General features: G+C 41.4%; 2 protein-coding genes and 1 long non-coding RNA gene across 3 annotated transcripts in view; 1 reads left to right on the top strand and 2 right to left on the bottom strand.

The window, feature by feature from the left end:
* The window catches only part of BAALC (BAALC binder of MAP3K1 and KLF4), a 26472-nt gene extending 4179 nt beyond the window's left edge, over positions 1-22293 (bottom strand). The window contains exons 1-3 of the mRNA XM_035319051.1: positions 22025-22293; positions 2926-3095; positions 1-2 (exon numbers count right to left, since the gene is read on the bottom strand). The exon at positions 1-2 is cut by the window's left edge and continues 4179 nt beyond it. Of these exons, the coding sequence (XP_035174942.1) occupies positions 1-2; positions 2926-3095; positions 22025-22190 (338 nt within the window). The 5' untranslated portion in view covers positions 22191-22293. The remainder of the gene's footprint in view (positions 3-2925; positions 3096-22024) is intronic.
* A 6419-nt stretch (positions 22294-28712) lies between these two features.
* LOC118162700 lies at positions 28713-35008 on the top strand. Its single transcript, XR_004748569.1, has 2 exons — positions 28713-28800; positions 34727-35008. It is a non-coding gene; the product is annotated as an uncharacterized LOC118162700 (long non-coding RNA).
* Positions 35009-45682: 10674 nt separating this feature from the next.
* On the bottom strand, positions 45683-63280 carry ATP6V1C1 (ATPase H+ transporting V1 subunit C1). Its single transcript, XM_035318478.1, has 13 exons — positions 63199-63280; positions 58424-58603; positions 57065-57132; positions 55890-55975; positions 54992-55086; positions 53213-53304; positions 52032-52130; positions 50589-50657; positions 49409-49501; positions 49226-49319; positions 48635-48732; positions 47398-47524; positions 45683-46284 (listed from the first exon to the last, which is right to left on the bottom strand). Exons 2-13 carry the CDS (start codon positions 58553-58555, stop codon positions 46189-46191), a joined length of 1149 nt encoding a protein of 382 aa, XP_035174369.1. The 5' UTR covers positions 58556-58603; positions 63199-63280; the 3' UTR covers positions 45683-46188.
* Positions 63281-72089: the final 8809 nt, after the last annotated feature.

The following is a 72089-nucleotide window of genomic DNA, read 5'->3' as shown; positions in this document are numbered from 1 at the left end:
CCCTGTGAAAGTTTTAAACAGCACAGTGAGTTCCACACTGACAGGACAGAGCCATTGGCAACTGTCTCATAATTAATGGAAACACTCCTATTTACTAAACAGAAAGGCCTCATCAATCTTCACAGTACTGTGATGGGGAACAAGTTTCTCATTCAGCATGGGTGTAAGCTTTTATAGCTGCTTTAAAGGCTGTGGACATCAGTAGGCTTTGGATCAACCGTCCTGACTGTTATTAACATTTCTACACGCATGTTTTCTGAAAGTGGGGCAAATAAATCTGGTTACAGTCCAGAAGTGGAAAGTAGAGGCTCCTTTGGATGTCACTGGGAATCAGATGTGACTAGCCTGAGACAGAATTTTCTCTAATTTATTTTAGGCTTCTTAAAAGAAAACACAGTTTCAAAATAACACTTAGTTCTACTTGCGTATAAGGCCTACATACAATATATACCTTCCCAATCTTTGTCAGGTTATTTCCAAATATTCAAAAAAGACAGTCTCTCTGAAGCATGCAAATGCATCCCTAATTTAAATTTATCCTCCTTCATCTCCAGTTTGTCTGCTTGTTTCCATAAACAATGTGCTGTAATGCTCAGGAAACTGCATAGGTCTAGCAAAGGACACTCATGAGTGGGCAGATATAAACACAGAGCTGAGATAGGTGGTTTTGATCACTGCATTTCCAATGTTTCATGAGACAATTTGCAAATGTAAATAAAGCCAGGTAAACTAAGAGTAATTTACTTGGTAATAATGCCAGCTGTAATAATGTCTGGTAAAATTCCACTGATATGAATGGAAAGTACATATTTATGTGTGGGCAGCACTGGGAGTCACGTCTTCCAATGCCTATTACTTCTCATTTCTGCACTGAATTCACCTGCTGCTTTGCTACCTACTCCCCGATGCTCATATTCACAGTGATTCTCCAAAGACCACATGTAACATTAAAATCACGGTAGGTTATTGTCAACCAGTGACATAACCTACTTCACCTTTGCTTTTGGGTTGATTGGCCATTATATTGCCTTCACTCGTACTGGGACTCTTTTCATCAGCAGCATCTTTTACATCCAAGTCTTTTTCATGTTGCAAACTTCCAAATCCCAGAGTGTCTGAGGCTGGCAGGGCCCTCTGGAGGCCAGCTGGTGCCACCCCTGCTCAAGCAGGGACACCCAGAGCAGGGTGCTCAGGACCACGTCCAGACATTACCCTCATTGGAGAGTGCCAAGCTTTATCAGACACAGACCATGCCATGTCCCTTCCCTTTCAACACCACAAATTGAACCCGGTCATATGACTGATGGATTGGGTGAGGAAGGAGGATGCTGTAAACTTGATGCTTAAGAAAATGAAACAGAGAGGACAAGCAACTTACCCCCTATTACCTCACAAACCAATGGCACAGCCCAGGTCTCCTGAGAGCCCCACGTGCTATATCATGTTGTTTTCTATGGCATTTAGAGATAAACATAAGATGAATTGGAAACTCATGGTTACCTAAATAGCTGAGAAAACAAGATTCAGAATTACAACTCAGAGCTGCAGCCGAACGCAGGTACTACACCTTGTCCACTGTAGGAAGCTACATTTCCTTTTTGACTATAAGAAATTTAGACAAATTTTCTTCCTTTCTTATATACCTCCATTTAGATGTATAGAATAATGTAAATGCCCTACTAAAAGTGCTACAAACATTGAATGATGCTATAAGCACCAGAAATTTCCTTTCCTCACTGGGTTGCAGTAGTACAAATACACTACTGAATGTATCTTAGCTAGAAAAAGGTAGGAGGATACATTCAAAGCCATAATGCCCCAGGTCAGGAACCCACACTTTGCCAAGAAGCCAACATTCACGGTATTAATACGTTGTGGGAATTTACCCATATTACCCTTATTACACGTATTTAGACTCGTAAGCCTAAATGCAGAAGTAATTTTTAAATGGTTTGCAAAATGAGAAAAACAATCTCCAACAATATGTCACGTATACACTATAATTCTGAAGTGTGGCCAAGTCTCTTTCAAATGGGATTAATAATTATGTTAGTTGTGTTCAGCCGCATTCAGCCTGACCAGTTCTTTTTTCTCTGTGGGCTAATGCTTATGAGAGGCATTTATGGTTTTTGTTTGTTTTTTTTTTTTTTTTGTTTTTCGTTACAGCAAACCTGCGGCTCTAGATGTCGTGCTGATGTATGATGTGTACCTGTACTTTTGGAGCTGTGGGATTTGTGCCACTGGGGAATGTTTCTGTACTTCAGAACTGCAATAAGTAATATAGTAAAGGTTTAAATTAAGCATGAAACTGCAAACGCAGTGTTTGTTAGAAAATACAATTTAAAGTTTACCACAGAATGCCTTTTCCATTTGCTCGGGCCCCAGAGACTGGCTTTTCCATCCATGGTTGTTAACCATGGATGCTTCTACAAAGCTTACAGTAGGTGAGGGGTAGATGGAGGTAGGACCTGATCCAAAGCCTAGTGAAGTTGTTGAAAGGACTCCTATTGCCTTCTTCAGGCTTTGCATCCAGCCTTGAATGAACCATGCAGTGCACATAATTTCAGCAAAGCAGTAATGAAGGAAAAACATATTCTCTTTCAGATTTTTAATCTAAATGATTAGCACAACACATGGCACAGCAGGACTGAGCTGAAAAATAATGACTTTTTTTTTTTTTTTTCCATACCAAGTGTATGGGTTGCTCCAGCTGCCAAATAAAACATCAATTTTGTGGCCATTCAAGCATGAGACATTGTCAGAGGCTCTGGGCTTATTCACACTGTGGTGCGGTGCAACGTTTTTATCTTATCCCAAGGCATCAAATATAGCTTGACTGCAACAAGGAGGATTGTCACAAAAATCGTGTTGACGCAGCTGAGGCAAGCACTGAGTGCTGAGGCACATAATTAATTACACCCTCACCTCTGCTGCTCGGAAGCCGCTCTGCCGCTGCGGCACAGCTCCAGCGGGGGGGACCGTGGGGTTTGTGCACTGGGGACCGCTGATGGTCCTCTTCTCGGTGTTCAGAATCCCTGCCGTGGTTGATGTTGTGCTTACACCCGTCTGAGCTGATTTTCCATCCTCCAGAATACCTGGTGGGGATGTGTGAAATTGTGCAATTAGTACTGAGCAGCCGGTTTTAACTGTGGCGGTGGTTTCCTTCTGTCTCACCCCTTTCTGTGACAATGCAAGTCATGGATGGTGCTTCATGGTACCACAGTAAGAGCATCCTACCTCGTTTTGTAGCTACCATCCTTACATTTACTTTATTTTATTTTTTCCCTTTCCTCTATATTCCACTGTGAAACATTGACCCAGAAAAGATGGAAGATGTGTTACGGAGTACAGCACATTGGTAGCATATTGGTAGCATTTCATCCACTTGCAGATCTCCATCAGCTTCGGGCTGTGGGAGCTCCCACACAGAGTTGCTTGCAAGAGCAAGAATTTAACTAAGAACCCAGAAGCAGGCACAGAAATGGGTTCCTCTTAAATCTGTTTTGGTTACGGTATATGTAGGGAGCATGGCAGATGAGAGCAGTATAGACTAAAGTGTTGCTCTATTTATGGCCTCAAACATATTTTTGTTGAGGAAATAAACCCAGAAGAAAATATATTTCATACTGTTTTGACCATCAGTAATAAAATAAATTATTATTTTGTTTTCTGCTCTAGCTGGGTAGACAAGGCAGGCACTGTACAGTATAATACTGACCAGCCTAAAAGAATTTTCTCATGTTATTACATTAACAAAAATCTGTTGTCATTTACAGTGAGTGCAGAGCACTATGCGTCTGGTTGCAATGCTGAGTCTGAAACCCAAGTACAAAGAACAAATGGGATGCATGACTGTAGGTCTCAATTTTATTTTGGCAAAGCTTGTTTATAAAGAGCTTTATGTTCTAATAAAAAAAAAAAAAAAAAAAAAAAAAAAAAAAAAGATTTGCTAACTGGAAATGAAGGAATCAAAACTGAAGAAGAAATGAGTAGTCACAGATTCCAGGGGAAAAAAAATATATATACATATATATATATATGAAGAAAAAGAATGACAATTAATTGGTACTTAAAGTGTGCATTGCATCATCAAAACCTCCTGTCATGAACCAGGTGGGAAAACAAGCACAGTATTAAGGGTATTAAAAATGAAATGGAGGAAGTTCTCAATTCTTTCTGAGACATCTGCCAGAAAAGCTGTTTTATCAATGGAAAACAATATTGGTAGCAGTTTGCAAATGCAATGACAGCATTGGTGGATAGGGGAAGATACTGTCTCTCATGATATCCTTGTCTCTAAACTGGAGAGACATGGATGTGACAGATGGACCACTCGGTAGGTAAGGAATTGGCTGGACGGTCTCATTCCAAGAGTTGCAGTCAATGCCTCAATGTCCAAGTGGAGATCAGTGACACATGGTGTTCCTCTGGGGTCAGTACTGGGAACAGCACTGCTTAATATCTTTGTCAGTGACACGGACATTGGGATCAAATGCACCCTCAGCAAGTTTGCTGATGACACCAAGCTGGGTGGTGCAGTTGACACGCTGGATGCCATCCAGAGGGACCTGGGCAAGCCTGAGAGGTGGGCCTGTGTGAGCCTCGTGAGGTTCAGCAAGGCCAACTGCAAGGTCCTGCACCTGGGCTGGGGCAATCCCAAGCACAAATACAGGCTGGGTGGAGAATGGGTTGAGAGCAGCCCTGAGGAGAAGGACCTGGGGGTGGTGGTTGATGAAAGGTTTGACATGAGCCAGCAATGTGCACTTGCAGCCTAGAAAGCCAGCCATGTCCTGGGCTGCACCAAGAGCAGCGTGGCCAGCAGGGCAAGGGAGGTGATTGTCCCCCTCAGCTCTGCTCTCATGAGACCCCACCTGGAGTGCTGTGTTCAGCTCTGGGGGCCCAGCACAAGGACATGGACCTGTTGGAGAGAGTCCAGAGGAGGGCCATGAGGATGCTCAGAGGGCTGGAGCCCCTCTCCTATGCAGACTGGCTGAGAGAGCTGGGGTTGTTCAGCCTGGAGAAGAGAAGGCCCCGGGCAGACCTTACAGCGGCCTTCCAGTGCCTGAAGGGGGCTACAGGAAAGCTGGGGAGGGACTCTTTATAGGCGAGGTGTAATGCTAGGGCAAAGGGGGAATAAGCTTTAAACTAAAAGAGAGGAGATTTATATTAGATGTTAGGAAGAAATCCTTCACTCTTTGTGAAGTGAGTGAGTGGTGAGGCCCTGGCACAGGCTGCCCAGAGAAGCTGTGGATGCCCCATCCCTGGAGGTGCTCAAGGCCAGGCTGGATGGGGCTTTGGGCAACCTGGTCTGGTGGGAGGTGTCCCTGCCCATGGCAGGGGGCTGGGACTGGGTGGGCTTTAAGGTCCCTTCCAACCCAAACCATTCTGTGATTCTACAATTTTAAGATTTCAGAAGTCTAAATAAAAACTAGTCACTGCACTTCCCTAAGCAGTCAGAAGATGGTGTTAGAGTTTTCCTAGGACAGTTTAACTTGTATGGTAGTTACTAAGAATAATGCTAGATCGTCTATTTTTTGATTAAAAAATAAATAAATATTGAATTGAAACTTGAAAATATTATATTATAGTTTATTTAGGAAACCAAAAAAATACTTCAGTCTTTGGAACTAACTACCTTTTTCTGCTAGATAGAAAAACAAATGCTGTTTTCACACACAAATTTATAGGAAACTTCCCATAAGACACCAGTAAACCAGCTCTTCTAGATCTCTAGAAAGTCCATGCCCGCTTGTATTTTAGGTTCTATATCTTCCTACCACTCCACAGTGTACAATGAGAGGCAGAAAAGTGGCTTGGTGCAGAACACAAAATAGTACAGACTGATATTGCACATACAACCAGTCTTCAGGAAGGGAAATGGAGAGGCCTCTATCTATGTACGAGGAAGAGCTCTGAGCCAGTAGTCATGGCATAGGTTGCTTATTCACCTTGCAGAGGAGCTGTGTGAACAAGTTTGAGCACAGCCTTGAACAGGCAAAATGCTCTAGGCATCCCCTACTAATTCCATTAATTGAATCTCAGATGTTTCAAGCATATATGACTTACAAGTTTTTCCTTCTGTGGAGTCATCCTCCTAAATTACTTCCCACCATGTGTCCCTTTGGCCATATGGCCTCTAACTGAGTTGTCTTGTGAAACAGCTGTCTGCTGAAAAGTAACTTTGTTACTAAGCACAGTTGTTCATTTATCAGAAGATTGTGTTCTGTCCCTTGGTCTCCCACAGAACAATTTTTGTTACATCAATATTTTTTCTGGAGGCTGATGGAAAATCTCAATCAATGGTATATTTGATTCATTTTATTTTTATTTTTATTTTTATTTTTGTTCTCTGTTAGTTTGCAGCCTGAGCATCATCCATCGCAGGGATGAGACATTTTTCCCAATACCTGTCTGAAGTGAACCAGGTATCAGCATCTGAGCCTTCCACTCTCACTCCCACTATATCTTTATATAGATGAGCTTGTGATCACCAATACTAGATGGTCCTAGCAGAGTGAAAAGCTTTTTTATAGAATCAGAAAATGTCCTGAGTTGGAAGGGACCCATAAGGATCATTCAGTCCAACTCCTGGCACCACACAGGTCTACCCAAAATTCAGACCATGAATTATTTTATTCTGAAAGATGTTTGCTATTCTGAAGTTAAGAAACCCTTGACTGCAAACCAGAGATGGTATTAAAGAAAAGACCAAGAACAGATTGTTGCTTTTTAAATAGCAACTATTTTGCATTGCTATTTGGAGTTTGCCACAGTACACAGAAATGGAAGAGCTAACTTTCCTCTCCGGCACAATCTGCAATTCGCAAGCTAACAGGCTGGTAATGCTAAGAGTCTTGCCTCAGTGTCATTTAAAGCAAGCTAACTGTCTAGATATTTATACCATCCTCACAGCACAGATTTGGTAAATACACTCCACAGACTTTCACATGAGAGCTTCGGGAGAAATTCAGACAAATGGGTTCAGCAATGTTGTTTTCATTCTCACTTTTCTGCTTTCCCAGACAACCCCTGCCAGAAGCCTGTGGGCCGTCTGAGGTCAGGGAAAATAGGGGATCCCATCACAACTCTCTGCCAACTTCATATCTTTTATTTTTAAATGAATTGGTAAGCTTAGAATATTCTTATGGCTTTATTCCCAAAATCAGGGTTTCTGGGTGGTTATCAAACCTCCACCACGATAACAGTGACCTTCTCAGGAATGGTTAGGCAATGTCTGGGGACAGCCAGACTGTTCTCACCATGGGGAGAAACGGGTGATAAGAGACAGGCGTTTCATTGCTAGTAATCCTGCTTGTTGAAGGTACAGGCATTCTCCCTCGATGACAGCAGGGAGGATATACATGAAGCAGCAGTCCCAGAAATCCAAGCCTATCTTCTCATGGAGAACTGCACTTAAAATAATTTATTCTCCCAAGGTGATGCTTACTGTCTTCTTCCTTCCTACTGGCTTTCTAAGCTGCATGGGCAAGCTGACTTTTGTATTTCTTACCAGCCCGATAGAAATCCTTTAGGCTGTAGTCTGACAAACACTTCTTTCAGCAGCATCGGAGGAAAAAAAAAAAAAAAAAAAAAGTGTTATTTTTAACTGAAATCAATCTCTGGGCTTCATTCAACATCCAATGACGCAAGCAGTAGCCCTGGCACAACTTAGAAGGTAGCACAGGAGCTGAAACAAGCCGCAGAGACCAGCTCACGTTGGTGACATCCAGCTATGCTCACGCTTCTCATCGAGTTGCCTTGCTGGCTGCCTAAATCCTTCAGAGGTATGTTCACACTGCTTCAAATGAATCCCAAATTAGGGGACATGTACTTGTTTCTTCCATTCCGCATGGATTCACCAAAGACCCCTGTTGTGTTACAGGAAAAATAGTGTCCCACAGACTTCTAAACAAGTTGCTGGTCCAGAGTAGGGTGCGGCTGACTGCTTACAAATAAACCTATACAAATAAATGTTTTTCCTAAAATCTCTTTCACTGAGAAGTCTGATGGTTTAAACAAAATGATAATCTTCTAACAATTGTTCATTTTAAGTATTTTCAAATTCAGAATATGACTAGATTTTGAAAAACCAAATTTCCACACCCCCCATTTTTTTCAACTAAAATAGTGACATTAAAATATTGTCTTCTTTTTTAAACTTCACCAAACATGAAAGTTTGGAAAAAATTGGATATGGACAAAAATCAACTTCAGTTATTGTTTGACACAGAAAAACTAGGATCAGTCCCTAGAACCAGTGCATGTTTGAAATGTTCCACAGTTTAAAAGAAGGGTATTTAAGAGCACTTTTATAGTTGTACTGATATGTAGTGAACAGACAGCCACCTAAAATGAGAGATGTCTCGATACAAGCAGGAAGACCAGCAAGATAGGAAAATCTGCTTGAAATATGTATCCTGTATGAAGATCAACAGACATATCAAAGGTAATATAAACTCCTAGAACAGGTCAAAGTGGATATAACACAATTCTCACCATTAACACAAAAATTAAATGGTATTTTTAGGTAGCACATATAAACAATATATATATATAAATAGAGAGAGAGAGAGAGAGAAAGATTTTATATAATATATAAAATTAGCTCTCTAAGAACGTCTGCTGCTCACAATTAGTAGTTTATAATAACATTGAATATTCAGACTCCCAGTAGGACACCGAGTTTTTCCAGTCTCTCTGGGATAACTGCCTACTCTCTTTGCTTTAAACTTAATGAAAAATTTAAAGTGTTCAAATAAACATCAGAATTAGTTTTTAGAAGGATGAGTCTGAGCACTTCGATGATGCTGTTACATTAGTTCTATCCCTGCTCTAAAACTCTCTTTATTAAATAACCATAGCTATTATCTGCAAGTTCTGTAGTGCTTCAGACTTTTCTGTTCTTTAAAATATGTCAGTGTCCTACTCATGACTAAACCATGACTTAAGTTTTCTTCATAAAATATTCTATGCAGTAAATACTGTTCACAGGCACATTTTAGTTCTTAAATGACACTTGAAAATTGTGCTCCAAAAAGTTGCTCATAGCCTTGCGGACTAATCACAAAATAAATAAAGCACGTTCAAATCATATTTTGTTACCCTTTAAACCATTTCCCTCTTAAATGGAGAGGGAACAATCCAAGCAAGTCTTTTAAAGAATGATTTTAGTAAAGGGGACGTTCATCACAGAGAATTCAAAGAAAATGCAAAACATGGAATAAAAATTTTAGGTGTGTATTTCTGATTCTTTTTCTGTTATGATGACAATGCTAGTGATAAAACCAGGAACAATGTATAGATGTTGCTGTAGTTCTCCGTACAGCCTGGTTATTCCTAAAATGAATGCACAAACCATCCTTTATGAGAACATCTCACAAAGATAAAGATAAGAGGAGTTTTTTACTTTTAAGATTTAACTCCTTCCAACCAGATTATAGTATGGGAATAAAGATGATGTGAAGATGGCAAAAATGACATAATTAATTCAGATTGCAAAAGAAAAACTGGAATAAAAAGCAAAAATTCAAAAAGCATGGATCAACAGCTAACACATACAGGAGGGAAAAAAAGAAGAGAGAACTATGGAAGAGAATTTTGTGCAGGACAAAAGATAAAGATAAGACTTCCTCATAGCCTCATAGCTTTTTCTATACCTTGTCTCTGTAATAAATAGCTGATATATATTTTCTGGTGATCAAGAAAGGAAGAGAAGCAGTGATAGAGCAACATTTACAGGCAGCCCATAATTATCAGCACTTCAGGAAACTTCTCAAAACCCAGATGGCATGAAGGTACGGCTGCCTGGATCTGATTGCATATACTTGGTCCAAAGAGCAATATCTTAGTAAGATCCAAGATGAACGGAAAACGTATGTTACAATATTTTACAATTACAAAAAGCAATGCTACAATAGCTAATGCTGCCAAGAAATTTGGAAGGGGTAGGAAGCCTGGTAGTACAGAGGATACATTAACCTTAGCCATTAGGATCAGACCTTTGTAGAGGAAATGATTCCCCATGTGCTTGCAGCAATGTTCTCCTGCCTGACCTCAAAGGAGGAGACACAAATTCTGACCCAAATAAGCTGCAGATCTGACCCAGTACTGTGCACCCTGTGCTGTCATGTGGCGTGGTACTGAATAACAAGCATGCATTTGTTCAAAGTGAGTAAATGTTGATGAGTATGCCAAATTTATATCTATGGAACTGGCAATGACAAACCAGTAAGGTTCAATTTTCTGGTTCAGCAACACCTTCTTTTATTTATCATGGCTGTTATCTCATGAATAATGCATAACTGCTTTATAAAATGCCTGCATAACAAGATGTACACTGCTCTGTAAAGATGTACTCAGAGAAAATTCACAGTAAAAATAATAAATGCTATTACTACAACTTGCAGTTGCTTCCAGAGAAAATATGTATTTGGTACCGTCACTGAATTTCTTGCTTTTAGTGTCACAGATGGATAACAGATCTACAGATCACTGAAATACCTGTCTTCTAGGCCCGCTCTCCTGATTTGAAACTACTGATGCTTGAGAAAACCACACATCTGCAGGGCTGAGTGCTGGAAGGTACTTGTACAGCAAAAATACAACATAGAATGGGTCCAATTAAAAATGAATGGATTGGAGGATGTGAAGAAAGTAGAGTTTAAGTCATTGCCTCTGGAGCAGAAGCCTAAGGGATGATGCCAGATGGTCAGTGCCACTGCAACTTTTTTTTTTTTTTTTTTTTTTTTTTTTTCCCAAAAAGGAAGGATTTGGAAACTTTTAAACATAGCAAAGAGCAATTTTTTTCACTCTGGAAGAAGGAGACAGAAGATCTACAGAGGGAGAAAGTTCTGCAGCAGGAAAATGTCATCAGAAACAACATCTTGTATTTATTGAATCAGCAGTTATCATAATGCAATAAATTTACCTCCCAGACATTCAGAGAATCCAGACCGATTTATCTGAACTCTAACATGATATAAACTGTCGACAGTGAAGCAAAACAAAACAAAACAAACAGAGTATTTGTGTCTTTGCCACCAGGGGCTTGGCACTGCCCCCAGCTTGCTGCATCCCATGTCCCATGGTCTGCTTGTTTGAACTCTGCTTGTCCTAGGAGCAAGGCAGCCTTGTTTTCTGTTTAGAAAGTACCTACTTTGCTTTCAGTGCTAAGGAACTAGGTAATAAATAAGAGCAATATGAAGAGATCTGTGTTCATGCAAGACAAGAGGACTCAGATAACACTTAATAGATAACAGAAGGCAAATTAGACTCTCTGATCCTCATTTGGCCAGGGTTTTGTCATGTTCAGAGCCTTACAGAATTATGTTCTTCTGTAAGGCAATGGCATAACTCGGTACTAAAAGCACAAGCTCATGATTGATATATTTAATAATGTAAATGATATATGCACAACGGGGTCATGGCAAAACTGAGAAATTAAGCAACATGTCTTGTTTTCCTTTTTTCCAACTTTATTTCTGAGCATAAGACAAATGAGATTCTTAGAATTCTGTGTATTTCAAAACTTCTCTTATGTTTTTTTTTGAAACATGGCAAGATGCTCCTCTTTGGTAGATAAAAGGAATATTTTAGAGATTCTGAAACTGAAATTTAACATGTGCATGCATAAATAAACATATGATAAACAGCTCTGAAAGTCTGGTTGGATTTATTACTGCAATATTAAGATTTCTGCTATAGAGTATTGAAGGATTCTAGCAGACAAACAGAACACATGGAAGTCAGCATTAAAGCCACAAACCTTGATGTGCTGTAGATGGTCTTATTTCCCGGTTACAGACAGAGGCTAAGTGCCTCTATACTAGCATGTTTTGATTTCAAATTATGATCCAGAATCATGGTACAACTTCTGTGTTGTTGTAAACAAAATTAATAATTTTGCAACCACATCAATGAAATGAAAGGTGGTTATAAAATGTATGTTCATTCCAAATAGAAAAACCACTCTGCAATGATCTTTAATGATGTGCAAAATATCTGCAAAATATTACCCTGGATTTAGATTTGTTGAGTTGTCATGCGGCATGGAAATCTGAATGATCTTCAAAGATCAAGATAGTGCATGGAAAATAGACTCCAGAAGAAGATTAGGAGGGAATTGGTTTGATCCTGAAGGGAAGATAATAAATCTAAACTTGAAAGGATTATAATAAGAGTGCTAGGGAAGGACCTTATGACAGAAAGGCATCAGAGTCTGATGGATGAAGATACAGATTTTAATAGCTGGAACAGGAATGAAGAACTGAATTTTCACTGCATTGTAGAGTAAGTACTGGCAACACTTTGGAAGAGCCTTTGTACACATGGAGAAGTCTCAGACATTGAAGGCTGAATCTTTTTTAAGCCTGGGAAAATCTTGAGGTGGAAGAGATTAAGGAATTTACCAGTGCCACATGATGTGCCAGAAACTGACCACTCATTCCTCCAAAGTGAAAAATCAACATACAAATAGCAAACCTCCAAAACACTTTTTATAATGTTAAAAATACAGACAGCACATGGATCTGACTCTCCATGTGCAGAGATCTATACTACATTTCAGTACTGCCTATGAAAAATTCACCCTAAAAATGATACACTCCATGCACAGTGCTGTACTTCATGGCTGTCAAAGCCAAGTCAAGTCATCTCTGTTTTCCAGAGGTGTTTGCTTTTGGATCAGTTCCTGTCTGATACTTTCCTTTTAAAATGGAAAGAAAAAAATAGGGAATCGCTGAGCTGGATGAAAAGCAAGATGCATACTGCTGAACCTCTTCCAACCACCCTTACCACAACTGCTCTACCCACAGGCACCCACAAGACCTTAAGGAAGGTCCTGAACAGTGGCTTAGATTTGCAGGTGCTCTCATGGTCCTTCTTTCTCCTTAGGGAGGGGGCAATGAAACATCACTCATTTTGTTTTAGAACAATTTCTGGTACAGAAATAGGAAGTATTATTAACATTCTCATTACCTAGCTAATCATGTGTGGAAGCTTAAGATGAGTAGGTTGTATCATTTCGATTAATCATTGAGAGAAGCAGCAAAATATTTAGGCAGGTTAAACAGAAATCTTCATGAAAAACATCTAAAAGCACATGAAATTTGATCCAAAATATCTCTTCAGTTTTGCTCACCAAGGTTCAGCAGCTGGAAATCGAAGCAGAAGCTTCCAGGTAAGACATGAGACGTGCTTTAACAAAGAGTGATTAGCTACTGGAATAATTTAAAAAGACTTCAGCAAAAGGCCAGTGACTGACAAGTTGTAAATTAAGTCTGAATGTCGTGAAGATACTCACAGTCCGTGTGGGAATTAATTCAGAAAGACACAGAGGGCTGTATGGCCAGTTGAAATTTCCAGCCTTACAGTCTTTGAATATTTGAATGGATATTGATGATTTCACCGGTTCACATATGATTGTGATCATAAAATCCTTTGCCTTAAGACATCTGTGTGTATGTGAAAAAGCTGCTGCTCACACTTTGTGTTCATCCTAAAACAACTGCAGTGGTTGTGTTAAAACCTAATGTCATCAGCTGCTAACAAACTACTAAGTAACTCCATGACAATTTCTTCATCTTTCCTCCTGCCAGCACTGAACACACTCAGAAATCACTCAGATCGGAGAGACTCATATTTCTAGCACAGCAAGTGTTACCATAAAACCCTTCTGATGGCCCTCGTGCGAAATGCAAGCAGTTTACAAGAATGACAACTGCAACGTGAGAGGAAGCAAGGAGAGGACTCTATCCAGCTGAAACATACAGAAATACAAACATCTGCATTGCTAGGAAACTGGTTAAAAAATAAATAAAATATCAGTCAATAGAGGGGTTGGCTGATTATTTTGCTCTTCAGTAGCTGGCATCCACCTGAGCAGACTAGCCTGAACCCATGATCTTCCAGGAGGAATGGGAGGCTGAAAATTACTTCTTTTTCATCAGACACTTAAAATTTAAGGCTTACTCAAGCCAACAGCAATACAGAATCAGTCTGGAGGCTCTCAGTACAGTTAAGAAAACCTTAAATGGAAAGTCCTACCTTGCAGCCTAAAGCTTCCAATGCTTCCAGTAAAATGTTTCTCTCATTTACCTGTTTTTTTTACTCTTAACCTGCATGTTTCCTAAACAGATCAGGAAAGGCAGTGTGACAGTCTAGGGAAATAATTATGCATGCTCTCATCAGATAATAAAATGCATTATCTATCACTGTGCAATAAAGGTACAAGCCACTTTCTTTCATGCAAGTGCACTGCAGAGCTATGTACGTAGTCACATAATGCATCTTCTGAAATATTACCCACATAACCTTGAAAAGAGTGCTGCTTTATGGGAGTCAAACCAAAAGCCTTACACTAAACTCATAGAGTCATAGCTTTTCAGTCTTTCCTATTACTGTATTTGAATTTAAGATAAAAGCCAACTTTAAATCCCAGAACTTTTAATTGCAATCTACTGATCTCATTTGTAAACTGCAGGAATACCTGAGAAAAAAGTGGGATGAGCAACATCAGTTCTGTTTCTATTAAGAAATGTATTTTTATACCTGACAACAGGTATCCAGATTTTTTTCACTTAAGTGCTGGATTGCTGTGCTCTGTGCTCAGCGTGGAAATTTTGGAAATTTTAGTCAACGGACAATGAGGTAAACTGGACTCTGAGCTATGCTTCTTGTATAAACACCTCTGTTTGGAGACTGGGAGTCTTCACTGGAATCTTATTGCAGTTTCCAGTGTTAGTTTTGAAGTATACAATCCTAAACTGGAAAATATAGGATTAGAACTGCTGAGAAAGAATAAATTCATCCCCCAGAAAAACAGAAAAGAAAAGGGAAAAAAAAAGAATTTTTAAATGTCCTGAATAGGAATATAAAGGGAATAAAAAAGAATGGGGAGATTTTTCCACAAGAAGGATTTTACAGAACAATTTCATTCTGAGAAACCTGCAGGCAGCAGGTGTCATTGACAAAAGCACCTGAAGGGGAGAAAATAGCACAGGGGTTTTCTGCTCGAACACTTGCCATCTCTCGCCATCCCTCCTGCCCACGGCTGCAGCAGTGGAGGGCAGCAGCTCTTCCCACAGCTAATGAGAGCCCTTTGGGCAAGCACTAAGAATGTTCTTCTTGTGAAGATTTCAATGCTGCAAGAAAATCTGGAAAATCATCCAGAGAAGGTTCCAAGTCCTCTCTGCTGCTTATCATCTCTGCTGATGCTGAGCAGCCTTTCTACTTGGGGTTATGGTGACAGCAAGGGAAGCTGTCAAGGTGTCTGTGCACATTGCATTATAGTGGCTTTGTTTCATCCACAGGTAAATGACTAATCTGGGGTAAACTATCAGTCCTAGCGGGTCTACTTTAGACTGCAAGAGGGGTTTAGCAAGACTTGGCCTTTGTCTGAAGGGGAATTAATCAGAGATGAAGAGACCTGATGGAGAAGTCATCACGATATCTTTAAAAATCATAACTGATTGGGGCTCAGGTTGAACAATCCATCCTCAGTCATTTCCTTCAGCAAAGCAGAAGGATGCCAGCACCCTGCTTTCACCAGGCAGGACGGGCAGCCGGAGGTGGCAGCACCTCTCGGGGGGCTCAGTGCCGCCCTTGGTGCCACAAACACATGGCCATCAAACACCGCAGGGCTTGTCATCTATGGAGCCTTGGGCAGCTAACAAAACAGCAAGCTGAAGGCTCTCAGTAGGAGGCTTTTTCTCATCTGTTGATTATCTCTGATACTTTTAATACAAATTATCATGCTATGGACTCTGCTTTTTGTATGGCAGCGGATATTTGTTAAGGAAGCATTCATTAATAAATACTTAGAGGTAGTGGAGGGAGTTTGTTTATTTGCCCCATCAGGACGTACTAAATATCACTGACATCTTTGTGCTGAATTGACAGAGCACAAGAAATAAAAATACCACACAGCAGATGATTACACAGAATGGCCACAGTGTGAAACAGCAGCAACGTCCCCCCAAATTAATTACTTTCCCTACACATTCTCCCAAACAACATTTGCTTCTCTAACAATCCTTCTTTCATAATCTAGCAAAAAGCTTAAGCATGTGTGGTCTCAGTATCAACAGGACTTTTACCTCAGAAATAAGATGTTTAATTTCAGGGGTGTGGGGGGTACGGGTCTGATGACTCAGACATACAAGGAAAATGCCCTTACGTTCTCTGGTGGTATATTGAGATATTTTGTTGCTTGCAATTTGTATTTCAGCTTTTGTGCTTAAATGACATCTGTACCTATGTGAAATTAAGACAATATTAAACTTTTAAACTAGAGAAAAGATTAAAATGCATGACTTGGAAGAATTTACAAGCAATGGTTGGCTAGAAAATATGGTTATTACAAAAAGCTCTATTTATCATCTAAGTTTTCTAATAATTTTAATGCTGTCTTGCAGTGGTGTAAATATTGGTTTGGGCCATCGCTGGCTGAGCAAAACCCAGGGGTATGTGGTGAATGAAGAACGGCAGCGCTGAATACCGTCAGTGCAGTGGGCTGCCCACCATCATTTATTGCAGAGATTATCCATTTAGTTCTATTGTTTTCCCCCACTGCTCTCTAAGGCTTTTTATAATTCCCTGATCCATCGACTCATGAAAAATTGTCTGATTTTGCTGGCAAAGGCTGTTGTTATTTTCCCATTTCCAAGGCAGTACAGCTGGGCAGTGCACCAGTGCTGTTCCCCTTATGTCCTGCTACTTCACATCCCTCTCCAGCAGGTGCAATGAAAAGTTTAACTAGTCACTAAAGTATTTGTGGGTGATCAGTTCTTCCAAAACAGCAGCCTCTCTGAGCTTTTGGTATGGAGTTTGTGCTTTCTAATCCTCTTCTTGTGCAGGTGTTAAAGGACCTGCAATAACATGCTCTACAGAGGAGCCTTACGGGTATAGGAAGGCTATTACTCTCCCATGTAAATGTTAACACTAAAAGATGGTGTGCAAAGCTGAGCAGATACATAAGAACTCTGTTTTCTGAAAGCCAGACGATAAAAATTAGAAGCTATATCTTTCTCTCACACATCACACATGCTCTATTTTTCTTTCTTCTCTCACTTTTTTTTTTTTTTTTTTTTTTTTTTTGGTGTGGCTTAGAAGGGTTAGTTCAGTACAGTCCTCCATACAGAGTCCAGAGACTGTATAATTAAAGTCCAGAAACAATACTAACATGGGTTCCTCGAACTCATACCATATTATTATACCCAAGATCTGGATTAAGGCAGCATATGGAATTACTGTAATATGTCTACAGCCCAGGAAGATGCTCTGTTTACTCACTTTTACTGTAATTCTGAGCTGCAATAAGGTTATGTCCTTAATATATCATATGCCAGAATCACTGCTGTAGTTGTTTCTTAAACATACCAGATTCTGAACCAAGCAGTTAAACAAGCAGTTTTAACAGGCAGAAGAGATACTGATATACCTGAATTACTCACTAGCAAAAGTGAGCAGTCTTTGGCTCCTAAGCTAAAACAGATTTTTTTATTAAATGCTCCTCTGCAGTCTGACTTACAAGAAACGATCTGCTGCACAAAAGAAGTTCTTCATTTACAACCTGATGCTTATTCATTTATATTAAGCCTTTAACTGTATGTTTACCTGGTAAATGAAGCAAGAGATAATTGCAGCTGTGGTCAAAACCAATCCTGGTCTGTGTTGTTATGGCAACTAGTATTCAACCACCCTACAATTTTTCTAAAACTGCATTCAGTCTCTCCTACTATAAAGAATGGAAAAGCAATTTGCAAAAACTTCTATATGAAAGGTTGCCACCGAAGCACTGCATTCTGCATACTGAGACTTGGCCAGAGGCTAACCGCGAGGATGAACACGGGCTATAAAACTTCCCGTGGTTGGCAGTAATCACAAAACAGCAGCATAATCGTGTCCTTTAACCCCAGAGGACAGAACAAGACTTATTCATAAGTGCACAACTATACTAAAGGCAACCATGTAAGGTAAAATGCTAGCCAAGCAGGCTGCTGGATACTAATAACATTTCTCTCCTATTCTTGTGATGGATTTTTACAGTATTTTTTGAATAAAAGGCTACAATCTGCTCCCATTTCATAGCTGTTTTGTGAATGTCTTCACAAAGGGATGAACTGATCCTAGCGTAGGTTTCATTTCTGGCAGATCACCAACTGCAGTTCTGTTTTCTGATGTCAATTGTTTCTCCCAGGGGCATCAGGTCATACCTGTGGATAATATTTTTCTTCAATGTGCTTCAGGAGGAAAGACTTTACTATAGAAGTAGTACAAAGCACAGAGACAATAAAACCAATTGTCTTTGGTTTCAAAGCCTTAGCCAATCATGTGAGAGAGGTAATGATAAAAAATAAATGAACGTTTTATTAGTCGAGGCACTGAACAAATGAGTTCAGAGACAATCAATACACACCTTCTCAGCTCTGACACAAGGGAGTTATTTTTCACTTGGTTGCTACATCATTTAAAAATTAATTACTTTTATTTGCATTTAAGTAACAATCTCCAGCCAAGACTGGGGTCGTACTGTGTTAGTCACTGCTGGAAGTAGTAAGGGCAGATCCTGTCCTAAGGAGTTTGCAGCAAATGAGCTAAATCTTGACTGTAAGGTCTTCCTAACCATGAGGCAACATGCTGCTTTATCCAATCTGAGGCTCTTTCAAGTGCAATAAAGAAAAATAATTGAATACAGCAGCTTAGTCACTGGAAAAATAATAATAATAATAAATAATTAAAGAAAAAAAATAAAAAAAAAGAAATCAGAATGGCCTTCTTGAGAAAGATGGCCTACTTGAGAAAAAAATAAATTGTTACAGTTGCTACTTAATCAGTTTTTAAAACACTTTTACAGTACTGATAGGAAATTGTGCATCTTAACTTCTCAGCCTACATATATGCACATATCAGAGAGTTATCCCAATGTAACACAGCAGAATATGCAAATGTGTTCCAAAATGCTTCATGTTTTGTGCAGATTTATTTTTAATTTAATCTTTTCCCTGTGGTTTGCTTGTAACCCATGCTGTCTGCCCCTGGGGACTAGCCTGATCCTGTGGATTCTTCCCCGCTCACAAAGTCATTTCTCGTGCTAACACTTCCACTTAGCTGAATCAGACTGAAAGGGAAGGCAATTTGTGCAGAGGGTTGCAAGGATCAAGGAACGGTTACCAAGCAGAAATGTAGTCTATTATTTTCCCCAGCTATAGCCTTCGCAGTAGCCGAACCTTGTGAAAAGTTCGCTTGCACACCAATGGTGTTCATATGAGAAGCCGCTCCTTTGTACTCTCTCATTGTGAGTCCTCCTTTCTTCTCCCTCCTGGAAGCCACTCGCCCTATGAACAGTACATAACCTTGTGGTTTAGAAGATGTCTTTCAATTTCACCACCTGCAGTGCTTCATGAAGTCGTTTATTACTTCTTTACTGTGCTCATCCTTACCAAAGCACCCTGTTCATCACTGCCACAGGCTCAGCGCTGTGATGCAGCAAGCTGCGATCACACGTCTTTGTGTCTGTTAGCGACTGGTCTTGAACCTAGGAAAAGTTGTCTGTCTGATTTTAGCTACATTTTAACAATTGCTCTTGTCCTGTATGTCTTCCCCCTCCAAAATGGAGAAAAATGTTAAAATGTAAAAAATCATGCAGAGAAGCAAACAAATATTCTAAGGAAGGATCAGTTGAATTAGGAAGAAAGGAAAAGGGAAGGGAAAATTAATATATATATATATGTATTGCATGACTTCCTTTTTAATTTAATGAAAATTTAGCTCTCAAAATGCTTTAGTAAATATACAAATATTTGGCTACCCAAATACATCCAGTTCCAATGAGAGTAGACACAGAAAGCTAAATATGCTGTCTTACAAGAAGAGAAGGATATAATGAAATTTTGGGATGAGATGAGATTACTAGGATTAATATATAGCAGTTACTAGCCCTTTCTTCCTTATTATGCTCATTGACCCTGTATACCACTTGTTCTTTCCACCTAGGGTAATTTGTCCCTCTTCCTATTTTGATATTGATGTCTGGGGTTGTTCTTTTGCACTCCTTTGATACAAGCCAACAGTCCCAGCCACCTTGCTGTTGGCTCATTCCCCAAATCTTTCCTTTATCCTGCCTCCAATTCTCAATTTATACCAAGAGGAAAATGACAAAGAACAACTGCATCCTCTTCTCCCAGCCGCCTTTGTCTTGTCCCCCTCCCCCTGGCTCCCAGCTGCATAAGTTTCCTACCTCCAGTTATCCCAGTTGTTATGGGATCACATCCCATCTCCTCAGCTGCCCCATCATCCCCTTCTCCCCTCCCTTATTCTCCTCTTTTGTCCCCCACTCTTCTGTAGTTCTCAGCTCTCACAATGAAGCCATGCTTTCCTGTGTAAGCCTTAAACCCACACTTGACCTCATTTGCCCCTCCAATTGCTGTTTCCTCTCCCTTTCATCTGTAAATTCACGGAATGCCTCGTTTCTGGTCACTGGAGTACCTCTCCTTAGTCCCTTCCTTTCCTACTCAGCCATTACCCTACAACAGCTCTCACTGAGGTACTTTATGACTTTCTAGGACTACTGAGCATTCCCCAGGTTCCTTGAGCCACTGGTTGTGGCCAGCCTGGCTGTGTTGAAGTGTGAATCTCATCCTCCTGAAGCCTTGTCCGTCCTTGTTCCTATTAGCCTCTCCTCTCCACATTCCTCTTCTCTACTCTCTTCTGCAATATATTTTTGCAGAGTGTTTCTCTTGCCCTAATCATTTACTAGTGTACTTGAGCATCATCTCTTGTCCTCTTATCTCTGGTATTCTCATCTGTGAATTCAATTATCGTGTGTTTCTGTGTAGAACAGTTACTGATCCACCCCTTTGTCATCTCCTATTCAGTATCACATCTTAGACTGTATCTGGCTTCTCCATATGATGTTCAGCCATCAACGTAAAGTAAATGTGGCTAAAATAGGGATGAGCATGAGTCCTGAGGTCATTCTTGCTGTGTCTAGCCTTGACTGCAGGAGATAGTCAATGACAGTCAATGACTGTTGCCTGTCATTCAAGCTCCACAGACAATATCATCTCAAGCCTCTTTAAATTCCTTATCCAATCCTTCTGTTTGTTTGTTTTGATACAACATTTCATATTCCAACTTGCCCTCCAATTCTCACAATTCGCCATGCAGTTTCCGCACAGCCTTCTTCTAGCCCCCAGGAGCACAGCACACACCCTTCTCTTCTCCCTCCCTGTCACGTTTCGGTCAGCGCGGAGTCGTCGTCTCCCCGCTCCGGATGGCCGGTGATGCCCACCTTTGCCAATTTTCAGCCATGCACTTTCCGTGATTTCTTCCTGGTGCTTTGTAGCCCAGTATAAAAAGCTGTAAGGCTTCTTCCCTCACCACAAACACTCTGAAGCTGCCCGCATGCATGTACTGCTTTATATGCAGGCTAGGATCTATCTGGGCAGCACTCATATTCGTGTGGTGCTTGTACAACAGCTAGCACAATGAATTTCTGGAGCTAGGCTGAGATTTCCAGACACCGCTGCATACTGACTAGTTCTGAGAACACGTTCAAAGCCCACATCACATCAGAGCTCCTCGTTCTCTATCCCACCTTCATCCCTAGTGCAATCCCGTGGGCGCACGGCTAAGGCTGTGCCGCGAGCTGCCAAGAACTGGGAGAAAAACTTGGCAGGGCACCATTTGATCCCATTTCTGTTTTGCGCATCACCCGAATTTCACGGTGTGAGGCAGCAGGCTGGGACATCGCCACCTCTCATTTCAAACCTATTTTCTCACCGAGCTGCTTTGCAAAACAACCCCAACAACAAACAAACACCCCCCAAACCCCCAAACCCACCGCGTCTTCCACCTCCAAACCCCACCTTCCCTCCCCTCCTGCTGCCCCATGGGGTTCACAAGGCCACTCGCGACCCCTCCATGGCCACCCAGCCCGCCGGGGGTCCCCGACCCGGCAGTGCCCGCTCCCCCCAGCCCCATCCCACCCCGGGGACCCCCTCGCCCCCCGCCCGGCCCCGCTCACCGGTGCGCCCCGCGCCCTGCTCTCTCCCGCCGGCCTCGGCGCCGCCGGGCTCCTGCGGGGGGCTCTCGGAGTCGGTGTAGGTCAGCCAGGTGGACTCGGTTTCCCTCGTCCAGCTCTCGTAGTACCGAGGCTCGATGGCGTCTGCCCGGCTGCCCCCGCAGCCCATCGCGGCGCCGGCTCTCAGCGCCGCCGGGGGCACGGCAGCATCGCGGCGCTCGCACTGGCTCGGCTCGGCACGGTTTGGCACAGCTCGGCAAGGCACGGCTCGGCACGGCCTCCCCCGTCTCCCCCCGCCTTCTCACCCCCTCTCCCGCTCACCCCCTCCGCCCGATCCCCGTCCCCGTCCCCGCTCCTCCCCGCCTTTATCATCGCCCTCAGCCTCCCCTCCCTCCTCCCTGTCCCCTCCCCTCCCTCTTTCCTCCTCTCTCTCCCCGGCCCTTCCCATCTCCCCTGCCCCTTTTTCTCCCCCCGACCCCCTCTGCCCCCCCCCCCCCCTGTGCCCCCCCCCGGGGGCTGCCCCCCCCCACGAGGCGTGGGGGGGGGAGCAGTCACCAGCCGTGGCTGGCATCCTCCTGGCCTGCTTCCACAGCCCTTTCTGCATCCCGCGGTTGGGTCTTGCAGCCCTTTCCATAAACCCACCTGCCCCCTGCTCGATTTCACCCCTGGAGCCTCGCTCCTGGCTTTGGCCTCACTTTGGTTGCTGCTGGGGAGCTGGGAACTGAAGGCGCGATGGTCAGTGCCTTGCTCCAGAGGAACTTACACTCTTCCTCCTTCAACACGTGCTTTGGGAAGCAACTGAGAATAAGCAGGGCTACTGATGAGATTCCTGAAAAACAGAATATAATTTACACAAGCGTTGGTAATCTCAGTGAGACATGGGGTCTTGACACTGATGGTGGCTGCCGTTCGTGTTGCAGTAGCTGCTTCTCAAGGCCCCAGCAGGGATGGAGCAAGCCCCACTAACATCAGGCCCTGTAGGATCATACCCTGAGAGGGAAACTTTACCCCAAATAGATATTTCTCTCATGTAAGCAGTTTGTAGAGGAGCAGTGGTATGAACATTTCACCCAAACCAACTTGCGGAGTGGCACAGAAGGTGTGTGCTGGGCTTCCCGTGGCCACACAGCACAGGTGTTAGCTCAAAAAGTGCTGGAGAGACTCGGGCTGCCTCACAGCTGGAAGCAGAAGCACAAGCTCTCTGAAGCTAAAAGCTCTTGTTCCCTGTAAGACCTTCAGAGGGCTCCAGCAGACCCAACCCTTGCATCCTATCCAGCAGGTATCCCGCTCTGGTTGGGGAGGGGTTTGGGGCACAGCGGTCTCTCCATGTTGAATCACCACCCATCGCGCTTCTGGAAGCAGATGCCTATTTAGATGTTTCTAAGCAGCTTCTCAGCCAAATACTGACTCACGACGACCGTACTTCCCTACTGAGGTCTGCTGAGACCCCTCGCAGCGTGCTGCTGCCGCTGACATTTGTAGCCCACATACTTGTGTTACCGAGGCCCTAGCACCAGCGGGGCAGAGAGCTGGCAGTCATATTGTCATCACTGGGATCATGCTTTTGTGGATTAATATGACTTTTTTTTTTTTTTTTTTTTTTTTAAAAAAAAAAAAAAGGGGATCTCCAACAGAGGGTTTTTGTTCATCAGACTGCCCCGCCATCGGATAATCTCTGGGGCAATAGAATATTGTGGCATTTGAAAGCAAATGAACAGACCTAACCAACACACTGGATGGCTTTTGTGTGCCCTAAGGGCACATCCTAGGGAAAATTGCAGGGCAAGCCTGAGCCTCCAAAGAAAGCTCGAGCAATGCAATCAGTGTCTCACACCATAATTACATGAAGCGACTTCCCAGACAGACAGCGCTAAACAACAGACACGCTGCAGCAGAACCTCTGGGGAGGCTTTTTATTTTGTTTTGGTTTAACTTAAAAATTGGAAAGACTCTTGTAGCATGCTGTCTAATTGCTTGTGTGCCTTCATTTCAGTTAGATTTAAGTTCACAGAGACAGAATTACAGAAAGGTTTAGGCTGGAAAGGACCTCCAGAGATCATCTGGTCCAACCCCCTGCTCAGGCAGGGTGCCCCAGAGCACATTGCATAGGATTGTGTCCAGGTTTTTAAATATCTCCAAGGAAGAGACCACAACCTCTCTGGACAATATGTGCCAGTGCTCTGTCATCTGCACAGTAAAGTTGTTCCTCATTTCAGATGCTTGCTGTGTTTCTGTTTGTGCCCAGGGCCTCCTGTCCTGGCACTGGGCACCACTGCACACAGCCTGGCTCTGTCCTCCCTGCACCTTCCCCTCAGGGATTTACAGACAGTGATGAGATCCCCAGGGCCTCCTCTGCTCCAGGCTGAGCAGTCCCAGCTCTCTCAGGCTCTCCACACAGGAGGGGTGTTCCATGCCCTCCATCATTTTTAGCATCCCCTCGCTGAGCTCCAGTTCTTTCTTGTACTGGGGACCCCCAGGTGAGGCTTCACCAGGACTGAAGGGGCAGGATCACTTCCCTCAGCCTGCTGACCACACTCTTCCAAATGCACCCCGGGATCCCGTTGGCCTTCTTGGCCACAAGGGCACACTGCTGGCTCATGGTTAACCTGCTGTACACCAGAACCTCCCAGGTCCCTCTCTGTAGAACTGCTCTCCAGCAGCTCACCCCCCATCCTGTACTGGTGCTTGGGGTTATTCCTCCCCAGGTGCAGGACCCTGCACTTGCCCTTATTGAACTTCATGAGGCTCCTCTCTGCCCAACTCTCCAGCCTGTTTAAAGCCTTCTGAAGGGCAGCTCACCCCTCTGGGGTATCAGCCACTCCTCCCAGTTTTGTATCATCAGCAGACTTGCTGAGGAGGCAGCTCAGCACTTCATCCAGGCCACTGATGAATAAATTAAACAAAACTGGACGCAGCACTGGCCCCTGGGGGACACCGCATCTACAACTGGAGTCCTTACCACTGATGGCAACCCTCTGAGCTCTGCCAGCCAGTTCTCAATCCACCTCACTGTCCACTCATCCAGCCCCCACTTCCTGAGCTTATATCATGGGAGACAGTGTCAAAAGCCTTGCAGAAGTCCAGGCAGACAGGTGCTGCCTGTACTCACAGAAACTACATCTTCTGATGTATTTTCTCTAACACAATCTTCAAAGTCTTGAAAAGCCACTGGCAAGAGAACAATGCAAGGCTTCTCTCTCTCTCTCTCTCTCTCTCTCCTATCACTAATAGAGAAGAATTAGTCAGTAAATGTAAAGCAGGCTCTTAAACCATTGTAGCGAACCACAGGACTGTTCACAGAGCCCTGTAAAGGTGCCATTTCACTGGAGCACCCTGCATCAGCCTTCCCATTTCTGCTCTTGGTGGAGCACTGAGCAAATTACTGCAGAAAAGTAATAGCGCAAATACCTCTGTGTTCACATTTACATGGCTGGTGTAATTTCTGAGTGGTTTATTAAATCGCTTGGATGATAATAAGACCGGGTAATTTTCACTGTCAAACATTAAGGCTTGACAAGGTTCAGATTAATTAAAGCATCCTTCAAAACAAAAATGTGTAAATAACTAACACAAACGAAATACATTTTTTAGCTGCAGTAAGTAAACAGTTTGATTTTATTTATATCAATTCCCAGTGGAACTGAGAAACGCCATTTAAAATTGCATTTTCTTTCCACAGCTAAAAGAATTGCTCTTCTTTGCTGTGATTTGAATTAATTAAAGAGACTGAGAGAAAAACACGGTTTTGTATTCCTTTGTTAATAGAGTCAAATCCAATCAATTGTAGGCACCTCTGTATAAAATCCATTCTGATTAATTAAGAAAATTACTTCTCACTGCCGAGTGTGCCAGGCACAGTGCAGCATTTCTGTGTAACCACACACTTCTGATCTGCTCCTGAGCTAAGAGCAGACCCCAGGACACGCATCGTTTGTGTGAATGTGCTGGCAGCTATAAAGTGCAGCAAGCTATGACAATTAAATACATTTTCGCTTGCATGTTGGCTGACATGAAGAAGATAGTGCTGGTTTTAATACAGCAATATAACAAGAACATTCATTTGATAGTACTATTTTTTTCTTGCACTGAGAATTGTGTTAGGGAAGACAGTGGAACAGAAATCGGCCCAAAGAAATGCAAAAAAAAGAGTCAGGCTAATCTTAGGCTGAGCCCACCTGTGGAGGGCTGGCCACAGACAAGTGAAGGACCGAAACCTGCAGAAATCACAGTGGGAGAAGCTTTATGACTTGTCTTCCTTCCTTCCTTCCTTCCTTCCATCCTTCCTTCCTTCCTTCCTTCCTTTCTTTCCTTTCTTTCTACATTTCAGCACCTGAAGTGTTCCAGCCTGGCAGGAGTGAGATTGAGAATGCAATTCTTTTTGTCTCATTTAATTTGTCATGCTGTTACCATCATGCCGGGAGCTTATTAAGGAAGTAAAATGTGATCTCTGTCTATTAATCATTAGCACAAGTATGGTCTCACATAAATCCTATTAGGGGAGCTTGTACTGTATTTTAGCAGTTCTGGTTTTGTGCTGCCTGCTGTACAACAAGCAGCAATGCTTTTCCTAGTAGCTGCCAGTGACGCCTGCTCTGTATATTCTGTTGCCTATGGCTGTTCCCTATTTCAAAAACCAGATTAGGAAGTAAAGGGGCAGAAAGGGCAGGGAATGAGGGAAGGTTCTCCCTTGTTCAAAATAGTTTTTCAAAGCAGATTTAAAATAATTTGATTTTACACTTATCCTCATAAAATATATGCAGACTTGTGGTAGGATGCAAGGACATCTTGAGTTTGTCTCACAGTTCATGTGCATGGAGCATCCTGAGCACTGCTGCATTCCCAATGGATGGACCAGTCTGCTAATGACAAAAGTAGCCTCACGCACTGTAGATCTCTCAGAGAAACAAAATAGACATGGAGATTTGTCTCTCTCAAATGGACAAAATAGCATGGAGAGGAAAATTAAGGTGGTGTAAAATCACAGGTCCAGCCAATGCCAGTGTATGCCAGATATTAGCTTCACTTGTAAAATTAGATGTCACCTCTTATCCTGATGTTATTTGTGCAGTCCTTATGGATTTCATTACTATATCACTTTTACATCACTGAACAAAGTCACCAGCATCCCACAGATGCGGGGAGCAGGTAAGGAACTGAGGAGGTGCTCAGTGTGCCATCTGCAGGAAGATCAGTTGGATTTTCCCTTTTTGTGTGAGTGCAATTCTAGTCAGGCCAGTCTTTGAGCAACTGAGATGTCACACAACAGTGCTGTGATTCTGGAACTAAACAACCTGAATTCTGATCGTATCTGAATATATGAATGTTTCTGTCTAGGTTTCCTACATTTCTAAAGGAAACAATTTGCTCTGTACTTCATATAATTTTCTAATATTGATCTGACAGGCATATGAATTAAAATGAGCTGCTTTTCCATCCTACAGAAGAGTCCAGTGAGGTGTCTAGCATTAGAAAAAATGAAGGGTTTTTATAGTTTGTTGTTGTTGTTTTATCCATAGAGACATGGAGGAAGGAAAAGAAAGATTGACCTAAAGAAATATGGTTACTTCTTCCCACTTTTATTTCCGAAAATATTTAGGTTGCATTTTTGATTGCACTCCAGGCAATCTACAAGCATACAGAGGCAATAATTCAATATTGTTTGGAGTTATAAACGTTCTGCACATACATTAAATATTTTCAAGATGTGTACTATTTTGTGTAAGTGAAACTGGACACTATATTTTAAACTTGTTCTTTTTAGTCAGGTATTTTGTGTATCTGAGGAGAAATAGATTTCATTAGCTCTGTTACATGCATTGGACATCATCACTCTAGGCTTGCAATATGCCTGGGAGCAAGATTGCCTCTGAAGTTTTCACACCATATGCATGAGTCAGCTTTCCTCTTGACAGGCAGGTATTTACCTCAAGGAAATGATCAGGCATTCATCTTTACTTTTATGAGTGCTTGTAAAATACATTTTTTTTTTTTGGCTTGATTACTCAAATATTTCTCTAAAACAATTTTCAAATGTATGCTATATGATTTCCACATTACTGTGCATTCATTATGTGTATCTTCCAGCAAGGAAACAATAGCATTCACTTATTTTATATGGCCATTCAAAGAAGTTTTCAATTTATTATTCACAGCTTACTGAAAATGTGATACTCAATATTAACTATATCTGAAGGTTCGGAGAGATGTCTCCAAACAGCTCATAACCAGGAAAAGGTTAATTAACCTGCCCTTCCACTTCTTTTCATTCTTAAAGATGACTCTGAAATAAAACCTCAAATCCCAATACCCAGATAGCAAGAGTCTTCAAATTCCCACACCTGAGCCTGCCAATTTAATGTACAATTGGATTAAACCCCTCAAAAGACTAGTTTTCCAGCTTCCTCATTGTGGATAACAGTGCCCAAGCAGCACTGAAATTTCCTGATTTGGTGAACTGCCGTGGAAATTTCAGTCACATGAACTTTCCATGATGGAAACACATGAGACTTTGTCCCTGCCCAGTGCTTCTCCCTCCTTGGCTCTCCTGTCACTGCCTACCACAGCTTGCCTTTCCCACTGGCCACAGCACACAAGCAGGTCGAGCACCATGTGAGTCTATCAGCTTTCCCAACAGGACATGTAAGCTGGTACCCAGCAGGCATCCAAGCATCCTCCCTGCGTGCTATGTTACTGACTTTTCATGAATGCAAACATTGGACCAGACTTGCCTGCTCATCCGCCTTGCTCTTCCAGTGTGTTGCATGCAAACTTCAACACTGGTATGTGGAAAGATCAGATTTTACTTTTGCCTCCATCTAAATTCTGAAAAGTCAGAAATTTAAATATTTTAAAGTTCCCTTGATTTAGGAAACAAGGTTTTGTACCTGTCTCTGCATTTGGAAGGTGGCATCACCCTGTGCTGCGTGAGCTCAGTCTGATGGCATTCAAGCATGGCAAGTAGATTGAAATAACACAGCAAAGTCATGCAGTTGGGTGACAATGGAAACAGGGTTTTCTGAAAGTGGGATGTTAGATATCAAGGACACAAAGACACAGCCTCAAGTTGCACCAGGGGAAGCTTAGATTAGATATCAGGAACTGAGTTTCTGTTGCTACAGAGTGTGCAGAGCCATTCTCTTCAGTGCAGTGTTTGAAGGGCATCAGAACCAACAGTGGATGCAAGTCCTGTAAGATAATGCCATGTAGCAGCAGGCAAGCTGAGACCCCCCTTTTAAAGATGGTAGATAATCTTCCTCTGGCCTCTTTGGGTGTCCCAGACCTGTCAAAATAAACTGAAGACAATGACATGAAATTATTTTCTGGGACTGAATTCGTCAGCTGTACACCATGCTTTATTTGAGATTGTTTAAACATCAATCATCCAAGGAGCCTGAATGCAGTAGATCAAATCTGCACAGGTACAGCCGAGATAATGCACAGGGAGGCTTCAAATTGCTCACACAGAGGATTTGTGGTGGCAGTCACAGAGGAGAGAGCCATTGAATTTGCCACTAGCAGGGCATAAACCAGCCACTGGCACCTGCAGGTACCTGGGTACCAGCCGCGGTGACACTGGAGACGTCAGACCACAGGCGGCACTGCATGGTGATGGATTTACTCCCACTAGCCGAGTCCTTGCACAGCTCCTTCCCATAAAATCCGTTTACTCTCTGCTCTGTTCCAAGACTACTATTTGTCCCTAATTAAGAAGGTAAATCTTCAAACATAGTTATGAAGTCAGTATTTCATGGAACTGAATAGCATCCTGGGTGGGAATTTATCACTAAAGATATTCCAGGCAGAGTGAATCTGAAGTTTTATGGCCTTAATACCTAAATCTTAATTAATATAGCTTTAACTTTTTCTTTCACATGCATTCTCCTACCTGCTGATACTACAAGATTAAACATGTGCTGCTATGTTTTATTGTTTATAGGTAATTCATTTGTTTTGTTATAGACTAGATGCTGTAACAGCCTAAAGCACCAACACAGTGAAATCTAAATGTAATTAATAAGGAGGTAGGCATACGCTCCACTGGCTGTGTGCTACTCTAGGAGAGCTGTATAAGTGGGGGAATGCATTGGGTTTACATGGCAAGGTTCTGGTAGCAGGGAGCTGCCGGGGCGGCCTCTGTGAGAAGGATGCAGAAGTTGCCCCTTGTCAGATAAGGGCCAGTTTCAGCCTACTCCAAAGGGATCCACTGCTGGCCTGAGCCGAGACAATAAGCAATGTTGTTTGTGCCCCTGTGAGAGCAGATTTAAGAAAGGGAAAAAAAAATAACAATAATGTTGCTCAACAGCAGCTGGGTGCGAGGAGTGAGAAGCAGCCCTGCAGCCCCCAAGGTCAGTGCCGCAGGAGGGCAGGAGGTGCTCCAGGCACACAGCAGCAGTTCCCCTGCGGCCTGTGGAGAGGCCCCTGGTGGAGCAGGCTGTCCCCCTGCAGCCCATGGGTCCCACATGGAGCAGATCTCCACGCTGCTGCCCGTGGTGGAGCCCCCGGTGGAGCAGGTGGATGTGGCCTGGAGGAGGCTGCGGCCCATGGAGAGCCCCCGCAGGAGCAGGCCCCGGGCCGGAGCTGCAGCCCGTGGAGAGGAGCCCACGCAGGAGCAGGGGGCCTGGGGGGAGCTGCCGCCCATGGGGGACCCGTGCTGGAGCAGTTTGCTCCTGGGGGATGGACCCCGTGGGATGGAGCCGTGTGGGAGCAGTTCCTGAAGAGCTGCTGCCTGTGGGCAGCCCCCACAGGCTCGGTTCGGGAAGGACGGCATCCCGTGGGAGGGACCCCACGGGGAGCAGGGGCAGAGAGGGACCATAAAGAAGCTGTGGAGACGAAGCCTCAGGGACTGACAACAACCCCCATTCCCCATTTACCTGGGCCATTCAGGGGAGAATGTAGAAGAGGGTGGAACAGGGGAAGGTGGGAAAGTTTTTAGCTTTTCTAGTTTCTCACTTCTCTAGCTTGTTAGTAATGGGTAATAAATTTCATTAATCTCCCTATGCTGAGTCTGTTTTGCCTAAGATGATAACTGTTGGGTTACCTCCCCATCCTTATCTCAACCCTTGGGCCCTTTCCGTCATATTCTCTCCCCCTTTCCCCTTGAGGAGGAGGAATGAGAGAATGGTTGTGGTGGAGCTCAGCTGCCCAGCTGGGTAAAAACACCACAGGGGAATTGCTAATTCTATACACATAGGGTCCATTCTATCAGCTGTAAACCCAACCAAATATTTTCCTCTCTGTTCTTCTACTTCGTTTCCATTCTCTGCTGTGCCCAGAGGATGGAAAACAAGGAGAGGAAAACTGGCAAGGTTTGATTACACTCGTGTTATCAGTGCACTAGGTAAGAGTTCAATTATAAGAAATCATGCTGAATTTTTAAATCCTTTTTTTTTTTTTTTTTGTAATTCAATAATCAAAATATTTTAAAACAACAAGAGAGATTATCCACCTTCAATAAGCACTTTTGAGTATTTCTAAGCTTTAGCACAACTTAACTAAATAATCTCCTGTTGTATGTCTTCCTTTTAGCTCCAGTGCTTCTGCTGAGATATTTTAAAATGGAAATGAAAATCTACCTGACTACAGTTATCCTGCATTTAATCTCATTCTTTTAAAACTCTAATTATGAAAGAGCCTGTTTTGTTGCTCATTTCCTCTTTACTCTGCCTAAACTCTCTTTGGCCTACAGCAGCTTCTCCCTGAGACTCCCTGGAAGTTTTCACTCTTTGGTATGATAAGGTCAGTCCCAAGGGGAGAAAGAAAGAACGGTCCAGTCCAGCAGTGCCCACTGCACACCGCTTTTTACACAAAAGTGTGAAATGTGACTGTAAATATTGTGAGGTCTCAGCCGTTTCAGGTTGGTACACAGCGTCTGAGTCACTGGTTGCTGCACAGTGCCTGTGTGTGCGGCGTGTGTCAGTGCAATGGGAGAAGGCAGATGATACCGCTATTATGTGAAATCACTTCCACCCACTGCAGTGACTCACCAGAACGTCACCCAACAGGATTTACATCAGCTTCACAATATATCTCCGTTATCCATTCCCGTCTCAGCAGATTATTTGTTTCCTCCTCCGGATCCTTCTCTGGATGACAACAATACAGCTACATGCTTTTCTACCAGAGGTGGCACAGGGCTGGAGGCTCTGCCTCTCCGTTTTAAATTTGTTTGGCAGAACTGAGTTTCTGTCTCTACGGAGTGTGCAGAAATGCAGACCTGTAAGGGCCGCATTTTCCCTTTTCATTGAATGACTGAGCTTTTTTCCCATGACGGAGGTTTTCTTCTTCAGCTGAGATCTGTTGCCTCTACTAGGTCCATCGACAGGTATCTTAAAGCATTGAGTCATCTGCTGAATTAACGTAACTGAGCACTGATCTTCCTTTGCCAGTCTGTAAATGGTGATGATTCAGAGGTGGTTTAATCTAGCAGAAGGACCAGACAGACTCACTGGTCTCAGTTTAAATTTGCTACTGCTTATAGCACCCATGGGCAAACAAACTGCTCTGGGAAGTCAGCTGGGCTTGGGAGGAAGAATCTGGTTCGGAGTAGTCAGCTAGTGGCTAGTGGCAGTGCAGCATCTCAGAGCTGTGGGAGCATAACTGATTTGGGCCTGTTAATAATATTAAATAATTAATTGCATTCTTATTTGTTTGAGGAAGTTGATTAAATTATTAGTTTCCTGGTTCTCTGCTCTGCCATACTTTGTGTATAAATGCAAGCGACATTTAAATACATTTGAGTATTTGGGCTTAAATTAAATTGAACTCAGAGTGGTTTACAAATTGGAACATCTCTGGAAATTTGGAGTTCTGGCTCTGTACCTTATTTCTCAAACCCATAAAAAGGAAATATTCTAGAGTTGGATTGCTGCCCAAGTAAATATAGCATATAAAAGTAAAATAAAACAATAAATATATGATCTATCAAAAATTCTCAAAACACATGGGAAAATTACTGATGGAGCTTTACTGTCTCTACTCAGGGACAAGAAGTAATTCCCTGTATGGAGCAGCAGGTGACCAGTGCTGAGGAGAGGGGGCTGCTGTCACCCACTGGGTAGCATGTCCCCCTTAGCCACCCGGTCCTGCGAGCCCAGCTGTGCTCTCAGCTAAGCATGGACATGTGGAGCTGGGGAACACCACTCCCTGCAGAAGCTGCTGCATCTCCATCTGTCTGTCTGCCCTGCTCTGGGGATGCCAGAGCTCCCTGTTTGTGCTTAAAATTTGACTTCACCTGTTTTCTCCATTGCTGATTATTGAGAGTTCTCAGGTCTGGCTCTGTCCAAAGGCCAAAGCACAAAGAAAAAGCCTCCAAGAGAAGCTTCACTCACCTGTCCTATAATCAAAGCTGTGCAATTTGAAGTGTAGTATTTCACAGGTGTCTTACTCTTCCAAGATTTTCCATGTTCTTGATTAGACAATTTTCAGGTATCACTTTCCCTTGCTAGTACCTAAGTCATGTCAGTTTTTAACTGCCAGAAATTTTTTATCTTCTTAAGTAACTTTTTGACCTTTGGATCCACATAAAGCAATACATCATTATAAAAATATCAAGAATTTACCTCTCTCTAGGAATTGTTTGCAGGTGAAAAATAGGCTTTCTTATTCTGACTTCATGCCTTACTTTTATTTTCTTTTTAAACAGCAGTTTGTAATTACAACTTACCAAAGATAAGACTATGCAAGAACTCACCAGCCAGAAAGCTGTGCCCTGTCCCTACCTGAATTACGTTCAAGATGTCATTTCCTAGTCAGCACTGACATGTTCAGCAAAGATCTGGTTGCAAATAACAATTCCATTTTATTGTCCTTATTTCAAGAGCATCATCATGGTGTATTGGTCGGGTTTTGAAAATCCATTTCAACAACATAAGTAACTTTTTATTAGTATTGTAAATTATCCTAAGTGTGAAAAAAATACAACCAAACTTTTTTTTTTTTTTTTTTTTTTTTTTTCTGAATAGCTGGATGATGAGCTGAAATTTCTGTTTATTTATTTATTTAATCAGTTACCCGATTTCAGTGTAAGACATTTTGAATAATATCTACTTAGAGCATTATGACTCCTTTGAAAGCACAAATTGGAGGATCTACACATTGTGTAAGAATTTGCTATTTTTAAGCACTATGTTTTTTCTTATAAGTTTATTTTTTATTTTTTTATTTTTTTTTTCCTATCTGCTTTTGGCATTTTAACAGGCTAATCATATCTGTTATCAACATGGGAAAAAGCTGGTTTACTAGAATACAGCTAATCACAAATGGCTAAAAATATATGCTAACTTAGAGCAGACAAAAACAAGGCACGCTTTTATTTTAAAACAGAGAGGAAGGCACTGAAGTAATTTCAGTAGGACTAGGATCTACTAAAGTGTTGTTTGGCTGTTTAAAACTACACGTTTTACCAGCAAATAGGCACTAGTTCAGCAAGCCAGTTCATTTTGAGACAGTTACAGAAGCTATGTGTGGAAATTTTGTGGGTTTTGTTATGCACAATGGTCCTGTCGGGCTTAAAGGCTTCTCACTCTCCAGCTTTTATCAAGTGAATCAAGTAAAGATCAACAGCTTTGGAAATCGCCTTCTCCTAAGAATTACCTGAATTTACTGTTGATACTTTCAAAGGGGAAGATGTTTGTGTTGCCGATGTACAAAAAGCATTAGAGAAGTTCTCTCATGACAAGATGAGCTTTATTTATCTGTCTTCTCCAGCACACTTCAGGTCTCCTGCTGGTCTTCTCCCCTGGTTCATGAGGTAAACTCACCATACTGGAGCTCTTCACTCTAGAGGGCATCAAGGACTGCAGATTAAAATGAATTAAGTCTGATCTTCTTGGATACCAGCTTAATGCATGAAGAAAAACACAACGCATTTGTGGAGTCTGATCAGACCCAGACCTACAGGCCAGAGAGAAAGGAAATTAAACTCTGGTGATTTCTGGCAGTGAAGATCCTCATGCAAAAACATCAGGAGTCCAGCTCAAATCTAATCAGTATGGCTGTGAGAGGAGGTTAGCAAAGTCAGTTCTGTCCCTGTTAACGGAATATTTTTCCTATTTTCAGGAAAAACAAACAAACAAACAAAAAAACAAAACAGAGGTTTGTACAGATGCATGCTGATGTTCATGTGTGCAGGTATTGCCCAACTGTGAGAAAGGATCCAGAGTCCAGGAAATGGAGGAGGAGCTCGTCCATGCATACTTACAGCAAATCTCTCAGATGTAATCATGAGGTTGCCCAGAGTACACTGATGAGACAGAGATTAAGCTGTTATTTCAGTGAAAAATCGTTCTTTGCCCAATGTCACCTAACTTAGGCAAATGCCACCCATTTGTGTTGAGGACATTCCCTGAAAATTTGGAATTATTCAGCTGTTGTTTTTAGAAGATGCTACGCTGCAGGGGAAAACAGCACCATAGGGCATCGCCTCACTTCTCGGTTAAGCCTATCATCGACAATTGCTTCAGCACGCAGATGATTTATTAGCAGTTTTACCCTGCACCTGGGAGCCCTTACCAGGCACCACGGGTTTGTTGTACCTCATCTGTGTGAAGAGAACAGTATGATTCACCTGGACCCTGAGAGATTGCAGGCTGATAGCTGGCATGGGCTTGGTTGTTGTTCACTGTTTGCATTCCTAATGGTTGAGGCAAGGTGATGAGCCCAAATCTGCTGTCACTGAGCGCAGATTTATTACTGATATAACACCCATGTGTTCAGTGTGTGGCTGGGTTTGCATGTGGCAGAGTGGTATCATCACCTTTGTTTCATTCTCTGTGTGTGATTCATTGTAAACATATGGAGAAAACCCCACACATTTAAATAGCTTCAAGAAGAATTTAAAAGCAACAACACCACTAAAGAAAGCTTCATCTTAAAGTTTCACAGCATAACACTGCAAAGCAGGGTTTTGTGGAGGGCTCTGTGTAAGGACCAGAGTTGGTTGGACATCTGGCAGCATGGAAACACAGTGCTTGGGGTTCAGCTGGAGATTCAGACACCTAAACCTGCCTGAGCCCCTCTACAGCCAATGGGGATCCAATCGATAGCTTGGAGAGTTAATAGATCACCCGTTCAGAAGGCGTTTCAGTCAGGTGGAATAACATCCCTACAAGGGATGAGTTCAAGAGGAATAACATCCCTACACAGGTATTTTAAGCACAAATGGATTTTGCATGGTTGTTCAGGTTCCACTGTTAAACTCCTTGGGGTCCTTGAATGAGAACTAATGAGAGGAACAAAGGCCTGAATGAGGGAACTGAATTATCTGCCAGTGAAGCACTGCAGCAGGAAAATTACAGGTTTGATTCACAATTTTGAGCGTAATCCTTCCCTGACTGAAATAAGTGACAAAACTGTCATTAACTGAAATGGGGACAATATTTGATTCATTCATTTTAGCTTTTCCACTTTTGAAGCTCTAAGGTTTGAAGTGCATGTATACTTACATGACAAAAATATCTTTATTATTAAAACTGCTTTTCTCACCTCAACACGAATAATTTTCCACTTTTCTTAAGTAATACTATTTTATAAGGTCAGCTAAAATATTAATGAATCTAAAGCAGTTTTTAAGGTATTTTAAGCTTTTTTTTTTTTTTTTAATTTAAGGTTATTTTTAGACTGTACTTAAATAATTATCTACATATATTTTGCATTTAAAAAAAAGAGTGATTTATTAAAAATAGATACTTTGCACACTTTCTAATTATTATTATAAAAATGACAAGATGCATGTACCGTAATTCATTCTGGTATCAGAACTAGGTGTTCCTAAAAGTTTAATTGCAAACTTTCCACAGTTTTTGGCCTCACTTGAAAACACTTGGAGTAATGGGCCTGACAGCATCATTTGCACTAGTGGTGCCTATACAGCAATCGTACTCTTGGATGTGATGGCAAGGAATGTCTTCTCAGCAACTACAAATGCCCCAGCAGGTGAGCTGTGTGGGTGTTTGAAGATGGTTTTAATGCTGCAGTCGCAGACACACAATTCTGAAGGGCTGGCTTCTTCTTTCATTCATCTGAAAAAAAATAAAGAATTATAAGAGCTTGTTTGGACCACCTCAAACCTTCTGAGAAGGTACAGCTGAGGGATCTATTTTGCCAAGAGAGTCAACCTGTGCTTTATCTGTCAGAGCTGAGGAAAGGAGCGGGATGGTCTAAGCCTCAGCACTTTCCTATGCTGGGAAGTCCAATTAAGGCCTGAGTGAAAATGAGACCTGCACTAATTCAAAGTTAAGATCTTTGTCACCTTCACCTGTAACAAAGACTGCTCAGAGATAAACACTCACCAGCACTTTTCTGAATTCTTGTGAAAAGTTTCACCATAAGACTTGTTTTAGAGGCCCAGGATAGCGTTCTGGGCAGTGGCATGGGGCACGGAATATGTTTCCACCATCATGAATACATGGCACTTGCCACTGCAGGTTTGAGGGAGTGTGATACAATCCATCTGCCCCATTCAGCAATATCTAAAGCCAGCTGGATGGCCTTCACTTCTGCAAAGGCCTTCAGCAGTTTCTGCAACTTGCTGTGCAGGACTCCACGCAGCAGCCTTCCACCTCCAATGCTTTCCCACAGTATGACAGGACCATCAGTGAACAGAGCACATTGCTTCTCATCTTCTGGTAGCTTGCTGTACAGTGGGGCTCCTTCAGCACGTCACCTCCTCCTCTGGTGATACCCATAATCTTTGCCTTCTGGCCAGTCCATGATCACTTCCAAGATTCCTGGGCGACTGGGGTTTCCTATTTGATCCCGCTGTGAGATCAGTGTAACCCTCTTACTCCACATAGCATCAGTTGCATGGTGTGTAAAGGAGGCCCTCCCTTTGAACATACAGCCCAGCACCAGCAGTCTGGATGCCAGGAGCTGTGTGCTTCAGTACCAACCATTTCCAAAGCAGCTCGAACCCCTTCATACACTGCCAGTATCTCTCATTTGGTTGTAATATAGTGGGCCTTGGATCCTCTCTTGAGATCCTTGGATCTCTCTCTTGGATCCTCCCTAAACACAAAACCCAAGGGGTTGACTTCAAGTCTCCCCTGGCTTGTTTTGCCACAGGCTCCAGGTGGGCCCCTTCTCCCCAGCTGCAGCATAGAGCACATTTTTTCACATCTTGTCCTGCTTGAACTGGCCCAAGGGCAACTTCATGAACTATCTCCCATTTAATTTGTTCAAAGGCTTGTCATTGCTCAGGGCCCCATTACACATCTCCAGAAACAAAACATTTTGGAGAGTTAGGAGAAGAATTTACCTTTTAGTGTTTGAAAATAATTTTGGTATTCCTGTTTCATTCCACTGAAGTCAATGTGTTGTGTTAAACTGTGATCCCAAGAGCACAACCTTACCGCTTTGTAATGAGCTTTTCTCTGCGTTTGCTGTGTATTTCCTGTTACTTTCATCTGAAGTGTGTAAGGGCAGCTCAGGATGTTTGTTTTCAAGTTCTGTTCTGAAAAGTAGCACTGCAGATATGTGTGTGCGCTCTCCTCAGCTCTTCCCTAGCCCGGGCTAGAGTTTAGAAGCTCTGGGCATGCCATTGTTTTCCATTAAAAAAATGAAGTAACTTTAAGTTATTTGCACATTAAAGACACTCAGTTCTCCCATTTGAAGAAATTTTGCTTTTTCTATAAAGAACCAATTCTGTCCTTCAAATACCTTTAAAAGCTTAAATGATGTGGCACTGGAGCTGTCCCTGATAATTAATGATACCTAATGTACCCTGGCAAGCAATTCTACAATGCAGGTTTTTAATACTGATTTCCCAATGACAGAACGTGGCAAATGGATAACTTTTGATTCGCTATGCAATAGGAAGCTACTGGCATTTCTTTGTTATTTCATAGGTCTTCTTCTTAACGAAGTATTATTTCTCAAGCAATTGCAAACACAACTGTTGTGGCACTTATTTACTAGTGGTTAACCTTCTCCTTGAACTGAGATGTAAAAACATTCACACCAATATCACTATTTCTGATTACGATTTTGCAAGGAGCAACTGGGGTTTTTGAAAGGGGTTTCTGGGGACAGCTTGGCTTTAGTGGCTGGTCAGAACTGTGTTTTTCCATCTTCCCTCTTCAAACATTTTCTGTATTATCGGTAACTGAAAAATCCATATATAATTTAATTTTTCCAGACCCTTAATCAGTGGAGCATAATGGCTAGATGGATTGAGTAATTTGTCAGAGTACATTTTGTGCAATGGCCCTTTGGTACACCCGGGGCTGCTGCAGCATGGCTGGCCCCAGGTAACGCAGATGTCCAAGGTCCAGAGCAGAGGAGTGACAACAAGCAGGTTGCAAGTCTCTTGTAACAACACAGCCAATTAGTATGCTGTGAAATATAACCAAAACCAAACAGTACTGTCCAAGGAGTAGTTTTACTAATGTCTACAAACTTCCACATGGGTGAATTTGGCAAGTTAGGTTGTTGCTTAGCTCTGGGAGATAAAGACAGGGATGCATCAGAATTTAGGGCAAGCAAGCAGGGACTGCAAATACTGAATACTTCTAAGAAAACCAGGCTGCTGAGAAGAGAGGCAGAATATTGCTTAGCAACACGAAAACATTCAAAACTGCAGCCTCTGGTAGAGTGAAGGAGTACAGAAGAATGAGAGCAAGAGTAAGGAAAGTCCAAGTAGCTGAAGGATGAAAGCTAAGAGGCTCAGTAAAGAGCACGCAAGGACCTACTGAAAGGTGACATGACAGAGCAGAAGACTGGGGAGGAACTGGCCATTGTTCTTGGCTGCTCTGGTGTGGAAAATGGGTTCCTAAGGAGTGAGGTTGTTCCTTGTACTCTAGATCAGTATTCTTTCTTGTGGTTGTTTTCCCCATCAGGTTTACAGGTGAAGTTAAGTTGAAAACCCTTTTCTGACTAGTGCCTCCTCTTTCCCTGTTTTGTAAGCTCTGAGAGAAAAGGAGGACAGCAGCTCCTGGGGTGGCTTTACATTGCAACCAACGCCTTCACAAGCACTTCCAACACCCAGGCTTGCTTCCATCTCCCTTGTGCTAGGCTGGTGCTTGTGTGCGAGTGCAGTCAGGATGTTCTCTTCCAGCTCATCAGTGAGTATTTGATTATGTGTGCAGCAGCATGTTAATCTCAGGAGAGTGTGGCGAAAGAAAGCATCAGAGTTATGCACAATAATACAAATTTCCTTGGCATTATGAGACCAAGAGATGAAATCATTAAAAGATCGCTTTAACTCAATCCTTAATCACTCGGCAAAAGCTGAACGAGTTTCACCCTGACCGCTCTTCAGAAGCGGCTCGAGATTGCTCTCTAGAGGTGAAAAATCACGATTTCATTTCTCCAAGAATTCAGTAAATAGCACACACACACAGGACATAGAGGATGTTAGAAGTTCTTAATGAAACTACAGAATGCAAAAGACAAAAACTTTTTTTTTTTTTAGAAGAGCCATACTCGGGCCAATAAATAGCGAGCAGACCTACAACAGGGTGCATGCTCACTTGTATTTTTGTAACTCTAACATAAAAATACAGTATTGCCAAACAGCATTTGCTATTCCAAGCTGGCTCTATATCATCCCCTTTTACTTAACTTTCCCTGTAGTTTTCCTCATACAAAACAGTTGTGCCTCTCTGTTTCCCCACGGCCTCTCTTCTCACTGGATTTAAAGAAATTATACATACTAGCCCCAAAGTCTCAGGGAAATAGTCTTACAGGTTGTTGTAATAGTCTTACAGGCTTAAATGAACCCCAGGAAAATCAAGATAAATTCGTAGAAGAGAATCATTGAATCATGTAGGTGGAAAAAGCCCTTTGAGACCAGCAAGTCCAACCATCAACCTGAGCTGCTGAGTCCCACCACTAAACCATGTCTCCTAGTCCCACGTCCACACGTCTCTTAAATGCCTCCAGGGATGGGGACTCCACCACTTCCCTGGGCAGCCCGTTCCAATGCTCAGCCACCGTCTCAGTGAAGAAATTTTTCCTCACGTCCAACCTAAATCTCCCCTGGCACAATGAAGTTTCACTAGCAGGAATCCAAATATTACACTTATGTTTTCCCTGACTGTCCAAAATGAGAACTTCTTAGCTACATAACAAACCCCGACCTTTGCAAAATGGAGGAGTCATGATTTACTGTATCAGTGATTCTTCCAGCTTGTGACATAGTACAGAAGATGCAGGAGTTCTTCTGCTTGTATGGACACAACACTAAAAAGTTCCCATCCCACCAAGTAAAGGGTGTTGCCATTTGCTTATGAGATATCTCACATACTGTGCCCTTAACATATGTAAGTCAGTGTAAGATAACCTATACAATGACTATCTGGAGGCTAATACTAAGCTGCTGGCAAATGTTATTGTCTTTGACTCTAAGAATCAAACCTAAGGTAGGCGGAAGAACACTGCCTTTGGTGACACAAGAGATCAGCAGAAGTAAAACATCTCTTTAGCAGTGTGAATTCTACCCAAACCAAAGCATCCAAATTCGTACAAAGTTACCTTCCGAACACTGCATCAGGAATCAGTCACTGTGGGTCAATGTTCTTTTGTATCTAATAATTAAGCAGGCCAGAGATGCATTTATCTTTCAGAAAGCTTTCAAAATCACTAATATCTTCATGAAAATTAAACTAACTCAGAGGTTTAAAAGTGGGGTGTTTCAAAATGCCACTACATTGGAAAAAAAAAAAAAAATCAACAATCCAAAGCCCTCACATCTGCTGGCCACTCTGGTTTGCTGTAGTTTAACAGCTGTAGTCCTTAAAACAAAAGCAGCCCCTGAAGCAAGTTCTTGAATACTGCAGGAGCACTCACATGTTTCTGGCCAAGAAAAAACTATAGCAACAATTAAAACATATTTAATAATAATAATAAAACAGTAATTCAGTGTGTTACCATATTGATTGCTGCATGTCACCTTACCTGATATAAAATCTCTTTTTATGCCCATTTCATATTTGATTTTATAATGCACAGAGGAACAAGACATTCTTCTCCCTGCCTGTGAGCCATCGCCATTTTGTACAGAATTCCCTTTCCCTTCCTCCTCCTCTTTAACTCTTACGGCAGTGCTGCTGTACCCTTTTACCTTGAATTACCTTCAGTCTCCCCCTTTGCCCCGCTGAATCTTCTGTTCTGCCCTTGAGCAGCCCACATGCCATTACAGCCCTGCAGCCACGGAGATGCCTCTGGTGAGGATGGGGTGCCTCGCCCAACGTGCCTGCTCAGAGCAGGGTCAGCCAGCGCACGTTGTTCACCTCACCTCGTATCAGCCTGTGTCACTGTCCGCTTCCCTGCTGGACACCCACACTTCTTCTGCCCAGTTCTCTCCTCCTCATCCCCAGTCCTGGTGATCCTGGAACTCACAGAAGGTATGGTTCTCTAATACAATTTCAATACTATGTTTTGTGATTTTTTCAATGGTAACCATCAGCACCTCAAGACCCATGTTAAACTCACTAAAATATTCATACGTTGCTATTTTAGATGCTCCTGCTGTGCACCAGCTGTTTCCCCTTCTCCAGTTTCGACTATTTACAGCCGTGTAAATCATGAAAATCCACTTATGCCTGCTTTTCCTATTAGGACATAAATCATCTGTCGTTACTTACTATAGCAAAATTTCCATACTCCTCACATTCTGGAGAAGACTATGCTCCTCATTTCTTCCACAAATTCCTTTTTACATTAATTCTAATCACTTGGCGTACTTCTCCAAGATGGAATGAAAACTTTCCGTTTCTATGCAGTTTAAACCCTGTTCCATTTGCCAGAATTCTTTAAGAACTGCAGAAATATATTAAAACTGCACAAAATAGGTTTTTATTGTAGCATTTTGGTATAAGTTAAAACTAATACAGACTAACTCCCACTGCTGTACCCAGATTACCTTTCCTCACCACTAGGAAAGCCCAACAGCATCAGACACCCCTGTTACTCCATGGTTTGTCATTATTAACAGCCTTCCCCTCCTTGCAACCAGGAATTCTGAATCAACCACTGCAGCCCCAGGTAACTCCAGTCTCACTGCATCACCAAAGGGCAGTATGCTGCAGTTACTTCCCTGCAGCCTGTGGAGAGGACACTGGAGCAGATCTCCACATCGCAGCCCATGGAGGACCCCGCAATGGAGCAGGTGGACATGTCCTGAAGGAATTGTGGCCCACGAAGGACCCCCGCACACTCGAGCGGGTCTATCCCAAAAGATTGCATCCCATGAGACAACCCCAAGCAGGAGCAGGGGATGAGAGTGAGGAAGGAGCAACAAAAAGTAATTTTTTTCCAATTATAACCCCTCATTCCCCATCCACCCTGAGCTGCTGGGGTGGGCAGCAGGAGAGTGAGGAATGGAGTAAAGAGAAACCTGAGAAAAAAGGAGAGGGGAGAAGGTGGATTTTTGTTTTGTTTTTCTCACCATCCTAATTATTTTAATTGGCAATGTTTTTGTTGTTGTTGTTTCTCTGAGAGGTTTGCCTGCAATGGTAATAAGTAAGCAAGCTGTCTTCATCTCAATCCACAAGCTTTTTCACCTTGCTTTCTCACCCCATCCTGGTGAAGAAGGCGGGTGAGAGAACAGCAGAGTGGGCATCTGGCAGCCACCAAGGTCAATCCACCACAGTCTCCAGTGTGAATTTCCCATTATTTCAACCTGTGTCCTCTGCCTCTTATTACTACTTATCATTGAGAAGCGTTCAGTCCCACCAGAAGGCTTCATCTTCTCTGTATCCTCTGCTCAGACAGCTGGGAACAGCAGCACCATCACTCCTTAGCATTCTCTTCTCCAGTAGGGACAGATTTCTCCCAGGTTCTCCTTGTCTGTAAAATTGCCATGAGCTCCAGGCCCCTGCCCAGCTTGGGTAGCCTCCACTTGCTCCATTTTGTCAATGCTTTCCTTATACTGCAGAGTCCAAATGTCCCTCACACAATGGGGAAGGACGGCTACCCCTGGACCTGTAGATTACTTACTAAATACAACAATACAGAGGTCGGCCTTTGCTATGTTGCTACATTTGCAATTTGCTTTCCACAAGGAGCCCCAGCTCCTTTTCTGCAGGGCTGCTTGCAGGTCAGCCAGCCCCCTGGCCTGTACTGGGGCATACAGGTTTCTTCTCTCCAGGAGAGGGACTTGTTCTTCCCTTTGTTGAAGTTCACGAGGTGAACACCAGCCCATTGCCCCCACGTGTCCAGGTGCATCTGAGCATCAGACCTGTCCTTTCAGCACACTAACTGCTTTCCTCCTACCCAAGCACAGGGTGATTATTCTATCATCCAGCTGCCTCTTGCTTCCTGCCTCAAGGACTTCCTTTGAGAAGACTCCACTGCTGCTTCAGCAGGCACTACAGCTACCTTGAACAGGTCAAAGCGTACAGGAAAGCTGTTTCTGCACTGCTTACTGGAACTGTAAGCCTTTACCTTGCACTTGTTTGTAGAAGTGTTTTGAAAACAATCAAAAAGAACTAAAAGGAAAAACACAGAGAACTGTTTAGCCTGAGCTCTTCTGTGATCACCAAAACAGCATTAAACGCTTTTTTGGGGGGAGGGAAATGGATCTTTGCCCTAAGCAGTTCATTATACAGTTATAGTGAGCTCAGACCTAAGACAAATACGTACACAATAATTATAAGAGCCAATATTCAAACATCGATCTATACCAGGGAGGAGCTGACTGAAAAGGGGGAAAACCCTAAACTTGCTCACACACTTCAAAAACCTGGTCAAGGCAGTAAATTGCTGTAAAATGCTGTAAAAGAAGGGAGAGAGCATGAGGAGTACAACCACAACTGACCACTTGATGTTAGTCTTTTCCCTTTTAGCTGTAAAAATTACCATATGTAAAAATAAAAGCAAAATATGATTAAGAGATTTTTTTTTATAGACTTCAGAATCCCAGTTCGTTAGCAGTAGCTAGATGCAACTCCTGCATTCAAAAGCTACCCTTTCCTTTTGGTAATCAGAGATTCACTGTTGACTTAAGAGATAAATTCCCCAAAACTGCTTCTAATTCATGATTAGATTCTACAGCTGAAAGCTCTGCACTGCATAGCCTCACAGCACTTTATTTTAAGGACCAAAGTAGAAAAAAAATCCAGCAGTAATAGTATCAATCTTAATTCAAGTCAGTTTTAAAGGATACTGAAGGTTTTGTTTTTTTTTACACATATTTAGCAGATGGAATATATAGCGTATTTGCAATGGGTGTGATAATTGCAAGGGAAATAAACAACCCCTCTCTATATACATTCAATGGAAGCTGTCATTTGCTTTGTAAGGATAGGAAAGCATGACACACACAAAAAAAACACACCACCACACTAAGAAGCAAAGGAGGAATGTAATAATTCAAAGTGGTCCCAGGCTGCAACCGAATGAAAAGACCAAAGAATTATCAAAAAGATTCCATATCAGCCCACCTTGTTAGCAGCCCACCTTACAGCCATCTTCCTAATAATTATCTCACGTCTTTACCTTAAGGTCATGAAGATATCAACGTAAAAACATCCCCATGTAGGTCTGGTGGCCGGAGTATTTCTGCACAAAGCAGGAGGAATACCTGCAACTCTTAAAGTTATTTGTGTTGAAGTCAATAGCAATCCTGTACCACTGCACGCAGGATGCTGCGCTGGTTCTAGAACTTAAAATATTGCTTCAGTTTAGACACAGACATCTGTAGTTAGATGTTGCACAAGAAAGGGAGACATTTGCACAGGTCTGTTTATTTTTTTTCCTGTGTTTACAGTGCTTCGATTGTAATTGTACAACATTCAAAAAGCACAATTTCTTACCAATCTTACATACTTTACATCACAGTTCAACAATGTTAACACAAGTGTATTTACTAAATCAAACAATGGCCATAAACATTTACACTAGTCTTCTGTAAACAATTTTTTAATAAACAATGGGAAATGGAATTAATACAGATCACCATATGAAAGAGGAATGACCTTTTCCTTAAATAAATCACTCTGTTTATAAATACTTCAGTTCTCTCAATATACATTTACAGACATAATTGTTCAAAGCAGATTGCCTACACTTTCCTTTAAAAAGAAAATGTCTGGAGATGGACCACTGTGGGTAAAATTCACCTAACATATGAAGCAAGCATGTGATTAGTAGAGTGTTAAAGGTATTACTGTACTTCACCCTCACTTCCGTTTGTTTACACCAATACAGAGGATTGTCATGTTAGGGAACTTTTACTTGAATTCCAGTAAATTGCAATCAATCTTGTAGTACACGTATGGGTAGTACTCCTGCTGGCTGAGGTTTAAGCCTGGAATATCCATAGTTGCCTGCAAGTGAAGTTTGAAGCCAGTTATATTCTTACAATTCAAATTTCTATTCAGAAGTAGATTAAAGCATTCATATGTTTGAGAAACAAATAGGACGGACAAGACTTCAAGCGTAAACTTCCACGTTCAAGTGACTTTAAGCAACAGACAAGAAGTTAGAACTTGGCCAAATATTAACCTAATTTTCAAAATGAAACAAGTGCTTTTACAGAAACTAAGTAGCTTTGTATCCATAATTCACATCTGTTGCTATAGTAAACCCTGCCACTACATGGAAAGCAGAGGACTGAAATTACGTTTTACTACTGTTAAACCCAGCCAGTTATAGGGTGGTAAGTGATCCAAAAAGTTACATGAAACTTAGCATCCCATTTTCACCATGTCTCACATCCCCTCTCTGCCAATAAGCCCTTGAAATACTTTGGAAAAAACATTACAATAAATATAACATTAAGAAAGATTTAAAATCTTTTTAAATATAGCTAAACTCATTGTGTGGTCTACCTTTACTTATTTAACTATGAAAACCACTGTTTTTCAATACAAAATATGAAAACGAGACACCTCTACAGGTGGAAAGGATGATTCCACCTTCACAACTCAGACTCTGTCAGCAGAGAACAATGATATAAACTACAAAACAGACAGATATGCAACTAGAAAAAAGATCATTTCAGTATTTTAAGGCCACTGCTATCTCAGACAGTGGACAATTACATATTCCTTCTGAGCTCAAAAAATAGTAAATGTGTTCAAGTTCCTTAAGCCTAGTTTCAGATCAAAGCTGCCTTTTTTGAATTCTTTGAGAATGTGAACATGTATCCACCCTATAAGGCATCTTTCCATTGGTAGTAGGGAAGAATGCAGTAAGAAGTGACTTGGGACTTTTACACTAGACAGCTCTTCAAATGCATTAGTTGCAACTTCAAATACCACCTTCCTTTGCAAAACTGTAAGTTAGAGGTGTTATTTTTATAAGGAGACAGTTTGCTATACCGTGAGAGAATTGTGAAAAATACGGAGAGATACAGCTTTTTAGTAACGCCAGTAAATTTTTGTTTAAACGGAATAAACCTAATACTGCATGGGAGTAGCAGTTACAAAAATACTTACATCAATGATGGCTGCTGCACTGCTGTCAAGGTGTTTGTATAAGTCATACAAAACCTCCCTCAGTTTCTTCATTGTTTTCTTATTAGGCTGAAGCAGCATTGCCTGGAAGTTAACCGGCAAACCATACCTGAAAAAGTTAATCAGACAACTACGAAAATGCTAAAATAAACCTTTTATCATTTCAAAGCACAGTTTTATTTTACTTTGAGAAAGAATCCTATTGCTGATGAGCAAAGTCTGCTCATTTTCATAAAATCATTCTGCTTCTACAGTTCATAATAAGATGTAAAGTGGAACTTCTGTCTTCAAGTTTAAAATAACAATACAGATGTCTAAATGCCTTTAAAATCCCTGAATGCTTAGCACAACTCAAAAAGTTATGCCTGAAGTCTGGACTAAGTTCTGAACATTCCCATTAATCTACTTGCAAGGCTTTGCTTATGCCACTAGGTGGAGAATCTAGTCTCTATTCCACCCTCCTTTCTAGATACATGGAAGCATTTGCCAATATTCAAACCAAGTCCAACTGTTTTCTTTACTCAATTTTGCCTTCAAAATATGGCTGTAGTGACTATGAAAAACAGACTATATTGCAAGTTAGTAAGCGTTTTTTCCCTCCTCTTTCTTTATAGGAACTCTTTTCTTTATAGCAACTCTTATCAAAACTAAAAAAAAATCTTTCAGTTTTCTGACTAAGTCCTTTCCACACTGAAAAAACAGGTAATTGCTTTTACAGAACTGCAATTGCTTGTCAACTTATTATCTATGCTTCTGGATAGGCATGAAGAAAACAAAATTAGGCACATCTTGCAGTTAGAATATTGAATAAGAACTGTTGCTTATTAGCACGTTTCAAGATGTCAGATTATATCACTGAAAGCATAAGACTTTTTATTCTGAACTATTCACATTTCTCACTTAAACAGATGATACGCTAAGCTCTTTTTACAAGCAGCTCAGTTAAAGCAAGCTAAAAATCAGCAGAAATGCCTTGCTGCAATCTAGAGTACCTACAACTCCTATCAAGCACTGGGAGAACAACACGCAATTATCTACTTCAATGTTCCACAACTGGAAGCAAGAGCTATGTCATCAACTATTCTTGCATCCCACCCTTCGCCTTTGATTACTCCTTTCTGGGAGGCTGGCACTCACGAACCTCAGCCTACTAAAGCTGAGCTGGACGTGCTTTTTCCTTCCTAAACTTTGTATTTACTATTCAGGTCTGCCTCATTACCTTAGAACAGATTCAACAAAAACTCGCAGTGCTTTCACATGAATCCATGCAATGAAAGCTTCACTGAAATTAACTTTCAGCCACCGAACCAGAGGCCCCTGTGAAAGAGAAAAAAAATTGTACAAAGAAGAATCAGACTATTACAAGTGTTTAAGCAAATACTCATTATTTATATCATAACATAAAGATAACTTAAAGGCAGAGTTCACACTATTGACATAATGGGTCGAGAGTAGCTTTCTACAAAGTAAAGATTCATTTAACAAGAATTCTATTGTCTCTTCAGTACACCATCCCACCTGTCATGGGCTAACTGTATTAGGAACCATTTCAAAAGTATCTGATTATTTCATTCAAATGTTTGTCCATTTTCAAACTTCACATACTATCAGCTGCAATCCCAGCACTTGGTTCAACAGAGTTAAGAGCAACTCAGCTATCCTTGAGCAGACTAGCTGGGCTGCAGGCTGACTATGTGTCATGTCATCCCTGCAATATGTTCTCAGAATCACAAGCTCATGAAATCATTATGCAGCATTAACAAGTCTTAGACATCTTAGGTTTCTATAATGACTAGTTTATACAACTTACAAACTGTTTCTTCTTGTCAGTTGACAGCCTATTCATTTCTTCTTTATCAGCTTTCATCTCTTCTTCATTATACTGGAAGTCACGGACCATAAATCTGCATTTGGAAGTGAATAAAAATCAGAAGTGGCTATCTGGAGATGCTTCAAAGCACGACAGAGGGAACACATACAAAGTAAGCCTTACTTATATTCTCTTGCTTTATGCTTGAAGTCATCCACTGCCTTCCTGAATAAGGTGACATTGCAAAGGTAACTATCTTGATCCTCAAAAAGTACACTACAGAGAAAGAAGTCAGAATTATTAAAGTTCAAGTCACTACACATCTGAAATACAATAGGTTAAGTTGTACTTTATTGCTACTTAGGCAGGGACATAAATGATGTAGACAGTCACATGGGATTAGTTCACAAATTAAACACTCTCTACAGAAAGTAACTGAAGCTTTAGCAACCACTCAATTACTCCCTCAGTAAAGAGTGGCACTTTGCATCTCATAATCAGACACTTCACCACTCAGAAGCGCTTTGTATGTGCCTATGTATTTGGTCAAGTTGAAATTATTTTACTGGAAAGGGAACTGAAGTCAGTTTAGTACAGAAAAATTTAGACTACAGAGTTACTGGAAATGCGTGTTCTAAAGAAAAAGAAAATGGATTTAAAATATAGAAGTACACAAACTAAGACAACAGAAGTTGATTAGAAAGTGTTACTTATACTTGAAAGAAGATGCCAAGATTTACTATTTAATATTTCAATATAATGCTTATTCTGAGAGTGCACCTTGAGGAAAGACTTGAGATTTAGATTGTTCCTCAATGCCATATTTTTTCTCCAATGCAAGTGTTATACAACAGTTTAACAAGTCACCTCTTCTTTACCCATCCCTATGTGATAGTTTCCCCAGTAATTAAATGAGAATCATTAGCAGATCTAGGCTGAAGCTGATCCAACTAAAACGTGACGTAAGGCAGAGCAAGTTCAGATTTTGTAAGAGGCATAGAGTTAGTAGTATCAGATCTATCCTATCAAAACCCGACTGTCAATTTAAATTAACACCACATCAATGCTTTATGCTACATGTTGACTTTATTTTTGATGTGGTAACAAACTTGCTAAAGTGGCTTAACCCTGTTAATCAAATCCTGGCATTCATCTTCCCCATCATAAACATCAGCACCAGTTTGGTACCAAGGGCCTTTGTTAGCACGCAACAACATAATCAAGCTTGACTGACTCAGATAAAACTATAAAGCTAGACATTTTGACAAGCTTTAGACTAATCTTTAGAATTTAAAGTCAATACAGATAAAGATCAAAAAAATGTAACACAAGCAAATGTGAGATCTAACATCCGACAACTTACTTGCTGGAACGCGGTACAACCATCTCTGCTAGTGTTTCATATTGCTTAACCCAGTCGTTATAGTTTAACCTAGAGAGCACACAGGTTGTGATTACTTTTAGCATTGTAGACAAAGATCTTAGATTAGTATGCCAAGTTTCTTTAAAAAGTTAAAAACATTTAATTATCACATCTTCCAACCCAGATGTAGGTTGTCAGAAATAAACGAGTCATCAGGGACAATTCTCCTCATACCATCTTTTAGGATTATTACTAAATAAGCTACATTAGCCTAAGTGAGAAATATCTTCAGTCTTCATAGAAGTTTACAGGTATACAATTACTGAAGTCAAGGAATGATGAAGTGAATTCAATATAGTTCTCAGGGGACCAAATGGACTTAACCGTCAAGGCTTATCAGAAATTCCTCACGCAGCCTGCTCTTCTGAGTTACTAAAGGGAATACTTCTTCCACAACTACAAACAGGTTCCCCAAAGTCCTGCACTTGCCTAAAAGACCACTGAGAATTCAGGAAGCCCTGCCTTTCTGTAGCTGGTGGAGAAGCGATTCTATCCCTAAAACACCAAAAATAACGGCTGAGGTATGCTAACCACCAGTTTTCTGCTAAAACTACTGCACCTGTTCTGCCTTCAGAGTTTTACATGTGACAGACTACTACTGCATGCAATAAACAGCCCACATGCTATCTTCACAAGTTAGAAACTCCTTGTGCCCATCTCCAGGGAGACAGGCTAGCACTACAAAGCAGAACAAGCTGTCCAAAGCTTTGCCATTTTCTTTTATTTTACAAGAGTTTTGAAGACACATGTATCACAACTTTCCTTGGCCAGGAGAAAAGGGTGGGTTTTTTATTGTTTTATTTCAGATCTGTTGTCATTTCAGTGAGGAACATGCTGTTCCTCAAGTTCATTTTAAAGTTTCATGTTAAAGGTTTAACATGACATAAGCACTATTGCATTGGTAGAGACAGACAAATACAAAAGCAGTGTTCTCACAACCTGAAAAATGGGGAGCAAAGTAAAGGGTTCACTTGGTTAACTAAATAGTGAAAGCCAACACATAGCTAACCTGGGTAATTCTATCACTAAGCCTTCTAATGGAAAACAACTCATGTTTTCACTGAGTACTTATTTTCATAAGGATACTTTCTGCAGCACTAATCACCATGGCTAACGCTAAATGAGAGACATAATTCTATATTCCCAGATTCTCAAAAGAAATTCACGAGCAGTCAGCATTGCTTATGGTGAGCTCTTACAAACAATGGAACATAGGTACACAGGCTCAATTGCAGTAGGTATCCAAATGGTTTTGTTAGTAGATACAGGAAAACTCAAAGCAATTTCAGGCACCCTTTCTCACAGTATTATAGGATTGTGGGGTCTACTGCTTGATTTAAATTTATTATTTTATCCCGCTCTTCAGACAAGCAATGAACTTACTTTGGTACAATCACTAATAATGTGACCAAGTATTCTGAATCAAGTACAAAGTCCTCTTTCTTTACAATATCAGCAAGACTTCTGGTTAGCAAGCTTCCTCTGTAGAGAAACAAAGACAATCTGAGCAAACCCGTTTAAGAATTGAGCTGGTATAGACAACACTTTCTATTGCTTGAAACTGTAACATATTTAAGCATTCAGTATGGCAGAGCAAACAAAATGTCCTTACAAGAATATTATATATACACAAAAGTTTCTATCAGTAGCTCACTACTTTTTATCAGTAGCTCAGTCAGTACTGTGTCATTTCCATATTCCAAAAACCTCATGGCCCTAAGAAGCCAAGTTCTCTTTTAAAAAGTGATCTAAGAACACAAGAACCATTAAATTCTCTGTGAAGGCCAGTATATGGAACCTCAGTTACAACCAAGCTACTGCAGACCTACATACAGAACCCCAATGAAAATTTACAGCAGCAGCACATTGCCTTATTCACAAAAGAATAAGAACCTACACCGATTTAATGGGGTTTAGCTGACAGATTACCATGGCTTAACAAGGAACTTATGGCTCCTCACAAAACTGCAATCATTAGTCTGACCCACAGACCTGAATGAACCACCAGGCTTTTACCATTAAAAATAACGACAGTGCTGAGTCAAATTAATCAACCATTTTTGGACAGAACTACTGTATCTCAAATAGTCATCATGTGTACATGACAAGGCAGCATGTGGTCCTTCTTTAATTTATTGTCACTTGCATGTATGCAACAGCTGCCTCTCTGCTGGTTGCTTTTGAGGGAAGAATCCCAATTAATATAGATATGCTTACAGCACAAATTGGAATGACGGGAAAAACTTCCTTGTTTAGCCAGACATGTAAGCAGCACTGTTACACACCACTTTAACAGCAAGATTCTCTCAAGGGCTTCAGCAATTTATACAATTTGTACATGCTTTTGTGCATTTCACTATCACTTGCCAATCACAAATGAGTGATTACCAGGAAGTCAGCTAGTAATAAGCATCCTTCTATCACATATGCTACTCAAGGTTGATAAATGCCTCAAAAACACATTAAGCTTAGAGCCAGCACCTCTTCACACATTACTAAGGTCTCATGGTTAGAAAATTTTCCTGCATTGCATTAGCAAAAAAAAAATAATAAAGGTGACTTACGCATTCTTTCTTTCCAAGTTCTGAAGATTCCCTTTTAGATTATTGTATGCTGAGGCTCTTGCTTTAAGATCATTGTCAATCTGGTTTACTCCCTTGAAGATCAAAAAAGTGTCTAAAGAACTGAGTTTTTAAATGATTTCTTAATTTCAAAGCCTAGATCTCTTATCTGCTAAGAAGAACTCAATGAAAAATACACAAGCTAAAATGCTTATTTCTCTGAGGCTTAACAAGCTTCACTCAAGACTCAGAAAATTTCAGGTTAGAATTCCTATAACAGAAAATGAACCTATAATAAGAATTACACATCCTCTTCTGGATTAGTGGTGTCAACTGGACATGCTACTGCACCCAGCTGATCAACTCCACTAGCTTGAGGTTACCACCCTCCAGCTCAGCTGACAGAAAAAATTATTTAAGTTTACCTTCACTCTGTGATACAAGTCTACTGGTTAACACTGGGTAACCTGTCCTTCAGCTGGTTTTCACACTTTTCTCTCAGAGTTTCAGTGACAAAAATGACGGTATAGTCTTATGAGCAGCAAATCAAGAATTAAGTAATGCAAACCAATAACGCTTTGCATCATCTACTACTTAAGATGAGACTCTGCTGCACTTTGTTTATTGCATGTTTTTTTCTTGCACTTCTCCTTGAGATGAACAGCCTTGCTCACTCTGAAAGATAAGAGTATCAACTAAATGTATCACCTATCTGATTCCAAATGGCTGTTACTATTTACAGTTCTAAGTATTACCACCTTTTTTTTTCCTGGCGTTATTTCCGATTTTTTACACTTTCAGAGAAAAATACAATAAAAACTATCACCATTTCCCTTCATCAAGTCATCTGCTGCTGCTTTATATTGGCAATGGTTTACAGATACAAAGGAAAATCTGTTTTACAGGTATTTTCTACTATCATTAGCAGTTTATATACTCAATGTCTGGAGTTGCACACGGCCAGCTTCAGATAGACTCAAACAATATTTCAGACAAATTTACTTCAGACAATAAATGCAAATGTTAGTAGCATTCTCCATTTAACGACTCTGGTACCCTTTGATCATCTTTGAAACTCTTATATTAAAATTGTAACTATTTCACTGTTTCGACTGCCTTATATTTGGCTTGCCATTCCTCCTCACGTAAGCCACCCTTCTCAAACACATCCTCCAGGATTAGTTGGAATAATTACCAAAATAGTTAATTCCCAGTTAGGCTGTTCGGCAGCAAGTTGAAAAACGCAAACCAAAATAAGTAATAAATACTTCTCAATCATCCACTCATACTTCTATCAGCCTATACAATGGAATATTTTTAAAATATCAATGTACTTAGCGAACAGTTGGGTAGCTGTAAGAACTTGGTGCAGCATTGCTCTGGCATTATACCGCTGCCTACTCTCCTCCACCACAGTAAGTAGGTACAAGTACAGAAGAATTGCCAGGGGCACGTATCTGAGCATGTAGTTAAGAAACTCCTTTTAATTGTGCTCAGGCTGTTGACAAAACATTCTGCTGGCATACACCACTTCAGGATACTACAAACAGCATTTCAGCTTGGGTATCTAGATTTTATTTTTACAAAATAAACCTTTCTTAACAGCTATGCCACTTTGTTATGTAGCGACCTTGTTTATGGTAACACACAAGTTCACTTGTCTGCACCAGGAAGAAGTTGTTAAAAGCATGAATATCCTGGCAGGAAAAAAAAGCTTTGAGTATTACACAATGTGCATAAAATAACTCAAGCAAAAATATTTTATAAAACAAATGACCTTACCTTTCCAATAATTTCTGAAATATTCTTCAAGGATTGCTTGATTGGATATTTGGCCATATCCCACTGGAACCTTGTGATATAGGTGACCAAGTCAACTAAAATTTTGAAGAGGGACTTTGTTAAGATAAACAATAAGATGACTGATGTATTTGATTTAGAAATATTGCAAAAGAAGAGTACTGTAACAGACTGTTGTAGACCTTCACACCTATGTAACCCATTGCTCAAGAAATCTGAAAATAAACTAGAAAAATCTTAAGTTTTCTGTGACTTCTGCCTTCAGATATTGGTATCTCTCCATCTCTGTAGACCCTAAAATGGTATTTACTAGTAACTATGATGGCTGGAGAAGCACAGACAAAAATCAACCATTATTCTGCTTTGCATGAAAAATGGCTGAGAGAAGGCAGGGTTATGACTGTTACATGGCTCACCTGAAGCAGCAGCTTTGTAAAACTGTAGGAGAGACTATCCTGAGTCCCTCTCAGAGTAATTGCGTTAAATAAGACTGCTGCACTTGTTTTCATGTTAAACCATTCATACTAACCTCTCTCCAGCACAGCTTACGAAAAATCGTATGTATTCAGACGACAGGCCAGTACAAAGAATGTTTTCAATGACCCGTAACAGCCATTTTTATGTTCCACCAAAAACTTTTGACAATAGCCTTAAAGGATCAAAAGGCTTCTACAAGTGAATATTTAATATGCAGATCTGTAATTTCTTGCTATTTTGGATCCTATCATTCCTTTCAGGGTAAATGACCCATGGGAAAACATTTCCATACCTAAACTAGGCTTTCAGAAAAATCAAACAGAAGCAGCATGAAATGTGTGTCTGGATCACCGCCTTCCCTCCTACCGCTCTTAGGATCTACGTATTACGGTTAACGCTTTACCTCCATTAGCCAGAAGATTTTCCTGAACTTTATCTTTACTATCTTCCAGAACATCAGCCATATACTGGGCCACCTTCTTCACAACGCTGAAAAATGAAAGATAAAACTAATAAAAAAAGAAAAAATTGCTATTTTGAGAAACACTATTCCTAAAACTCATCTGAAATTGTCTGGAAATTAAGAGATTGGATCAGGTACAAAGCACCGAATGCTTTACACGTAAGGTTTTCTCGAGCATTGCTACTCATCAGTTCTCAACAGGATGAAACTACTTCCCTTGCCTCCAGGGAATAAAGGTTGACACTTCCAAGTGTAATCCCACTATACTCCAAGTTTTTTCCCCCTCTTTTCTTTTTTCAAGTCTGTGATCATTTCAAAATCCTAACCCTCATTCTCAAAATATGTGGTGAGGTAGAAGTCATCAATAATAAGAATTAAACACAAGGAAACTGTGACAATAATAAATAAATAAATAAATAAAAAAGCAAAGAGCTATAGGGAAATCCCAGCCCAAAGCCCTCATGGGATCTGAGGCACAAGACCTGCCTTCTCCACTAGAAAAGCTAATGTTTAATATTACTCACATGTGCCATGCCAAACGTTTTCCTGTTCTCTTTAAAAAGAACTACTTAATATTTCTCTCCTTGAAACAGAAGATAACTCCACAAGTTCTGGCTATGTAAAGTTTAGTTATTTTAGCTCAGAAATCACTTTCAAAGGACCATTAATTTATTCAAAATAAACAGCCTTTGCGTTTAAATTTTAATGCTGTGTTATCATCTCAGGGGGTTAAGATATGTGTTACCTTCCTGAAGCCTGTAAACAGTACTCTAACTCACTAAAATGCATTTTACTCCATTTCACCATCACTTCCTGCAGCTGCCATGCTCAATTCTGACCAGCTCTTCAGGATCAGGCACCACACAGCACTACTACAGGGAGAACCTGCCTTCATCAAAGCATAACGTCCCACTACTCCACAAGAAGTGCCCCCCCCCAAGCACAGATACTAGGAAAAACAACAGCTTAGCCTACTGAAATCACCTTGATGACTACATACAAAGGATCACTATGAAACCAAAAAAGGTTGAAAACAGCCCATGAATCATTACGGATTGGCAAACCATCACATCACTGTTCAAATATTTTATGTGCTAGTAAAAATAAACTGTTACCCCTCCACAAATGCATCCAGTTTAGCCAGCTCATCTGACAGACCAACCAAAACATCCAGTGTCCCAACCTAGGAAGAAAAATCACAATGCATTAGCAATTGTATACAAACCTAGAAAAAGAAAACACCCCTAAACAGTTTAACTAAATACACAGAAGCCAGACTATTCCCCATGGTATATAAATTTACGGTATACTCAGCATCTGTCCCCTTTAGGAATAGTTTTAGTTCACAGAAAATAAAAGAGTAGAAACAAAAACACTCGTTAATAACCCTAGTGAGCCACATGAGTTTTCAGCGATAACTTCTCTAAATATTGTAGGTACCCTATAGGTCAAAGGTCATCCTAACTCACATCCACAAAGCTCCTGGGAAGAGACTGACATTGATTGTCTTAGTAGACATAAAAAGAGGGACTGCATCTCCCAAAATAACTCGGGATGGTCTAAAGATGAATGATAAGTTATGGCAGATGGAAGATGCTCTAACAAGACAGCGTGTGCTCTGGGTCTGTTCCCTAGTGGAGGCAGAATGAGGCAGCATGCCACCTGAACTTGAACCATTCTGTAGACAGATAGGGGTGGCATCTTTTCCCCCCTTCATTTTTATCATCTTTCACTTACAAAGCATTAAACTGAGCTCACAATTCTTCTTGTTCCTGACACATGCTGGTGTCGGACCTTTTCTTGATGAATACGCTGTCTCCTACCTCTTCCATAGCCTGATACTTGTAGTTAGTCAAGAGAAACTGCTTTCAGATTTTGTTTCTCTTCCCTTCTCATAGTAACAGTTCAAATGGTTTCCTTCCTATTTTCTATAACACACACTGGCTGGTCACACTGAAATGCTCTCAGCTGAAGACAATTGCTACTTCTGGACACAGAAAAAGCAGTAGCTGTTTGGTCATCTCCCCTGTTTTAAATCAAGCCATTTCATTGCATCTCAGCCAGAAAAGCAGCAGCAGACACATCAGAAGTGTGAAAAACAAAACAAACAAAAACATGTCATCTGAATACTCAGATCACAAATCTCCATTTGCACCTTAATTTCCAAAGCTAATTTTCTTCTCCAGCTAACTGCTAGCAGTAGGAGACCCCAACTGCTTTCTGTGGAAAAAGCCTGCTTTATTAGCTGAAAGAACACAATTTGATAAACCTTTAAAACTGTACAGTGTGATAAATTTTTATCTTATAATTCCAGAGAAAAGATAATTGATTGTCTAAATTAACGTTTAGATCCATACATGCTCATCAAAATACATCAGCTACTTTCTCTAAAAAGTCTGCAAGTATTCATCACCTACAGTTTTAGTCTAACAAAACAAACACACTTCTTAGGACATGACAGGGGGCTTACGTACCTTCAGGTCTGGAATATTGAACTTTGAATTAGTAGAAAGATTGTTATTTTTTGTGGTTGCTGCGTGTAGTTTCTCCCATGTCTGTTGACAAGTTTTTTCCCCAGGAGCAGATATCAGCCAAAACTCAGTCATTTTTGTCTGTGATCGTGACGCTTTCTGCTTCTGAAGACGGGCAAGATGCTAGTAGGAGAAGGGAAGTGGGATGGAAGAAAGAATATCTGCCATTAGTTTAGGATTTAAAGCTTTGCCTGAAGAAAAATCATCCCGTTCCATGCAACTGAAGTGCAGTCCTAGCCACTAGGAGAGATTCTACCAGGACTATCACATGGTTCCAAATTCACTTTTTCCTATCTTACAAATCACATTTGCACAGTTGCAGAGTATTTTTAAACTGCCCATCCTGCAAGTTAAAGGCTGAGTTTGCAACATTAACATCTGCAACTCCACAAAAGATTATAAGCAATCTAACTGAAAATAAATCCAGTAACACAAGACCCAAATCACGTTTTCAAAGCTCTGTATAACCTCCAAGATCTGTGTAACAGGCAGCTTTCTCTGTACATGCAAGAGAAACAAATTTCAGCTCTGACACTAGAGCCTTTCCAATTGCTTTTCAGATTAGAACTGCATTTCAAAGTCAATTAATACATCTTTTAAATATATTTTAGGCAAACTTTGCTTAAGTGAATAAACTAAGAGGACTCTCCCAGCAGCTAAGCACTTCAGCATGAAGAGGGGCTCTATTCTAGTCTTGGTACCTCTGTTGTCATTGCAGACTTTCAATAAAATTCCATTAATGCTAGCATTACTCAAGAGAGAACCAGTACTAAACACAATTTATGTTACCGGGCTTGTTTAGGGAAATGCTAACTGTGTTACGGGCCTCCACTGGAGGTCTACTATCAACATTTTGGAGTGAAACGAAAATTTAATTTCCTCTTACTCTGAGGACTTAGGTGCATTATCCTCCTTAACACACGGCAAACTCAGTGAATCTGTAGCATGTTACGTTTTCCTATGCTTTGTTGAACCCTGCCCCTATAAAAGACCCAGCCAAGTTTACTGTAAACTTCACCCACGCAGCTCACACACACACTCAAGTGGCTAAGCTTTAGATTGGCTTTTGCTTGGACACAATTACGCTAAGACTAGAAGAGGCTTTGGAATGGATGTTGGCTAAATAAAAGGCAGAAGTTCAGGTGGCAGCAGCGAGTATCCCTGCACGAGGCAGAAGAACCGCAGCACAGAAGTCCAAGGCTCCTGTTCAGTAAAACAGATGGAACATTGCATTCTCGTGTTTTCCACTAAAACACAAATAGACCTTCCAGAAAAATGTATAAAGTTTCCAGAGGTTATACCAGATAAGCAGTCACATGCTCACCATGAGTCTCATTCTCTGCATTACAAATTGGATTAAAAAAAATATCTAAACATTTCTCCACAGAGAAAAAAAAAAATCTTTAATGGATCCATTGTAAAGAATAGTTGGAAAACGTTAGTTACTTAAAGTAATCTTTTAAAGTCAGTTTTCAAGGACTCTGTGCAGACTAAATATTGACAGGTCTACCATAAACAAAGCTGGTTGCAAACACCTGAGAGACTAACAGCAAAAATTTAGTCATGCTAAAAAAAAAGTGAATTAGAGCATGTCATGATTCCTTAATACCAGAGGGAAAAACGAACAAACAAATAAAACTAGTTCAACTCAATAACCAAGACCTTTTTCTACTGCTCAAAGCGAACAAGCAAAGGTAGAACAGCTGTCACTGCCTGGAATCACAAAGCTACAGAACACCTTTTCCCCGTTTCCGCCACCATTTTTCTCTGCCTGACTGGTTTCCAAGAAGCTCTGTCCCACTTCAACAACCAGGGGAAGTAAGATCATGCCCATCCCAGACACCCACTCGGTGCAGGATTATTTAAAATGGTCAGTGGGGAGGAATACCGACACTGCCAGACACATGCAAGACCAACCGCCAGGCACTACTCCAGCCAGACACACTGACTAGTTTCAGCATCATGGCTTTTTTACGGTCCCAGAAAGATTTTCAAATACATACATGGGGAAAAAAGCTTCATAGAAAAGTTTTAAACATTTGTTTGGATGCTTGTTCTATGTAAGGAAGATGGAGTTTGCACTCAGAACTGCAGGAAACAAGGAAGAAGAAGTGGAAAAAGGAGAAGTGCAAGAGAACAGTATGAAAAACAGAAACAGACACTAGCCAGCCAATACATACTGGCCCACTGCAAAATGAAAGCCATTACACTTAAAGAGCACTAGAGGAAAAAAAAGCAGGAAATAACAAGGGTTCAGATCATTTAAGAATGCTGACAGTTTTGTTTTTTGTTTTTTAAACAAACTATTATTTTATTCCCTTGAACTAGAAACAATAGTATGTAGTCTTCCCTGAGATCCTGCAGTAAACTTTTTCTCTCTTTAGGTTAAGAAGTATTTGTAAGTTGGCAAACCTTGGCATCTCAGCAGCCTGCAAAACCTAGCAGCAGTCTCGTTTTGGCCTTAACAGAACTACGTGGATAACAAGCAATTACCTGAATAATGCCCATGAATTAGCTGCACCTTCCCCAAGAAGACTCCTCAGTGCTGTGGTTTTGATGGTATTTTAAACTGCACTTGTACAACAACCAGATCACCCCCAAATTCCAGCCCAATCCATATTGGGATCTCACTGTACTAAGCACTGTCTCTATAAGGACGTAGTCCCAACTTAAAAACCCACAGTCTGAAGCATTCTGTGTTGGAAACTAAGTTATGTGGGAAAACAAACAAGAAAAGCACAGAAGTCACAACCCTCTTGTTAAGTTTTTTAAAACAAGCTGGCAGAAACAAATTTTGTTTAGCCTCTGGTTACCTCATATCCCAAGAAAACCCCAAAGGGGCATTCAAAGTTTCAAATCCTCTTCTAATAACCCTGTGATTAACTCTCCTTCCTTTCCCTACTTAGCTAGTTATTGCAACTGAAAACTGAAGCAGAGTATCTAAGGCAGAAGCTGGGAGGATAACCCAAACAAAGAGCTGCCTACCAGCTGTCACCTCACCTTCCTCACTCCCAGTACACACTACCTGCATTATTCCAGTCAATTTTTCCCCAGATGTCCCTGCTTTTATGTTTTTGGATAACAAACTCAGGGAAATACCAAAAGAAGTTAGAAAATATAAGACCTAGAAAAAGCAATAGGAGTGGGCAGATGAGCTTTTGTTTACACCCTGGACCTCTGTGACTGGCACTGTTTTGTAACATACTGCTGAGTGGAATTTGTCATAGGATGGTTTTGCCTAATTACTGCTGGCTATTCTTGCTATTCCAATTATTAGACATACACCCATAGAAGAGCAGAAACATCATATATGAACATCCAAATTCATAAATGGCATGGTCTACAACACACAAACACATCAACTTAAAAAGATTCAACGCCATAGCACAAACACAGTTCATGAGCTAACTTTCATTCCACACTACGCCACAGCGATACTGAACGAGCAGGAACCGCGCTGCTAATTCTGCTGGATCTGGGAAAGCTGTCAAGAAATAAAATGATTTCTGAGATGTTATTATAGGCATATTCTGACCAACTTAAGCATGAAGTGTTGCTATACAATGAGAAATAAAAATAAAAGAAAAAGGGGAAAACCCATTAAGCCAGGAAAGTAAGAAGTAAAGCTTATAGAAAAATCTCTCTGCAGACCAGGTTGAACCAAAGTCTGGAAGTTCCAGGAAGAGGTTCTGGAATTCTAGCTTTATATACAGCATTGATTCTTACAAAACCTCAAGGTCATTACATTATTATTTTCATACCGATCAACTGGAGCATCAGCATCTCAAATACATAAGTAAATACCATCTTATTGAGACCAGTGATGCTTTGACCCCCCTCCACCTTGCTTAGTACGCTCAAGGAATGCGACTTCCCACTTCTAAGGGCTTAATACCACGAATACCTCAGAACACGCTTTCTGTCACTGCATGTTGAAGAACTGAGCGGCGTCCCACTGAATTCCTCTTATTGCTTTCCCACAAACATGTCTGCAACACGACTCTGAAGCACAATAAAGGCTTCCATGAGCCCTTAGACAGCGGTTTATGTAACACTGACACTGCCAGGGTGTTCTGCTAGGCAAATAGAAGCAACTCATCTACACGGTGTTCCTGAAAGACTGCATCCCTTGAAGCTTTTCTGCTGAAGTACCCAGGTTTGAACCCCAGCTACTCCAACACCTGAAATAGGTTTGGTAGATTATTTTGAACAGATTTTACGCTGCTAGCCATAACTGATAGGGCTTAATTTCTGTATCATTAACAAAAGAGGGCAGCAGGAGAAAAAGGGACCTCAGAAGTAAAACCTTGCAGGCAGCACGCCCTGACGTGCCCCACAAAACCTCCAAGCAGTCCTTTCAGCTTGGACACACACACAGAGCGACGCCAAGACGGGATTTGCACTGCGGCTTCCCAGAGCAGCAGGCAGACACCACGGCCTGCCCTTCCCCAGGCAGCTCCCAGCGCCCCGGGCCGCCCCGGCTGCCCCCAGAGGCCATCTTCTCCTCAGTCCTGCCCCCCCCAAAACCCCTCCTGCCGCCGGCCGCTCGGCCTCCACCCACCAAACTCCCCTCCCGGTGAGGCAGCCGGGCCCGAGGCCTACCCCCTCAGCCCTCCCCGGTACCACAGGCCGAGGACGAGCCCCGGGGGCGTCCCAAACCCTCGACACCCCCCTCCCGGACGCTTCCCCTCCCCCCCCTTCCCCGTCGACCCCCTCACCGGCGGCCGCGGCCCCGTCACGGCGCCATCCCGCCCAACCGCCCCGCGTCACGTGACCGCCACCCTCAGCTGACGCCGCTGCAGCGCCCGTCACGAGGAGAGGGCGAGAGGGGCGGGGCGGGGGGCGGGGGGTGAGGCGGGGCGGGTCCCAGAGGCGGAGGGTTGCGGGTTCGAGACCCGGCTCCGCCCCGCGGGGCTTTGGGGTTGGTGGGGTAAAAGAGGGAAATAGATGGGACGGGGAGAGGTTGGTGTTTCCTGGCGGAAAATACAATTGGCGAACTCATCAGCGCTGTTTGGGAAGAAAATCTTGAAGTTTGATGTGATTTTTTTTACGCACAGCCTTGTGCTTGGCTCTTGGTGCTGGGTGACCAGAGGCAGGAGGTCGCATCCTGCGAGGTGAGGTGGGGAGAGACAGCCAGCCATGTACGGGTCAGAGTGGCCTTGGCTGCAGATAGGCTTCATATAGGGTCATAGAATGGCTTGGGTTAGAAGGGGGTTTAAAGCCCACCCAGTTCCAGCCCCCTGCCATGGGCAGGGACACCTCCCACCAGCCCAGGTTGCCCAAAGCCCCATCCAGCCTGGCCTTGAGCACCTCCAGGGATGGGGCATCCACAGCTTCTCTGGGCAGCCTGTGCCAGGCCCTCACCACCCTATGAGAGAATAATTTCTTCCTAGTATCTAACCTAAATCTATGCTCTTTCAGTTTAAAGCCATTCCCCCTTGCCCTATCCCTACACCCCCTGACACAGAGTCCCTCCCCAGCTTTCCTGTAGCCCCCTTCAGGCACTGGAAGGCCGCTGTAAGGTCTGCCCGGGGCCTTCTCTTCTCCAGGCTGAACAACCCCAGATCCCTCAGCCTGTCTGCATAGGAGAGGGGCTCCAGCTCTTTGATCATCTTCTTGGCCCTTCTCTGGACTCATTCTAGTACTTCCACGTCTATAATTATCATCATGCCTTCGTGACAGAGAAGGCTACTCAGGTTTGAAACCCTATGGGTTCATTCCTGCTGTGTTTGTCTGACTTTGTCAGGTAAGCTCTACTAAAGCAGTCTTGGAAAATGTGATGGTGGTTCACTGATCAATACTACCAGTATATGTGTACGTAAATGCTTTATTGCTATTGACCTGCAGTGAAGGAGTTGGGAAAGAAGACAATATGCAGACAGGTGGAGAGTGGGAAAAGATGGATTTAGAAAGATACTGTTGCAGTTTTATTTTGGCACTAAAACTCCTGTTTCTTACTTTGCACTGTAATTCCTAAGTGAAAACTACCAGGCTGAAAATTGCTGTATTACTAGAGAAATCAATTCCTTTTATTGTTTGAAACTGCTTATCATCTTAATTCACAGGATTATCTGGAGAAAGCAGGAACCATGCACAAAAAGCCAACTACCATGGTAGTTTGTTGTTGGTTTTGATGAACCAAACAATTCTTTCCTATTTTTCATTTTTTCTTTTTTTCAAGTGGGCAATTTAGCACAAGCCTATAGCCACTGGTGGATCGTGGGGAATTCCCTTCCACTGGCAGCACCGAGAAGGCACAGATGTGATAGCAGATACCAAAAAGGTGACTTCACACAGTCCCATCCCAGCAGAGTATGTGCTTTCATGCCTCTGGGAGCAACTCCAAGCCTCTAGTCTAGTGGTCTTCTCCCCCATAAGTATTTATAGATCTAGCTGTTCCAGACTTTGCTTAGTCAAGCTCAAAGCATGAATGTTGTTAAACAACTGATGTGGCTAGTCAGTCTTCCTGTAGCCATTCATGTTGTTCTTCAGCCACCAGAGACTTCTAAAAATATTCCCATCACCGAACTACCCACAGCCATTCATAATATCCTAGACATGCTCCTACTGGTACAATTTTGTTAGAGAAATATTTTTCATACCAGTATTAAAAAAAGCATACTCTTAAAATAATTTAGTAAGGAAGAAATTTACCCACATTAAAAGTGTGCAACCTAATTTTTAAATACCTGAATTCCAAATTCCATCAAGAAACATTTCTTAATGGCTTACTTATTAATATTCAGTCAATTCTCAGTGGAAATTATTGTAAAACTTAGCAACAGGCACATTTTCTCATTATTATTACTAGCTCTTTCCTGTAAGTGTAGCAATATATGCCATATACCAACACTAACTAGGAAATGCAAGTCATTAGCTATGTTATTTTTGGAACAAGATAAGATTTTTGAGTGATCCGTAGCTCCAAGCTATCAGACGGAAACTTGGCATTATCCTCTATAAATAAACATAGTAGTTAGTAAATGATACTATAAAGTACTTAACAGAGGAATAGAAAGCATTTCTGACCGGCGCGATGACAACAAGCTTGTAAAACTGCAGGAGGGGATTCTGAGGACAAGTACCTAGAAACTGCCACTGCCTAATATGGCTGTTTTTATTAAAATATCTGTGATTTCATTAAGATCAAAGAGGTACAAAGCAGGCCTATAGGCAACCTGTAACACTTCACTAAAAAAACAAACAGCAATAACAATGGAAAAAAGAATTAACAGAAATTAAATAATCAGGATATTAGCACCCTCAGATTAAACACACAATAAGAATGAACTTCAGCATGGAATTTAAGCAACCTGCCAGTGAGAAACCTAAGCCAGGCATGCAGTAATTATAAATGCTGTCATGGAGAATGCTGCAAAGGAATATTTAGCACCAGAGCTGCTACAACATGAGTAGTTGTATGGTAGATTAAACAGATATGTTAGCTAATATTTTTATAAACATACTTATCCATATTATTGCTCCATCTGGCCTGACAGGGATATATTTATGAAGACTCACAAGTCTGAAAGAAATAGCACAATAATTATCCCCTTAAATCATTGCATACGAATCCAATTCTATAATACAAATTTATGTCAAAGAAGACCAACTCTCCATGTAAGCCTATATTCAGCCTTGAATCGAGTAACTCATTTTTGTTCATCAAAACACTTATGCATAGGGTAAACACAGATTGACTTGAGTGTGCACAAGGGTGCACTGAGCTATTTGCAGATGAAATTGCTGGGCCTTTAAAATCAAGAAAGCTTAACCTAGGAGTTAGGCAAGAGGCAGCAGGGTGGCAGTGCTGCCCTTTAGGCCTGATCTTTTACCAGCTGCAGACAGTGATTGCTCTTTAGATTTGGAGATCGAAAATACAAACACATGAGATGGGCTATGGAAGTAGCTGCTGCCATTTGAAAAAAAATGGTGATGAAAGTAACATTACCCTGGGCTCAAATAGCCCCACAGGACTCATATGACCCAGAGCACGTGTGTCACACCAGGCAGCAATGGGGAGTCCCCGGGTGCCAGCGCGCTCTTTGGAAATCCACGCCTGCTATGCAGGAGCCTTGGCCAAAAAGCCCATTGCAGGCTGATGTCAGAAGCCACTCGAGGACTCTGTCCCATAAAGCCCTGTCATTTGCATCATGAGTTGAGGTTTCCATTCCACGTTCCCTCACAGCAATGAATGTTTCCAATATGAACACGGTGAAAAGATTTTGGCTTTTCTTTCTAGTGCAATGACTCTTGACATCATTGTAAATTTCTTTGGGAGATGCAGATTTTATTTCAGTTGTGATGATTCACCCATTTTCTATCAATTTATTTGTTTTGATTTGTATCCAACTTATCTCTGCAGATACGTGTTCTTTGGTGTGTTGATGACAGATACGACATAGGTTGGCAGAGATGGAATATATTTCCTTCACTTTCTGGTGTTCTCTGAGGCTGGTTCCTCAGATACTATACAAATAAAAGCTGAAATCCAGACCTCCTGAAGACAATGGAAGTATTATCATCAGTTTAATAAGATCACAATTTTAGTCAGTTTTATTGATGTATCAGTAGGATTTTTCATTCTGATGATAAAGTTACTAAAATAAAGATTCTATACAATTTGCAAGGGTGAAGGCCTAAAACTTTAAAGCTCTTCTTTTCTAAAGTCTGAAAACATCTATTGATCAAAAGATAGAAAAGAGTAACACTGCTATACATACAGCCCAGTATCAAGTTGCACTGGATTCAAATATCTGAAAAATAACAAATAAATGGTGTAAGCTAATGATGTCCTGTGTGATTTTCCACCGGGAAACTGCAGTGTAAGAACTCAGCCTGCAGCCTCTATCAGTTTGGCTGATAAGAGGGTGAGAGAACAGTTATTGTTCTCTCAAAGGTATTCATATATATATCTCCCAAAGATACTCAAAGAGTTTTAGATGAAAAGGGTGACTCTTGATTTTTTTGTTTGTTTGTTTGTTTTCTTCGTTTTAGTCAGACTGGAAAGTGGAGAGAAAATAAACTTGTATTACTTTGTTATTTACTTTTATTTTTCATGGAGGTGGTGACACAAGTTCTGAAGACATTTTAGTAAAAGGTACATATCAAAGCAGATTGCATTTTAATCTTCTTGATGTTGCCTGGGAGACACAAGCTTTAAGACTGAAATTTAAATCTTTGAAAAAAGATATTTTCAAACTGGAGCAGAAATGGTATATTTTCTTCAGCCAAGCTTTGTGAAAGAGAACATGTCTCTTCCCTTGCTGTTCCCCTGCTTTAAAACAGCATCTCTGTCTTTCAGCTTCAGATCATGGACTTAAGGAAGCTAATCAATTTGAATTTTACAAAAATAAAAATGTCCCCTATTACCCCAGTTGCATTTGAAATCCCCATATATGTATGCATGCATATAGACATTTAATTATTCCATACAGCATGGACGACACCTTCAGGACAAGGGCAGAAAGACTTAAGCCAGTATGCCTAAAAGCTTTGCAGCAGGACATAGAGAACAAGTCTTACGAGGAGCGGCTGAGGGAGCTGGGACTGTTTAGCCTGGAGAAGAGGAGGCTCAGGGGTGACCTTATTGCACTCTACAGACACCTGAAAGGAGGCTGTAGCGAGGTGGGGGTTGGCCTGTTCTCCCACATGCCTGGTGACGGGATGAGGGGGAATGGGCTAAAGTTGTGCCAGGGGAGTTTTAGGTTGGATATTAGGAAGAGCTTCTTTACTGAACAGGTTGTTAGTCACTGGAATAGGCTGCCCAGGGAAGTGGTGGAGTCACCATCCCTGGAGGTCTTTAGAGGATGTTTAGATGTAGAGCTTAGGGATATGGTTTAGTGGAGGACTTGTTAGTGTTAGGTCAGAGGTTTGACTTGGTGATCTTGGAGGTCTCTTCCAACCTAGACTATTCTGTGATTCTGATATGCTGATGGACGGTTGGATGCTCTGCAACATGTGTGAGCAGCCAGGGGTGACCTCTGTGGGCACCCCTGAGGCCAGATGTCACTTCACTGCAGTTAAATGCTTGAGGCCTATGGTGAATCTTCACTAGGTGAAGCTGGGTTAGGTAACTTCAGCATCACAGAAGAGTATTTCAATGAATTATATGTCCGTATATTCTGAAAAATGGAAGTGCTATATAATCACAGCAGCAATAGCAATAGCGGGCTGGTAACTTAGGTTGTGAGACTGTGAAGATACAAGTGACAGTGAAGTGTAACTATTACAATTTTCTGTCCAGGTCTGTAAGCATTCATTTAACCAGGCAGGACATCCCTTGTGCCTTTGTAGATGGTACCTTTAAATACAGAAGTTGCTGGCCAAAGTAGAGGTAATGCGTGTTACTACCTGAGTGATATTGGCAGGAAAAACAAAAGCTCTGTCTCACCTCTACATAAACTTACCTGAGGAATTTTTCTCCGAAAAATCTTTATTTTTATTTTTTTTAAGACTATTTGACTAACTTACTATATTATCTTAAATTTTCATTTTCTTCTCATTCAAATCCTTTAGTTATAATCCCAGCCAAATATTTTTCCCATCACAGCATTGTATTAGAAAAGGTTTAGGGCATAGTTTGATAAGAAACTATTTGGCTTCAGTGCCAGCTTACAAAGTCATTGTCTACCGTCCGTGCCCTTGACTGCTGATCCCTACCCTGCGATACCTCCCCTTCTGGCCAGCTCTGCACCAGCACAAGCATTCTGTGGTCACACAGTGGATTGATGTGGCTGAAAAACAACCTTTTTTCTCCCCCGGCTAATTTTCAGTTGAATCTGTTCTTTAACCTGATTTACTCAGTGGCTGTGTAGATGTGTTGCTGGGAAGAACCGATCTGCTGTGGGAATGAGACCCAGAAGGAACAGGAGCGCCAAGCTGCTACGCTGATTCATTCCACCGACTGCTTAATCATCTCCTCACATAAATAAAATTATGTATGTGTTTGTGGCTTATAACATGGTTTTATGCTAACTCTAACAAAATAAAAAGTGCCAAATACAAAATTCATACATCATTTGGTGGTTTTATCTTTACTTAAAACTTCTGATAGAGGGCAATGTTAGCACAACTCATTGAGTGATTCCCAGTTCTGTCCTCGTTTCTCACAGTCTATAAATGATGGCATGTCTGGCTCTTCACAGGCGTGCCGCAAAGCTAATGTTTCACTCTGGGTTCCTGGGATCTGAAGTCTCATTTTGCCTAGCATACCTCTGAGGCGACTACATTGACTATGTGACACTTACACATCGCTGCATATTTATTTTTAATTTGCCTAAAGGGCAGTGATTTACCTGCTGGTACATTTAGATATTGAAGTATATTTTCCAAGTGACAGTGGAAATCTTGCCTGTTCTCACCGTGTTTTTTTTTAGCCAATGGACAGATGGACTAAAGAAGTGCTAAAATCCAGGCAGTGCATTGGAAATGCTCAATATGAGCATCGCCAGTTAAAACCAGCCAAGCTGCTGCCCAAAGCACAACTAAATCTTCATTAGATTCAATGACCTGTGGCTTCCTTTGCTCATCTTTGTATTACTGAGGATTTCTTGGTCCTGTTTGGTAAAGAAGCAACATGTGGGAAAAGATTCAGGAAAGGCTGCTCCCAGCGCGAAGTGATGGTGCAAATAGTATCTTCAGTTAAAAAATAATGAAAACTGCTGTTTTCCTGTGTTTCTTTAGCTTGGAATTGATGTTCCCAGCCATAAAAGCAGTAAGCATCAAAACTTTGAAGAGTTTTGTAGCACAGTCTTACAGTCTCCAAAGATTTAGTTAGCTCCTCCATCTTACCTTTGCTTTCTCGCATGGCATTTGTTTTCCTGGCTTGGTTATTGTGAGGAAAGAGAGTTCAGGGGGGTTTGTTCACCAAAACAAAACCACAAGGCTCTATTGTTCTAATGAAATGGACTTAGACATCAAAACAAAGCCTTGTCTTAAAAACGGTGACTGAGTCTACGAGAAGACTGTTGTTGTTTCTGGGTTTAAAGAAACCTAAAATTAAATCCTGCCACACTAAATCAGCTGCAAAACTTCTACTGAATGTATGGGATTACACCCTTGGGATGCAATTTAAGCATTAAAAAACTGCAGTCTGTGTATGTGTACTGGGTGAGCTTTAACAGCAAGGTGCAAATAAACAAATATTCATGCTATCAAACCTGCTAACAGTCACAAGCCATGTCATGTTTCTTGCTGCAGAATTACACTATATTGACTTTTTCCTGTGAAAAGAAGACCTGAGACACAACCAAGCTAATGTTGTGCATTATCCGAAGTGAGGTAAAAAGGATTATTGTTAAGGTGAGTTACCTCGTGTTCACAGCAAAGTTCAGGAGTCCTGACAGGACTTTTGCTCCCAGAAAAACATTACTTGTTAGAAAGATAACCCTTCCTTTAACAGAGTGAAATTACCTCACCGAAGGCACCTGAGTTCATTGGAGCACTTACTCCTCACCTAAGAGGCATTTGCCTCCAATGCAGTGGCATTTTGGATATTTTACCCCTGAATCTATTCCAAAAGGATATTCCAAGGTTCAGACAATGAGTACATTTTATTTTCTCTCACACTTGGAATGCATAAACACAATAAACATCTTCCAGTCAACTCCATCACCATCTTTTGCACCATTTTATTCTGTTTATTTTGCAGCTGAAAGTATTCAAAGTCCCTCTTTTTATGGGGCTGTTCTGGGCTTGGCTTCAATGATGTACTAGATTCTTCCATGTCAAATTCCTTCAAATCACATTTATTCTGCTTGGGTAAATCAGTAACCGGATTGACTGTGTTTCAATTAAACTGTGAAAATCAGACACGAGTTTGTTCTAAAACCCCTGGTTTTGGAAAATTTAATGTGAAACATGACCTTCTTAAGATAAGGCATGCATTGAGAACAATACAGATTGGTAGAACTGTTGACACTTGTTACATTGATTTGAGGCAGCTGTAAGACAGGTAGGTACTTTTTCTTGCCTAAAGCATAACTTGGATGCCAAATAATCAAATTTGGTAGATGCAGTTGTAAGTTACACGCTAGGACATGCCTAACATGTTGCAGGTGAGAAATGAGATGTAAAAGTTTGAATAAAAATGGATAATAATGGCATTCTTTAATACCGCTTTCACTCATAAATCTCAAAGCAATACGTGTCACTGGTATATCTTTGTTTTATAGATGCAGCGAACGAAGCACTGGGAGGAGAAGTGGCTTGCTCCAGTGTACCCAGCAAAGCAGCAGTAGAGTGAAGCTTGAATCCAGGGCTTGAACACAGAGTGAGGGTGGCCACACGGTCAGAGTGACTACCTTTTCCAGGTTATTTTGGAAACCAACTGTCTGAAAGTTGTCTTACTAACTGTGTTTCGGGTAGAAACATTCTCAGGAAGGGCATAGATGGGAGAGATGGCCTTCTCTTTGGCCATGATGGAAGGGAGGATAATATGGCTGGACAAAAACTTTGTGGAAAACATTGGTTCTTCCCATAAAAAAATATATATATATATATTTTTTTTTTTAAAAAGGTGACTTTTTGGCAGTGCTCCTGACACTGCAGAGCACACATTGCTCACCAAAGTGCTTGGTGGATCTCTTCCTTTCCTCTCTGCAGCTAA

Source organism: Oxyura jamaicensis, chromosome 2 (assembly GCF_011077185.1).
Source record: "Oxyura jamaicensis isolate SHBP4307 breed ruddy duck chromosome 2, BPBGC_Ojam_1.0, whole genome shotgun sequence".
In the NCBI taxonomy this organism is placed as follows: domain Eukaryota; kingdom Metazoa; phylum Chordata; class Aves; order Anseriformes; family Anatidae; genus Oxyura; species Oxyura jamaicensis.
The sequence above is the reverse complement of the archived record's forward strand: the minus strand, read 5'-3'. Positions and strand labels throughout refer to the sequence as shown.

What these genes read in the sequence shown, in the direction of transcription:
- ATP6V1C1 (XM_035318478.1), bottom strand. Translation starts at nt 58,555, where the DNA reads ATGACTGAGTTTTGGCTGATATCTGCTCCTGGGGAAAAAACTTGTCAA. An exon ending in AAATCTTCTGGCTAATGGAG is followed by an intron (nt 55,087 to 55,889) that starts GTAAAGCGTTAA and finishes TCAAAATTTTAG; the next exon opens with TTGACTTGGTCACCTATATC. An exon ending in AACTTGGAAAGAAAGAATGC is followed by an intron (nt 52,131 to 53,212) that starts GTAAGTCACCTT and finishes GTTTCTCTACAG; the next exon opens with AGGAAGCTTGCTAACCAGAA.